The 52,075-nt window shown below is 46.6% G+C and overlaps 4 protein-coding genes and 1 long non-coding RNA gene across 11 annotated transcripts in view; 2 read left to right on the forward strand and 3 right to left on the reverse strand.

Annotated features, from left to right (window-relative positions):
• The window catches only part of LOC108165946 (uncharacterized), a 5,066-nt gene extending 2,802 nt beyond the window's left edge, over nt 1-2,264 (reverse strand). The window contains exon 1 of the long non-coding RNA XR_014090199.1: nt 2,178-2,264. This is a non-coding gene — a long non-coding RNA (uncharacterized LOC108165946). The remainder of the gene's footprint in view (nt 1-2,177) is intronic.
• A 4,173-nt stretch (nt 2,265-6,437) lies between these two features.
• Nucleotides 6,438-13,300, reverse strand: june (JunE proto-oncogene, AP-1 transcription factor subunit). Of its 2 annotated transcripts, XM_008402364.3 has the most exons (3): nt 13,018-13,300; nt 12,698-12,804; nt 6,438-10,073 (listed from the first exon to the last, which is right to left on the reverse strand). In XM_008402364.3, the coding sequence occupies exon 3, from the start codon at nt 9,965-9,967 to the stop codon at nt 9,011-9,013; it is 957 nt and encodes a 318-aa protein (XP_008400586.2). In that variant the 5' UTR covers nt 9,968-10,073; nt 12,698-12,804; nt 13,018-13,300; the 3' UTR covers nt 6,438-9,010. The 2 variants fall into 2 exon arrangements, with proteins under 2 accessions (XP_008400586.2, XP_081469719.1); XM_081613593.1 differs by lacking the exon at nt 13,018-13,300 and having other exon boundaries at nt 12,698-12,830.
• Nucleotides 13,301-17,467: 4,167 nt separating this feature from the next.
• LOC103460259 (leukemia inhibitory factor receptor-like) lies at nt 17,468-27,006 on the reverse strand. Of its 3 annotated transcripts, XM_081613609.1 has the most exons (18): nt 26,873-27,006; nt 25,931-26,082; nt 25,703-25,856; nt 24,585-24,848; nt 24,383-24,509; nt 23,210-23,346; nt 22,994-23,133; nt 22,761-22,920; nt 22,633-22,694; nt 22,254-22,373; nt 21,525-21,747; nt 20,228-20,407; nt 20,044-20,148; nt 19,171-19,338; nt 18,944-19,072; nt 18,143-18,230; nt 18,009-18,072; nt 17,468-17,941 (listed from the first exon to the last, which is right to left on the reverse strand). In XM_081613609.1, the coding sequence occupies exons 1-18, from the start codon at nt 26,931-26,933 to the stop codon at nt 17,588-17,590; spliced, it is 2,688 nt and encodes an 895-aa protein (XP_081469735.1). In that variant the 5' UTR covers nt 26,934-27,006; the 3' UTR covers nt 17,468-17,587. The 3 variants fall into 3 exon arrangements, with proteins under 3 accessions (XP_081469735.1, XP_008400587.2, XP_081469736.1); XM_008402365.2 differs by lacking the exon at nt 22,254-22,373; XM_081613610.1 differs by lacking the exons at nt 17,468-17,941; nt 18,009-18,072 and having other exon boundaries at nt 18,137-18,226.
• Nucleotides 27,007-34,047: 7,041 nt separating this feature from the next.
• Nucleotides 34,048-34,750, forward strand: LOC145554161 (uncharacterized). Its single transcript, XM_081613611.1, has 2 exons — nt 34,048-34,575; nt 34,665-34,750. Exons 1-2 carry the CDS (start codon nt 34,048-34,050, stop codon nt 34,668-34,670), a joined length of 534 nt encoding a protein of 177 aa, XP_081469737.1. The 3' UTR covers nt 34,671-34,750.
• A 204-nt stretch (nt 34,751-34,954) lies between these two features.
• On the forward strand, nt 34,955-39,667 carry LOC145554160 (uncharacterized). 4 transcript variants are annotated; one of them, XM_081613605.1, is made up of 12 exons: nt 34,955-35,485; nt 35,745-35,901; nt 35,986-36,160; nt 36,242-36,537; nt 36,651-36,829; nt 36,975-37,223; nt 37,303-37,488; nt 37,700-37,807; nt 37,981-38,085; nt 38,256-38,366; nt 38,535-38,603; nt 38,781-39,667. In XM_081613605.1, exons 1-12 carry the CDS (start codon nt 34,955-34,957, stop codon nt 39,390-39,392), a joined length of 2,778 nt encoding a protein of 925 aa, XP_081469731.1. In that variant the 3' UTR covers nt 39,393-39,667. The 4 variants fall into 4 exon arrangements, with proteins under 4 accessions (XP_081469731.1, XP_081469730.1, XP_081469733.1 ...); XM_081613604.1 differs by having other exon boundaries at nt 35,745-36,160; XM_081613607.1 differs by lacking the exons at nt 37,981-38,085; nt 38,256-38,366 and having other exon boundaries at nt 35,745-36,160.
• Nucleotides 39,668-52,075: the final 12,408 nt, after the last annotated feature.

The raw sequence follows: 52,075 nt of genomic DNA on the forward strand, positions 1-52,075 counted from the left end.
AATGTTTAAAGTTAAGCTAGCAACATTAATATTTAGTAGCTAAATATTACACTAGTATGCTAAATATACTATATATTTACTTTGAGAGTTAAACATTTAGTTTGACAAATGAAATACTTTGGAGGTAAATATTAGCAAATTAAATATTTAGTTTGCAAGCAAAACATTTAATTTGCTAACTAATTAGTTTGTTTACTAAATAAATACTAAAAAACTAAATGGGTCACTACGAATTTAGTTAAATGTTTCACTATATGTGTTCCACAAAGTAAACATTTTACGCACTAAACACTTAGCATCAAGCTAAAACACTTAGCATCAAGCTAAAACACTTAGCATCAAGCTAAAATATTTAGCATCAAGCTAAAATATTTAGCATCAAGCTAAAACACTTAGCATCAAGCTAAAACACTTAGCATCAAGCTAAAACACTTAGCATCAAGCTAAAATACTTAGCATCAAGCTAAAATGCTTAGCATCAAGCTAAAACACTTAGCATCAAGCTAAAATACCTAGCATCAAGTTAAAACGTTTAGCATCAAGCTAAAATACTTAGCATCAAGCTAAAATGCTTAGCATCAAGCTAAAACACTTAGCATCAAGCTAAAATACTTAGCATCAAGTTAAAACACTTAGCATCAAGCTAAAATGCTTAGCATCAAGCTAAAACACTTAGCATCAAGCTAAAATACTTAGCATCAAGCTAAAACACTTAGCATCAAGCTAAAATACTTAGCATCAAGCTAAAATACTTAGCATCAAGCTAAAATACTTAGCATGAAGCTAAAACACTTAGCATGAAGCTAAAACACTTAGCATGAAGCTAAATATTTAGCATCAAGCTAAAACACTTAGCATGAAGCTAAATATTTAGCATCAAGCTAAAACGCTTAGCATTAAGCTAAATAACTATTTAATTTGTTCCTGTTACGTTGATAATGACTGAATGTGACTTTAAGAAATTACAGTTTTTTCCTCTAATGACTAAATAACCCAAATTATTAATAAATTAACTTTACAGTTTAACAATCTGGGATTATCAGGCAGCAGGTTTAGTTTTTTAAAGGTTTATTTTAGTTTTTTAAAGGTTTATTTTAGGTTTTTAAAGGTTTATTTTAGTTTTTTAAAGGTTTATTTTAGTTTTTTTAAAGGTTTATTTTAGTTTTTTAAAAGTTTATTTTTCCTGTTTTCCTTTATTTGACGGGAAAGTTTGAAGGGAAATCATGTTTTTTTAAAAAATGATTTTTAATTCCGCTCGCTGCCATATGAGCCGGTGCTGCAGGAGTTTGTTTATATGAAGGCAGATTTAATTTGATGAGTCTGAGCTGAACGTTTCCTCCGGCTCAGTGGGGGAGGGGGGCGGAGCCTCCGCGGCCTCAGGTGAGGCTCATGAATATTTAATGAGCTGCTTTTCCTCCAGGTCTGAGCCGCCGCACAGCAGAAGCTGAAACTAATCTGATTTATCTGCTGGCTCCTCTGAAGGCGTTTAATCCATCCCGACACGATTCAGCCTGAATATTCATCTGCAGGACCGGGAGGTTCTGCTCGGCGCCATGTTGGTTCTGGTCGTTTCCCCGCGGCTCGGAAACATTCAGCTCATCTTCGCTGCTTCCGACGGGCTCGAAGGAGAGAAAAACTATTACTTTGTGTGAACCACAAAAACCCACATTTCACCACTTACAGGTGAAAAACTGAGACTTTATTAATTCATCCTTCGTCTAATAAAAGAGCAAAAAGGAGAGAAAACATATTAAGCTAAAATTAGAGACTCACATTCAGCACATTTCTCATTTTTATGAGATTTTCTCTGTTTGTAATTTACTTCCAAGGTTTTACGGCTAAATATGGAAACATTTCACTGCCAAAAATCTGCTAATGAGACGTTTTGACTCATTAAAAACGTTAAAATGTTTTTTTTTTATCTCGGTGAGATTTTCCTCATTGTTTTAACGAGTTAATGTGAGAGTTTCTCGTTTAAACAGCAAAAGCTTCACATTTCATTACGATATAAAACTTGAATCTCGTCTTAATGAGGAAGTTTCTGGTTGAACGTGAGGAGTTTTGGTCTTAATGTGTTTCCATCTCGTTAAGACGAGACGCTGATTGAACTCTCTCTCTCTCTCTCTCTCTCTCTCTCTCTCTCTCTCTCTCTCTCCTGGTTTCCCTCCGTGGGTCACCTGCAGCTTTCAGGCAGAGAGTTTCCCGTTTGGACGCGTTCCGGCCCAGCAGGTGAGGATTTGCTCCACCTGCCTGCGGCCCGGACCGGAAGCCGCTCCGGAACAACGACGGACCCAGAACCAGCTGTTGGGCCCAACTGAGCCGCTCCTCCGCCGCCTCGGCTGGCTGAAGTTTCCGGGTCGAGGTGCATGGGATCGTTCCGGTCCTGCGTTTTAAGGCTCTGCGGTTTCCAGAGACGCGTGAAGCAGCAGCGAAGCCAGGAGGAAGTAAAAACGCGTAAAAGCGCAACGAGCTTCGCTGACGCCGGCTGTCGACACGCATCCCGTCACAGCAGACATCTTTATTTTTAACAAACAGCCATCAGAGAGAGAAAACAGAGCAAAACAACATGACTGAGGAGGACCGAGCTGTGTGTGTGTGTGTGTGTGTGTGTGTGTGTGTGTGTGTGTGTGTGTGTGTGTGTGTGTGTGTGCGTGTGTGTGTGTGTGTGTGTGTGAGAGAGGTGTGGGTGGAGGGGGTATTAGTCACCAGAAATGGCACAGAGCCGCTCTCTCAGTAAGTGGGTCACTCCATCTGGAGCAGAATATGGAAAAAACAGCCACATAACATTTTCTACCAAAACGTCTCAGTAGGAAAGTAATGAAAGGTTGAGAGAGAGCAGGGCTGGTTTAGCTAAAGGAATCACCTGACAGGTTGAGAGAGAGCAGGGCTGGTTTAGCTAAAGGAATCACCTGACAGGTTGAGAGAGAGCAGGGCTAGTTAAAGAAATCACCTGACAGGTTAAGAGAGAGCAGGGCTGGTTTAGTTAAAGAATCACCTAACAGGTTAAGAGAGAGCAGGGCTGGTTTAGCTAAAGAATCACCTGACAGGTTGAGAGAGAGCAGGGCTGGTTTAGTTAAAGAATCACCTGGCAGGTTGAGAGAGAGCAGGGCTGGTTAAAGGAATCACCTGGCAGGTTAAGAGAGAGCAGGGCTGGTTTAGTTAAAGGAATCACCTGGCAGGTTGAGAGAGAGCAGGGCTGGTTTAGCTAAAGGAATCACCTGACAGGTTGAGAGAGAGCAGGGCTAGTTTAGCTAAAGGAATCACCTGACAGGTTGAGAGAGAGCAGGGCTAGTTTAGCTAAAGGAATCACCTGACAGGTTGAGAGAGAGCAGGGCTGGTTTAGCTAAAGAATCACCTGACAGGTTGAGAGAGAGCAGGGCTAGTTTAGCTAAAGGAATCACCTGACAGGTTGAGAGAGAGCAGGGCTGGTTTAGCTAAAGAATCACCTGACAGGTTGAGAGAGAGCAGGGCTGGTTTAGTTAAAGAATCACCTGACAGGTTGAGAGAGAGCAGGGCTGGTTTAGTTAAAGAATCACCTGACAGGTTGAGAGAGAGCAGGGCTGGTTTAGCTAAAGAATCACCTGACAGGTTGAGAGAGCAGGGCTGGTTTAGCTAAAGAATCACCTGACAGGTTGAGAGAGAGCAGGGCTGGTTTAGTTAAAGAATCACCTGACAGGTTGAGAGAGAGCAGGGCTAGTTAAAGGAATCACCTGGCAGGTTAAGAGAGAGCAGGGCTGGTTTAGTTAAAGAATCACCTGACAGGTTAAGAGAGAGCAGGGCTGGTTTAGCTAAAGAATCACCTGACAGGTTGAGAGAGAGCAGGGCTGGTTTAGTTAAAGAATCACCTGGCAGGTTGAGAGAGAGCAGGGCTGGTTAAAGGAATCACCTGGCAGGTTAAGAGAGAGCAGGGCTGGTTTAGTTAAAGGAATCACCTGGCAGGTTGAGAGAGAGCAGGGCTGGTTTAGTTAAAGGAATCACCTGACAGGTTGAGAGAGAGCAGGGCTGGTTTAGTTAAAGAATCACCTGACAGGTTGAGAGAGAGCAGGGCTGGTTTAGCTAAAGAATCACCTGACAGGTTGAGAGAGAGCAGGGCTAGTTAAAGGAATCACCTGGCAGGTTAAGAGAGAGCAGGGCTGATCAGAACTAATTTCCGTCTGAATCTTCATCTTAAAGGTTTCACTCCATGAAAACAGGAATCAATTGTTCATGAATGATCTGAAAAAGTTTTGATAATTTGATGAGAAAATCTTTTCTATACATGTTTAGTCGCCGCACATGAACCGATTTCACCCCCAAACACTCAGACGGGAAAAAACTCCTTCAGACCAAACTGGAGTTCAGAGCAAACAAACATGGCCGACGAAGAAGCTGTATCAGCCATATCTAATCGATACGTATCAATAGTGTTGATATTTGGATCGATACGTCGGCCGGAGGTTCGGTTTAACTCAAGCTTTATGTATCTGTCAGCAAGTTTACTGATAAGTTATTAATATTAGTTAATGATAATTTAAGCTTAATTATTGTAACTTTATGTTAATTAATAGTAGTTAATACAAACTAATATTAATTACAATTGCCTTGCAGCCAATCAATACACAGAGCCACCGTGCAGAAAGACCCCGGGCCGGGAATCGAACCCAGAACCTTTCTGCTGCAAGGCATCAGCCCTACCAACTGCCCCACTGTGCAGCCGCATCCAGTCCAATTACATTAATTAGCATTAATTAGCATTAATTAGCATTAATTAGCATTATTATTAACATTTAGCTGTCTCAGCCTGGCGGTTTAGCCGTGATTCTCTGCGTTTCATTTCTGCTGACTGAAGCTGGTCTCCTGGACGGCGGGTCGGTTCTGCTGCGTCAGCGGATCGGACCGGCGCCGACCCGTCGCTCCTTCAGGGCTCAGTTTCCCTCAGAGACGCGTCATCCAAGGATTTCCTTAAACACGGTTATTAAGTTCTGGGTTCCGACTCGGTTTGGCTCACAGACACCGTCTGCAGTCTGGGGCCACAGAGGATTATTCCAAGGGCCACAAACGGCCCCCGGACCCCATGTTGGACACCGCTGGTCGACATTAAGTCGGGATTTTAAAATGGTTGGACGATTTTTAAAATCTGAGACCCCAAAACATAACGATCTGAAATCTTAGCTAACGGAAAAAACTAAAATAACGACTTTCACTGCAAAACATTAAAATCTTCACAAAACGTCCCGACAGGAAACAGAACAAAGATGGCCGACCGGGAAGAAGCAGAAAGGAATCGATTATTTAAATAAGCTATCCATCGATTCGTCATTAAAGCAAATTATTTATACTGTTGGGTTGGAAATAATTTAAAACTAATGTAGTAATAATAATTATTATTATTATTATTATTATACTGGATATGCTAAATGTGTAAAACATAAAAGAGTCTCAGAAACGAGTTGCTAACGAACTGCTAACAAACTGCTAACCAGCTGCTAACAAACTGCTAACGAGCTTCTAACCAGCTGCTAATGAGCTGCTAACGAACTGCTAACCAGCTTCTAACCAGCTGCTAACCCGCTGCTAACGAACTGCTAATGAGCTGCTAACAAGCTGCTAACGAGCTGCTAACCAGATGCTAACAAACTGCTAACGAGCTGCTAACAAGCTGCTAACGAGCTGCTGACGAGCTGCTGACGAGCTGCTAACCAGCTGCTAACGAGCTGCTAATGAGCTGCTAACCAGCTGCTAACCCGCTGCTAACGAGCTGCTAATGAGCTGCTAACCAGCTGCTAACGAGCTGCTAACAAGCTTCTAACGAGCTGCTAACAAGCTTCTAACGAGCTGCTAACCAGTTGCTAACCAGTTGCTAACGCGCTGCTAACCAGCTGCTAACAAGCTGCTAACAAGCTTCTAACGAGCTGCTAACCAGTTGCTAACGCGCTGCTAACCAGCTGCTAACAAGCTGCTAACCAGCTGCTAACGAGCTGCGCTGTTTATAACAACCTTATTAAAGGTTGTTATAAACCTTTAATAAGTTTGGGGAATATTCCTGGTTTATTAATCAGTTTATATAAAACTTTTATTTTGGAGACTTTTGATCCCAACATCAGCTGAGATGGTCGGGACCGAATGAAAATATAAATTCATAAAAATCTGGAGAAATAAAGATTTAACAAATCAAAACATATTAATTATTAAAAAAAATATTTAAAAAATGATTAAAACGATACTTTTTATTATAATTTCTGTCTCTTTTATTTTGATAAATCCGAGCCTGAGTGGTGAAGTTCAGAGTTTCTCAACGTTTCCTTCATTTCCTCAGTTTACAGTAAAACTCAACTAAAAGTTTTGTAATCATGAAACATCAAATTTCCCCTGATTTCTCAACACGAAACCAACAACTTTACAGTTTTACATTAAAAAAAAACCCCGACGTGAAAATTTACCCACATTATTAAACTCAGTTTTTCCTCATCAAGCGATAAAGTTTATTCAGAAACAACAACACGGCCATGACGGGGTTAAAACGTTTCACCACAACAACAAAACACAATAAATAGAAACACGAATCTGATCGTGTCGGCATAGAAACAGGTTCTGTACTTCTGTGCAAAAAACATCAGGGAGGTAAAGAAAAAGCCTCGTTCAAGTTCAAGAATAAATATTTGATCCTTTTCAACCCGTCAACCGGAAGTTCTTCCTCCCGTCGTCCATGTTGGTTTATCACTGAACCGGAAGTTCTTCCTCCTGTCGTCCATGTTGGTTCATCACTGAACCGGAAGTTCTTCCTCCCGTCGTCCATGTTGGTTCATCACTGAACCGGAAGTTCTTCCTCCTGTCGTCCATGTTGGTTCATCACTGAACCGGAAGTTCTTCCTCCTGTCGTCCATGTTGGTTCATCACTGAACCGGAAGTTCTTCCTCCTGTCGTCCATGTTGGTTCATCACTGAACCGGAAGTTCTTCCTCCCGTCGTCCATGTTGGTTCATCACTGAACCGGATTGATGCTGTTTACTGTCAAATCTGTGAAACGTGACTGCAGGTTAAAACGCTCCGAGATTTAATGAAAACACAAAGCAAACGGCTTCATCAGAAAACTTCAGCTCAAAACAGTTTTATTTACATAAAGTTAAAAAAAAAAAATTCACTGAAATGATTTCAGTCGTGAGTCTTCTGCTTCCTGATTGGTCTAAATGCTGATGCTAACGAGCTGCGCTGCGTTTTTCCTCCATCAGGAAAAGTTTCAACCAAAAATCTGCCACATTAAACATAAAACAAACATATTTAATATGTAAACATTTATGGGAGCCAACAAAGACTAAAACTACATTTATTGTGGTTAATCCTGCCTGTAGTTAGCCTCGTGCTAGCTGCTGTAGCTACACGTAAGCTAGCTAGCAAGTTCTTCTTAATTTTAAATACATTTTAAAATAAAAGCAGTGTAAACAGTCGGTTCAAGGAAAATGTGAAACAAATATGCTAGCTAGCTTGTAGCTAACGTCACATCAGCTGCTGCCCGATAGCTACAGGCAGCTACAGCTACAGCTGCTTATGTGCAGCTGTAGCTGCACGTAAGCTAGCATGTATGGCGTTATTTACGTTGATTCTGTTTTTATCTCACTACTTAATGTTTGAAAAGTGACTTTTAGACGTTTCTGTCAAACCAGAAGCTTCATCGATTCTTTGATGCTAAGCTAACGGTTGGTTGTTTTGCCAAATTTGGAAAAACTTTGTGCTCTTTGTTAGCTAACTGCAACCAGAAACTCCATCCAACTTTTACATAAGTCGTCAGTCATTCAGTTATTTTCATGACTGATTAATATCTTTTATGTTTTTTCTAAAATCACTATTTAAGTTTGAAACAGATTTTTGGTCTTTTTCATTTTTACAATGTAAACCAATAACAATTCTTCAACTGCTAGCATGCGAACGCTAACGTTCTGAAAACCGTCCTGCCCCCGAACAAGTTCTTCTTAATTTTAAATACATTTTAAAATAAAAGCAGTGTAAACAGTCGGTTCAAGGAAAATGTGAAATATGCTAGCTAGCTTGTAGCTAACGTCACATCAGCTGCAGCCCGATAGCTACAGGCTAGTAGCTGTAGTTGTTGCCATGCTAGCTTCTGTATCAGCTGCTAGGTTAGCTGCTGCATTAAGCAGGTTTATATATTACAAATATTTCAGCTAGATAATCAGTTTTTCAGCCACAGAGTCGATATAACTAAAGGATGCTAAGATCCTAATGCTAATGCTAAGCCGTAAAAAAGTTTAGTGGAATAAATACAGTTAAAGCTCAGTATGAAAAACTAATTATTTTTTGTATGAAAGTACTTTTATTTCAGAGCATCATGACATATCCCCTCCAGGATTTTATGACTGTTCTTGTTAGTAGCTGCTGCCACCTGCAGGTGGGAGGTAGCATCATTTAAACACAATGGGAAATTTGCAGTAAAGTCATAATTTTCGTTCCAGGATCTGTTAAATTCGCGTTAATTTCCATAAAAACTGGAGGAACAGATTATAGTTCAGCTCAGAATAAAAAAACTTTTAGCTGCTCAGCAACAAAACACCAACAAATTTACATCCATGAATGTTTTCATGCTGCAGAAAAACATGTTTTCCACCAAAACGTTACATAAAACACCTGATCAAATTGTTGATTTTATGATGAGTCGGCCATTTTAACCGAAAAGCAGAAACGTTTGTTTTAAACTTTTTTTTTTGTGGAAAAACTGGAGATTTAAAATATCATCAACAAGAGAAAAATTACAGTTTCTGACGGATTTGGATGAAAAATGTTCAGTTCAAAGTTAAATTAAAACATTTTTACAAAGTTTTTTTTTTTTTGTTTCCATTTTTTGGAAAATTCTCCTCAAATCTGCAGAGTTTTTATTTTCAGTTTTAATCCTTAAAATGTTGAAATTAAAATCTCCGGGCAGGAAAACCAAACAGCCCAAACCGGAAACGTTTCGACTGGCTCCGCCTCCGCTGCGGTCCGATTGGCCGACGGCTCCTCGCCTGCGCAGGCGCCGTCCGCGCTCAGCGGCTGGAGTCCTCGCTGCCGGTTCCAGACTTGGCGGCGGCGGCGGCTCCGGTCGCCACGGCGATCTGGCAGCCGTTGGTGACGTGGCTCATGACCTTCTGCTTCAGCTGCGCCACCTGCTGGCGCAGCATGGCGGCGGTGGACGCCAGGTCCGAGTTCTGGTTCTTCAGGACCTTCACCTTCTCCTCCAGGCGGGAGATCCGCTCCAGCTTCCGCTTGCGGCACTTGGACGCGGCGATGCGGTTGCGCAGCTTCTTGCGCTCGGCTTTGATTCGCTCCTGCGTCTCCAGGTCGATGGGGGACAGGGACGGCGGGGACGACGCGGGGTCCCCGGGCGGGTGGGGGACCTCGGGGACGGTCTGAGGGGCGTCCGGGCCGCGGCCGTACGCCATCTGCCCCCCGGCGTAGGGCATCTGCCCCGGGGCGTAGCTGCTCAGGTTGGTGTAGACGGGCGTGTCCCCGCCGGACAGCAGGTTCCTCTGGTAGGACGCGGGCGGGGACACGTGTCCCCCGCCCACCAGCTGGTTCTGCTTGTGCAGGTCGGCCAGCGCCTTGACGAAGCCGTCGGCGAAGCCCTCCTGCTCGTTGGTGGCCTGGCTGCGGTACAGGAAGGGGTTGGCGGCGCTGGAGGCGGGGCTTGTGGACACCAGGCCCTGATTGGACTGGATGATCAGGTGCTCCAGGTCCGGGGTCGCCAGCTTCAGCAGGTTCATGTCCGCCGCCGCCGCCGCCGCGGACGAGGAGCCGGGCGCCATCAGGGCGCTGCTGCCGGGGAGGCCCAGGTTGCCGTGGTTACCGCTCCTTCCTGCCGCGGCGCTGGCCCCGCCCAGGAAGTGGTGGGACGCCGCCTTCTTGCTCATCAGCGTCTTCCCGCCCGCGTAGCGCTCGTACTCGGCCACCTGGCTGAAGATGGGCGCCGCCGGCGCGTCGTCGTGGTAGAACGGGGTTTCCATGGCAGCCGTCACGGACAGGGAGGGGCCGGAGGGGGGAGCCGCATAATCCGATTAACCTGAACGCCTCAGCAGATCCCCGGTGCGCTGACGTCAGCAGGACGAAGCGCTGCGGAGGAAACAGAACCAACAGAACCATCAGACCCAACAGAACCAACAGAACCAACACAGACAGAACCATCAGACCCAACAGAACCAACACAGACAGAACCAACAGAACCAACAGAACCATCAGAACCATCAGACCCAACAGAACCATCAGAACCAACACAGACAGAACCATCAGACCCAACAGAACCATCACAGACAGAACCAACAGAACCAACACAGACAGAACCAACACAGACAGAACCAACAGAACCAACACAGACAGAACCAACAGAACCAACACAGACAGAACCATCAGACCCAACAGAACCAACACAGACAGAACCAACAGAACCAACAGAACCATCAGACCCACCAGAACCAACACAGACAGAACCAACAGAACCAACACAGACAGAACCAACACAGACAGAACCAACAGAACCAACACAGACAGAACCAACACAGACAGAACCAACAGAACCAACACAGACAGAACCATCAGACCCAACAGAACCAACACAGACAGAACCATCAGAACCATCAGACCCAACAGAACCAACACAGACAGACCCAACAGAACCAACAGAACCATCAGACCCATCAGAACCAACAGAGACAGAACCATCAGACCCAACAGAACCAACAGAACCATCACAGACAAAACCAACAGAACCAACACAGACAGAACCATCAGAACCATCAGACCCAACAGAACCAACAGAACCATCACAGACAGACCCACCAGAACCAACACAGACAAAACCAACAGAACCAACACAGACAGAACCATCAGAACCATCAGACCCAACAGAACCATCAGAACCATCAGAACCTTCCATCTGGAAAAGATGGAAGTTTTTCTACAGAAATGTAATTTTGACGCGTTTAATCCGTTATTATTCTGTAATTTAGCCGCCTGTTGCTAACAGGAAGTAGCGGTTGCTAAGCAACATGGGCCTCTGGTAAGGCACAAAGGATGAGCTGATACCTGAGATATCATGTCTGCTGGTTGTCCAGCTGTTAGCATGTCAGTCTGCAGTCAGAGGCCTCTTCACATTTACTGTGACACTGACTGCTACTGGATTCCAAAAGTATCCGGAATCGGATCAGACGTTTTCAGACCAGAGTTTCGTCCATCCCATAACGAGCTGCAGCGTCGGCCGAGGTTTCCCTCCAGGCGACGGACTCGGCTCCACTTCCGACATTTTGTTTCCTGGAACGTCGGATTCTGCTGAGGCGGCGATGAAACGCGGCGAGGTCAGGAAGGAGATTTCTCCACGAGACGGAAACAGGTTTCTCACTGGCCACAGAACCAGGAGGAGGAATCCAGGAAAACCCAGGAAACTCAGGAAAACCCAGGAGGAGCCAGGAAAACCCAGGAAGACCCAGGAAAACGCCAGGAGGAGCCAGGAAAACCCAGGAGGAATCCAGGAAAACCCAGGAAGACCCAGGAAAACCCAGGAGGAATCCAGGAAAACCCAGGAAGACCCAGGAAAACCCAGGAAAATCCAGGAGGAGCCATGAATCCCTTCTGACTTGAAGAGTTTCACCTGCTGATGGACGGAGGGAAACGTTCTGAAGTGTGCGGCTGACATTTCTTTTGGTATTTGGACAACGAGCAAAACCTTAAAAAATAAAAACCAAATAACTGAGAAACTTTGTTGGGTTTTTCTGTGATTGAAAAAGATAAACAGAAAAAAAACACAATTAAAACTGCAAAGTGTGGCATGCATGTATACTCAGCCTTCACTCCGATGCCCCCCAAATAAAATCTAGTGCAAAAAGTAAATTAAACGTTCAACTTGAATGTAGCTGATCTGAAACAAAATGTCTTAATATCCAACCAGAGGTGATTCATGTAACGGCCTAGTCAAAGTCTAGACCTGAATCTATAGAACCGTTTTAAAACTGATGTTCTCCCTCCAACCCGACTGAGACGGAAACGTTTTAAAGATTCAGACTGCAGACGTTTAAAGCCGACTAAATATAAACGCGCTCCACACTTTTCAGAGTTTACTTATAAAACTTGGTTGAAAACTATTTAAATATTTTTCCTTCTTCTTCATGTGGTCATTTTCTGCCACATTAAATCCAAATAAAACAAACTGAAGCTAGAAAAAAAAGATAAAAAAAAGTTAAAATCACGTTCCAAAAACTGAAAACAAATAAAATATCTGAAGAGTTTTTATAGCAAAACGTGACAAATCTGAGTTTTTTCCCGTCATTTAAAGGCCACCGCTACTGATCGCTGCCCTCTGGTGGACAGATGAGGCAACAGCAGCTGAACCGGACCGGACTCTTTCTGCTTCATTCACTTTATATTTACAATAAAAAGTGTTTCACTTTGATACTCATTCATCTCTCTGAGTCAAATTCAGTAAATGCGATAAATAAACGAGTCACTGAAACGACATTTAAAGATGTTTCTACAGAAAATAAGAGAAATAAATGTGAATAAAACTGCGAAATGTTTCAGTTTCCGGTTAAAACGTGAACAATAAACTAAAAGCAGCGACACAAACCGGATCAAGATAAATCTGCGTTTCGATGGTTTTTTGGGGGGGGTTTTTCCAGCAAAAAGCGGCTCAAGTTGCCGTGAAGTTCAAAGGCACCGACACCGACCGCGTCATCATCCGGACTCACCTGCAGAACCTCCGCGGGCCGCCGAACCGGTACCGGAGCGGAAAAAAACCCCCGGAGAGCCGAGAGGGAAGAGAGGAGAGGAGGGAGCCGGAATAATGTTTGATAATCTGGGAGAGAGAGAGAGAGAGAGAGAGCGGGGTGAGTCAGACACACACACACACACACACACACACACACACACACACACACACACACACACACACACCCAGCGTGACTCACGTGATGTTTTCTCTTCATTTACACATTTGTAGTGAAGTTCAGGTTAAATGTCAGATTTTTTTCTCTCTGAGCCTGAAAATGAACTAAAATATCACCAGAACCTTTTTGATGATCCACTGGCGGCTCGTCAGAACCCAGAAGAAGTTCTGGTAGGAAGCGCTGCAGCGGAAAAGTTGAGTGGAAGGAGAAACTGTGTGACAACACAGATGGAGCTGCACCAGAACCAGAACCAGAACCTCAGCGTCTGGAGGGAGAGCAGAAAGAGTTTCATCTCTGGTTGGTTCTGCTGGTTCCGGTCCACTGGGTTTGGACCAGAACATTTTACAGTTTCGTGATTTGAAGCCTCGTACCGAACCAAACTGCTAAATGTACCAATAATTAATTCAGAATTGTAATTTTGGTGAGTTATAGTGGATGGAAGTCAAACCAGCCTGTTCCCCTCCTGGCCTGTGGGGGCGCTGCACCAAGAACCGCTGAAGGAAACGACACACTGAGAGCAACTTCCTGTTTCACCAGATCCAAAGATGGAGGATTTCTGCTGCTAGCGCTAGGCTAGCACGTTAGCTTTGGTTGTATTTACCCAGAATGCCCTGCGCTGTGGTCCACTTCCTGTATACATTGGAACCACAGTTCAGGTTAGTGTTCACACCAGAACTGGACTTTCTAGATAAACGGACTGGAGTTCCTTTCTGGTTCTGGGAACTTCGGTTTCCGCAGATCCTCTGAACCGGACCGGACCGGACCGGGTCTGGACCAGAATCTGATCTGAAATGATTAGCTTCAGAGCATGAGGTCTGAAAACAGACTGTGTGTGTTTGGATCCGTCACAGCCGGAGTAACTAGTGTAACTGTAGGTGGAGCAGCAGAACACACACACACACACACACACACACACACACACACACACACACACACACACACACACACACACACACACACACACACACACACACACACAGCCAGTCTACGGGGAGATGACTGATGGAACAAGTGAAAGCCAACACAACTGTTCTGGTATTTTGATGATGTTTCTATAAACACACTGAAACGACTCGTACAGTTACAGCTCTAAGTCTGGACTTTGACTAGGCCATTCTGCCACATGTGTTTCCATAACGCATGAGAAGAAACTTTTGACTTTCAGAATGTTTTTATTCCATAACCATAAATGTTGAACCTCAGACCGTCTGGGTTTTTTTTTACTGAAGTTTCTCCAGCCGGATGGAGGATTTTGTCGGCCATTTTAAGCCACCTATGATTTTCCTCCACCTGAGCTGCGGCTCTCTGCAGCTCCTCCAGACTCAACATGACCTCATTTTTTGCTTTTAGTTTCATTAATCTGAATCAGATCAGTCCTACAAATTAAATTATTCTGATTGGTGTGGAGATGCTGGTTTTCCTCTGGAAGCCTCAAACATCTGAAAGTCATCGGCAGGCGGTGACGTCACTGCGGTGACGTCACCGCGGTGATGACGTCACCGCGGTGACGCCGAGCGGCTCGGGACACGAGGAGGAGAGTTGAGGCTTCGCTTCGGGCAGCGACGTCAGAGAACAAACATCCAAACACAGAGAGGTTTCATCTGGAGGGGAACCAGGAGGAAGAGGAGGAGGATGAAGATGAGGAAGAGGATGAAGATGAGGAGGAGGATGAAGATGAGGAGGAGGATGAAGATGAGGAGGAGGATGAAGATGAGGATGAAGATGAGGAGGAGGATGAAGATGAGGAGGAGGATGAAGATGAGGAGGAGGATGAAGATGAGGATGAAGATGAGGAGGAGGATGAAGATGAGGAGGAGGATGAAGATGAGGAGGAGGATGAAGATGAGGATGAAGATGAGGAAGAGGATGAAGATGAGGATGAAGATGAGGAAGAGGATGAAGATGAGGATGAGGAGGATGAAGATGAGGAGGAGGATGAAGATGAGGAGGATGAAGATGAGGAGGATGAAGATGAGGAGGATGAAGATGAGGAAGAGGAGGATGAAGATGAGGATGAGGAGGATGAAGATGAGGAGGAGGATGAAGATGAGGAGGATGAAGATGAGGAAGAGGATGAAGATGAGGAAGAGGATGAAGAGGAGGATGAAGATGAGGAGGATGAAGATGAGGAAGAGGAGGAGCTTCTTCAGCCTGTTTGGATCAAATCAGGTTTTTTTAAGCCTTTAGTTGATGGTTAGTCGACAGGAAATTGGGTAACGAGAGAAGGGAAGACATGCGGCAAAGGTCGCCAAGCCGGGAATCGAACCTGCGACGTCGAGGACTAAGGCCTCCATATGTGGGCCGTGGTGAATCCCCCGAGCCGCCACGGCTCACCCAGTAAAAAACGCCAGAGTTGAATCAACACCCAGAAGTGTCTCTAGGTGTCCAGGTCAGCTGGTGTTAAATTCAACAACAGAGTCACATTAACATTAACACCAGTGTTGGTGTTAAAATATATGAAAAGTAACACCAGTGTAGAGTTGATCACAAAACGTAATGTGGTGTTAAAAAGTAAATAATAGACCCAGAAGGTGTCGATATCAATCAAATCCAGTGGAAAATATTCAGACTAATGTTAATGTAGCAACAAAATGGCTGTCAATATTTTAACACTTTCAAAGTGTTACTTTAACACCAGCTGACTTGGACACAAATAGACACTTTAGGGTGTTAATTCAACACCTGCATTTTTACAGTGCGCCCAGGTTGAACCAGTTTGTCGTTTTGAGTCGAGTTCTGATTTTTTTTCTCCCCAAATCTGCAAACATTTCATAAAAAAAAAAAATCTACAATATTCTGAACATGTTTCTATTTTTCTGCTTCTGAATCATTTGATTTAAAATAAAATGTCGTTGTCACGGTTACGCATCATTAGAACGAGAGGAAAACCTTCTTCCATCGGGTCAGAACCAGAACCTTTGTGATAAAAACCAGATTTAGATCCAAATAAATGGCTGCTGACTCAACTTTTTTTTTTTTATCAAAGTTCAAAATATTATAAATCAAGTATTAGCAGATTTTTTGTTGTAATTTAAAATAACTCAAAAATGATTGTTAAGCATTAAAAGATAATTTGGGTAAAAATTAATCAATATTTTTCTTCTCGCTCCATAAAGCAAAAACAAACATGATTTGGTTCCGATTTATGATAATTATTCACTTTATTCAAGTTTACAGATCCAGTCAGAAACACAAACTGAAAAACACAAAAATCAGTTAAATTCAACCTGTTGATTCACTTTATTATTCATTTGTCTGATATATTCGTAAAATTCTATAAAAACCTGGAGCTGCTTCAGTTATTTAAACGTAAAAAGAGTGAAGAAAATAAACATGATGCAGCTCTGGCGCCCCCTGGTGTTCACTCTGCGTCATCACCAGCTGCTCCAGGGTTTATTTACAGCAAAAATAAGTCACAAAGATTTAATATCTACAAACATTCAGACTTTAAAGAGGCGTTGAATTTAAGTAAAAAAAAACAAACAGCAGAAAAGACAAGTCCTAGTCCAAGTCTTCCAGTTTCCAGACATTTAAAACAGCAGGACAGCAGGACAGAAGGACAGCAGGACGCGTCTCAGCTTGTTCTGTTCGCACTAGAAACATCACAATCTTTCATTTGTGAACAACAAAAAGAAGATGGAAAGTTTCATCAAGTCCTGATTGGAACCAGAATACGATACGAAAAGCTCAGTTTTTATATTCAGGATGGTTTCAAATGTAATTTAGAAATGTTAAGATGGAAGGAAAACTCACCATTACAATGAGTACGCTACATAGTAGCATGGAGGCTACATGCTAGCATTAAGGCTACATACTAGCATGGAGGCTACATACCAGCATGGAGGCTACATGCTAGCATTAAGGCTACATACTAGCATGGAGGCTACATGCTAGCATTAAGGCTACATACTAGCATTAAGGCTACATACCAGCATGGAGGCTACATACTAGCATTGAGGCTACATAGTAGCATGGAGGCTACATACTAGCATGTAGGCTACATACTAGCATTGAGGCTACATACTAGTATTAAGGCTACATACTAACATGGAGGCTACATACCAGCATGGAGGCTACATACTAGCATTAAGGCTACATACTAGCATGTAGGCTACATACTAGCATTGAGGCTACATACTAGCATGTAGGCTACATACTAGCATTAAGGCTACATACTAGCATTAAAGCTACATACTAGCATGTAGGCTACATACAAACATTAAGGCTACATACTAGCATTAAGGCTACATACTAGCATTAAGGCTACATACTAGCATTAAGGCTACATAAAAACATTAAGGCTATATACCAGCATTAAAGCTACATATTAGCATTAAGGCTACATACCAGCATGTACGCTACGTACTAGCATGTAAGCTACATACGGTGTGACGTTAGCTGCCCTCATTTTAAGATCTGCGTTCCTCTGTTATAAATCTTACTGTTTGCTATTTTTTCCTGCTTCTCTCCAGTTGTTGTTGCTCCCAGTAACTTTTTGTTTTCATTCCTAGCTTAGTGAATCTGTTCCTCCCTCCTGTCGCCACGTGCTTGGACAGTAACGTTGTCATCCAGTGACAATCTGCAGGACTTTTATTTTGAAGTTCACGTTTGGATCAGATCGCTGGAGTCACGTCTTTAAAGATTTAATTCCCCCGATTCTGCCGTCATGTTTCCCTCCATCTTGTTGTCGGCTCATTGGCGTTGCTGCGGCGCCACGATGTACTCGGACACACAGATGATGGGTTTCTGGGCCGCCCGGTTCTGACCGAACACCTCGGCCAGAATCTGGGGGTGGTAGCCGCTCGGCCGCTCCGGGCCCGCCTGCCGCTCTGGGTCCGCCACCGTCAGGCTGTATGTCAGGTTGGGGAACACGGTGGGGGCCGGGTTGTTCTGGTAAGGGGGCGGGGCCTGTGACGTCAGAGCCATGTCTTCCTGCTCGGTGGTGTTGTTGTTCAGCGGCGCTGCAGGTTTGAGGAGCAGCTCTGGGACGGCCGTGTTCTCCTCGCCATGGCAACCCGACTGAGGGAAAGCGTCAGCGCTCTTCACCTGCAGGACATGGAGACGCTAATCAAAGAGATGATTAAGGGTATGAAAACTTTCGGTCTGAACTTACAGGTGAAGTGAACCAGTTGGCCATCTTTGGCTTCGGGACCTCGGGGTAAAACGTCTCCTTGATGCTGTCGGGTCAGAAAAACAGAGTCAGAGACGACACGTCTGGTTCTGTCCCGGTCCGGTCCGGTCGCTCACCAGGCCCAGTGTCTGCAGCACAGCACAGCGACGAGGAAGAGGACGACGAAGACGGCGCCCATAGAGATGAAGATGTTGCTCAAACTGTCTGCGGAAGGAAAACATTGAGGTAGAACCAGGAAAAACAAACGACCCAAATCCTGAAATGTTGCTGCAACGCCTCCGACCTGCCAGCAGGGGCAGCATGACGCTCCGTTTCCCCCACACTTTCTGCCGATTAACGGAGAATTATTCCCTCCCGGTTCTGATGCTATGCTCTCATCAAGCATCGCATCAGAACAACTGCCAGGTACTTGTTTTGATGCGTTGCCGTGACAACGAGGATTTGTTTTTTTTTCTTCTACAGCTCAAACGACACCTGAACTTTGACCCCCCCGAGTCTTTCCCGTTGTTGCTTATTTGACACAAACCGTTACAGGGAACATGAATCTGACGCGTCACGATGTTTATAAATAATTCCCCAGGTTTATTTAGAAACGATTTCAGTTCTGGTTCTTCAGCCTCGAAGTGAAATATTTTAATCTGTTTCGTTCCCAACAGAGAAAAAAAAAACAAAAAACGTTTCACTGCCAGGGCTAGTGGTGCATCATGACGGACAATAGAAGATCTTTGGCAAACAAAATGGATGAATTTCAAACGTGAATACATAGATTCTGCCGTCTGTTGGCGCCCGGACGCAGCGTCAGCATCGTGTCCCCTACTCCAGCATCTCTCTGCCGAGCAGGATCTCCTCTGCAGCCAAACGGAAACCATGGCAACCGTCATGGCCGCTCTCGTTTTGGTCTGAGGGAGGCTCCTCACCCTGGTCGTTCAGGAGGACCTGCAGGGTGGTGCCGCCATACGCGCCGCCCGCCGCCCGCGCCGCCACGGTGAAGGTGTAGGAGCCGCTCGGCAGGTTCCTGGCCGTCAGGCTGGAGTCCGCTGGGTTTTCTGAACCAGAACATGAAAAGAACTCTGATTTGTAAACCTGGTTTTAAATCAGCCTTCGGGTTTCAGAGCGAACCTGAAGCCTCACAGGTGAGCGTTACCTGTGGTCACGCTGAGGGGTTTGTCATCGTCTCTAGAGTAGTGCAGGACGTATCCATGGATACAAGCAGGCTGCTGTGTGAGAGGAACCGGATCCCAGCGGATCTCCACATCGGAGCCTCGCTGTGTGTAGGACAGAGGCTGGAAGAGCTCCGCTGGTTTTTCTGGAACTGAGAGTAAGGCATCAGGGGATGACGTCTATGCTAATGATGCTAATGCTGCTGACTGCTGCTAACTGCTACTAATGCTGCTAGCTGCTGCTAACTGCTGCTAACGCTGCTGCTAATGCTGCTGACTGCTACTAATGCTGCTAACTGCTACTAATGCTGCTAGCTGCTGCTGCTGCTAACTGCTACTAACGCTGCTGCTAATGCTGCTGACTGCTACTAATGCTGCTGCTAATGCTGCTAACTGCTACTAATGCTGCTAGCTGCTGCTAATGCTGCTGACTGCTAGCTGCTGCTAACTGCTACTAATGCTGCTAGCTGCTGCTAACTGCTACTAACGCTGCTAACTGCTACTAATGCTGCTGACTGCTACTAATGCTGCTGCTAATGCTGCTAACTGCTACTAACTGCTACTAACGCTGCTAACTGCTACTAACGCTGCTGCTAATGCTGCTGCTAATGCTGCTAGCTGCTACTAACTGCTACTAACGCTGCTAGCTGCTACTAACTGCTGCTAATGCTGCTGCTAATGCTGCTAGCTGCTACTAATGCTGCTAGCTGCTGCTAACTGCTACTAATGCTGCCAGCTGCTGCTAATGCTGCTAACTGCTACTAATGCTGCTAGCTACTGCTATCTCTGCTAGCTGCTACTAATGCTGCTGCTAATGCTGCTAATGCTGCTGCTAACGCTGCTAGCTGCTGCCTCACGTTTCTCCGTGAAGAAGCCTTCCTTCCTCTCCAGGAGCAGCAGCGGAGCGCCGGCCCTGCAGGCGTAGATGGACACCGAGTATCTCCGCCCAGCTGCGGCGTCCTCTGAGGACGAACCAGAGGACATGTCAACGGGACAAACAGACCAGCTGAGGACTTTACTGGATCATGGACTGGATCTCACTGGGTTTTATCCTGACTGAGTTCTGACTGGGAGGCAGCTTCAACCAGCCAACAGGGTCATCCTCCAACACTGGGAACCAGTCCACTATGTAGCCACAGCTAGCTTCTGGATGGTGGGACCAGGACAGGTTGAGGCCCCCATCACTCCCAGTGAAGCAGGACAGGTTCATACTGGTTTCACCTGAAAACAGAGACACTGAGAGTCAGATGAGGAGAAGAAGAAGATCTGATCTGACTAAAGGAACAAACGAACCGTCCAAAACACTTTAATCATCTGGAGGAGCCAGCAGTTACAGCTGAACGACTCCAACGAGTTTCACTGAAGTCTGAAAGGTTTAATCTGGAAACCAAATGGACTTCTGCCATCCTGACTAACCAGCAACTAACCAGCAACAAACCCAGCAACGAACCAGCAACAAACCAGCAACAAACCAGCAACGAACCAGCAACAAACCAGCAACTAACCAACAAGGAATCAGCAATGAACCAGCAACTAACCAGCAACAAACCAGCAACAAACCAGCAACTAACCAGCAACAAACCAACAAGGAATCAGCAATGAACCAGCAACTAACCAGCAACAAACCAGCAACAAACCAGCAACTAACCAGCAACAAACCAGCAACAAACCAGCAACTAACCAGCAACAAACCAACAAGGAACCAGCAACAAACCAGCAACTAACCAGCAACAAACCAGCAACGAACCAACAAGGAACCAGCAACTAACCAGCAACAAACCCAGCAACTAACCAGCAACGAACCAACAAGGAATCAGCAACAAACCAGCAACTAACCAACAAGGAACCAGCAACAAACCAGCAACTAACCAGCAACTAACCAGCAACGAACCAGCAAAGAACCAGCAACGATTGTTTTCACGCCGAGATCTTCAGCCTGGAGAGAAAACGGCCCAGTTAAAGACCAAACCTGAAACCGTCTCCTCTCCTTGATTTTCCGTATTTTACAGATGTTTGGAAAATGTGAAAAACTTTATCGATCCCAAAGGGAAACAAAGAGTCGTGACCAGCTGATGGATCTGTGCTTCCAGCTTCAGACGCCGAAGCTTTAATCTGACGGTTGGACCGAAAATCAGGGGGGAAAATAAAGTAAAAACCTTCTGGAACCCTGGAGGATCGTTGACCTCAGTAACTTTCAAAGCTTACACAGAATCTCTGAATCAGAGAAAAAACCCAACCATCTGAATCATGATTATAAAAACCTGAGTGGTTCTGATCAGCGTGTCTCAGTGAAACCGTCCAGAACCAGGACCTCAGTAAAACATGGACTCCATCGTACCTGGCGGACTGGTGGCAGGAACCGTGATGGCGGATGGGGGGGAGCGGCCATGTTGGTTCCTCGCTGTTACCGTGACGACGACGACGACGGCATCCCCGTCCAAAGTGTAGTTATGAACGCCGGCACCGACTTCCTCCTTGTGGAGCCGATCCGAGCCGCTGGTTCTGGTCCAGGTGACTTCGTATCCGGTGACGTCTCCGTGGCTCTGATTGGCCAGAAGCTTCTGCAGAAACGGCCGCAGTTAGACGACAACAGACTGGAGGAAACACGACGACCAGGAGTTCACTAAAACACAAGACGGGATGAGGGTCAGAGGTCGGGATTCAACCGCAGGACGTTTTCATAACGACACCGACCGCTCATGGATCCACCGTCGTCGTGTTCTCAGAAACAGGAAGTCGCCTGCAGCTGCGTTTCCTTTAGCCATAAAGTTGCACAAATTGATATTATGAAAGTAAATTCGCTGAATGGAAACAAGCTAGTTGAAAAAAAAAACAAATCCTGTTTTCTGATAAAAGGCTGTCGTGTCATGATGAGCTGGTTTCATGATCAACAACCAGACGTTACTACTGGCGGAAACGCAGAAGAAGACGACAGGAAGTGGTAAGAGGATGATGGTTTGTTTTTTTTCCACCAGAGCTCTCAGCGCCACAGTTCATAAAACGTTGTGTTTAACTCCAACATGTTGAATCCGAAACGCTTCAGGAAAATGGCCGACTACAATTTCACCAAAGCGCCGCAGACGTAGGCGGGGCTTGTCGTAGGCGGGGCTTGTCGCTCCGACGCCTGAACGATCGTTTTAATCTCCAATGACGCATTTTTTTCATCACATGTTGATGCTGCACATGGCTGCAACAAACAGGAAGTAGAGTTAAACTAGCAACAACCAAACATCTCAGGAAGTTTCTCAGGCCTTCGTGCCTCTGGTAAGGCGAACCAAGTCAGAAAAGCTAAAAAAAAAAATCAGTTTTTAGTGAAACTGGGTGATTTATTTTGAATGCTGCCGTTTCTCCTCTTCCCAAACGTTGATGGAAACACGGCTACGGTGAAGGTCCGAAACCTTCCTGTGGCTGGAAAACGTTCCGGCGAGTAGAAGCTGAAGACTCACCTTCCAAACCATCACAGTCTGGTTTCCCTTCTTCTGCATCCACACATCCACAGCATCGGGAACTGCAGAGCCAACAGGTCAGTGACTCACTGTTCAGACTCATTTCTGTGTTTTCTTCAGAAACTCACCGTCTCCCTCCGTGTGGAAGGAAACTCTGTCGCTCCAGTCGCCCCAGGTCCAGAAATGTTGGGCTGTTCCACACCGAACCTTCACCTCATAGCCCCAGTTTGGCCTCAGATCAGTTAAAACTGCCGCCTTCAGCCCGACTCCGTGTTGGATCTGCAGAAACTGCACCAACACCACAACTCAGATTAAATGCGATGCTTTCACTGTCGGGCGTCGTGCTTCGCCGTAAACGTACGGATCCGTCAGCGTCTGAGACGATCATCTGGCAGCTCAGGTTCAGGCTGGAGTACCGGCCCACCGTCCAGCTCCAGAACAGGCTGACGCTCCTGGCTTTCACGCCACCAACGCTGAGACCACGTGGAGCCAACATGTGAACTGGAACACAGAAACTGTTAGCCAGGCTGGTTTTCAGAAGCCAGGAGGTTTTAGCGTTAGCGGCGGCTAACTGCACCTCTTCTGCTCAGATCTGCAGAGTTTTGGATCTCCACCTTTCCTAAAACGTTCTGAGCTGCTAGAGTCCAGTTCCTCTCACCGCCTTCAATATTTACCCTTTTGGAGCATCTCAACTCTGAACCGATGACACACGGGCTGCAAGACGAAAATAAGGTTTAGGTCTGGACTTTGACTAGGCCCATCCACAGTCATCCTGATGCAGATTTTCAGCTGTTTGGGATCATTTTTACCATTTCATGTTTTTGTGGCATTATTGCATTTGTAGTCTTGCTAACATGCTATTTTACAAGTTTGATTTTCATGCTAACATATTAGCATAGTGCACAGCTCATTGGATGCTAAATTGCTAATTCCTCATTCTCAAATCTGCTAACCCAATTAGTTAGTGAGAACAAACTAACTTTCACGTCGTCTATAAAGCTACATATTCACTTGTCAATATTTTCATTAACTGATCAGAAATTCAGAAATCACTTACTAGCATGTTATTTAGCTAGTTAGGTATTCAGACAAACTTGCTAGCTAGTTGGTCAATCTTACATTCCCTTGTTAAAATTCACATAACTTAGCTTAAGCTAGATATTTATCTTAAGCTAAGTTATTGAGACAAACTTTTTAGCAAGTTTGTCATGAGAATATTTACATTGTTGCACATTAAAAATATTAAAACAAACACAAGCAAGTTAGGAATCCTTGCTAACCACTGCAGCAGTAGGACGCTAGTTAGTTATCTAGCTGATGTTAGCTGTCTAGCTAACATGCTGCTTAGTGTGACGTGTCGATATGTTTACTAGACATCCTGGCCAACTTACTATCTTCCTAATTAACTGGATAGAAATCCAGAATGACTTGCTAGCATACTGGTTAGCTATTAAAACAAACTTGCTAGCATGCTGGTTAGCTATTAAAACAAACTTGCTAGCATGCTGGTTAACTATTAAAACAAACTTGCTAGCATACTGGTTAGCCTGTTATATATTCCCAGTGCGTATCTCCCTGTCCAGGACGTCCTGGTTGACTCAGAGACTGAAAGGTCTCCAGGTCAATATTGTTTCTAGAGAGAAGAAACTTTCTCCTTCAGCACCACCAGGCAGCCATACTGGTTCAGGGTCATGACCTTTAACCTGCTAACAGAGGCTGTTATAATCTTCCTCTCTTCATTTCCTTTTACCTTCCATCCAGCTGATAACTTGTCTGACTCTTGACTTTCACCATCGTGTTTCTTCCTTCGTTCCAACGGCATTCCACCGACCTCAGATCCCGAGTTTCACACCGAAGGTCTCTGTCACCAGGCGGGTCTGAATCAGGGAACAGAACATCTGAGCCGTCTCCCCAAAGGGAGGTGAATCACGGGAACGCCACTTCTTACTTACAGCCAATGTGAACAGTCGATCCGAACCTTCTTCCCGATTTGGTTTCACAGAGGACAGTCGCACCGAACTCCATGACGGGTTTCAGCCGCACAGTCAGGGCGTATCTACGCTCACTGATCTTGGTGGTGTTGCCTGTGTGTCCATCCAGGTACATTCTGTCAAAGTGCTGGCCGTCTGGGACTCTGCAGCAGAAGGAGGCCGAGCTGCCGGCCGGCAGCACTGCGTCCTGGGGGAAGACGTGTCGGTTGTAAAGTGCTTCTTCATCTGCAGAAACAGGAGATCGGCGTTGAACCACAGCGGAGGACGACGACGACGACGTCTCGTCGGGGCGGACAGGAGGCCCAGACGGAGAACCGCGAGGCTCAACCTCCGGGCTCACAGCAGATGAGTTACCATGACAACCTTATGATGTCACCAGGTGACTCTGAACCGTCCAATAATCACTGAGCGAGTCAATGCATGGATGAGCCATGACGAACCTGGATCTAGAGCTATAGATCTAGAGTTATAGACATAGAACTACAGATCTAGAGCTACAGATCTAGAGTTATAGACATAGAGCTACAGATCTAGAGTTATAGACATAGAGCTACAGATCTAGAGTTATAGACATAGAGCTACAGATCTAGAGTTATAGACATAGAGCTACAGATCTAGAGTTATAGACATAGAGCTACAGATCTAGAGTTATAGACATAGAGCTACAGATCTAGAGTTATAGACATAGAGCTACAGATCTAGAGCTACAGATCTAGAGTTATAGATATAGAGCTATAGATCTAGAGCTACAGATCTAGAGTTACAGATCTAGAGTTATAGATATAGAGTTATAGATACAGAGCTACAGATCTAGAGTTACAGCTATAGAGCTACAGATCTAGAGTTATAGACATAGAGCTACAGATCTGGAGTTATAGATGTAGAGCTATAGATCTAGAGTTACAGATCTAGAGTTATAGACATAGAGCTACATATCTAGAGTTATAGACATAGAGCTACAGATCTAGAGTCAGCACACGGCTTCAGTTCTTCCAGCTGGAAACCAGAGATCAGGCTGAACCTTCGGAGCCACATAAAGACGGTTACAAAGTCGGCCTTCTAGGTTCTGAGGTACTGACCCGGCAGAGTCCGCTCCTGGCCCGGTCGGCTCGGCTGGTTGTCGATTTGGGCTCTCAGCCTGACGGTGTGAGCAGCGCAGTCCATCGGCAGAGGAGACGTCCAGCTCCAGGAGTGGGCCGACCCGACGAGGCCCGGCGCCACCCAGACTCCGTCCTGAAACGTTCCCAAAGCGGGTCAGAACCAGCAGGACCGGCGGGCTTTCATCAACCCGATGCCGTCAGACTCACCGAGTGAACTTCCTGGTCCTCCACCAGAACCGTCACGTTGTAGAGAATCGGGTGGTTCAGAGCCGAGCAGGACGGGGCGTCTTCCCACTCTACCAGAACCGTCTGGTCCGATCGGCCGACGGTCAGGTTCTGAGGCCCGCATTGAGACGCACCTGAGGAAAGGACAGGTAACGTTACCATGACAACCCCATGGTTGTGATCATCACTGAGCAACGTTTCCCCGGAGAACCTGCCGAGTCCAGAGGCTTGGTGCCGGTCCAGTCGGTCAGCCAGCGACCCGCCGGGTTTTTCAGTTGGAAAATGTTGAAAATATCACTTGATAATTAACGTGTTTATTGGAAGATTAATACATTTTAAAAAGACTTAAATAAACAAGCAATGCTCAGCCTGGTGGGGGGAACAACCTCAGCCTGGCGGCCCGCCAGGCTGACGGTAAACCTTTAATCTGGATTTAATCTGGACAACCAGCAGCGAATACTCATAAATATTCACAAAACCACAAAGAACAGCAACCAGGATATGGAGAAGTGAAATAAAATTACGATGAAGCCCAAATAATAAGAGAATTAAGTCATAAAATCACAAGAATTAAAATTAAAACAATGTGAGAACAAAGTCGCCGTCATCAGAATAAAGAAATAATCTGAGAAAAATAAAGTCATAATATTAGGTGATTTTATAATCCAGCACAAACAAACACTAAAATGTTGTTTTACAAATACATGAATGAATATTTAACCTTCTAATAATCAGCAGCAGAAACTGAAACGACTGAATCTGTTTCTAAACAAACGGATCACAAATTTAAATTCTGCTGATTTTCAGATTCTGGTCGGATTTAGTTGATTTAGTCTGACGGTTGATTCCCTAACAACCTGCTAAACTGGTCCACAATCCCGTCAATCTGAGCGTCTAAACACGTTCTGCCTTGTTAAAACTCACCTGTTTGGTTCTGTTGACTCAGCCGGATCAGAACCAGGAGCAGAAACCAGAACCGGGTCATTTTAGTGCCGATTTGCTTCCAGACGCAGTAGATCCGTCACCGGGACGATCCGCAGGGACTCAGCTGTCAGAGGGAAACGTCCAGCTGTGGTTCTGATCCGTTAACAAACAGAACCGGGCCGCTGAGGGCTGTGTTCCTCCCAGCAGCCAATCAGGCGCTGCGGTTGTGAAATCCATGAGGAGTTCAGAGCAGGAAACGCAGCTGCTGCTGCATTCCAGTAAGAGTTAGTCAGACTCTGCGGCCGGATCGGACCTGCAGAACCGAGTGACTGGAAATGATTCAGACTGAAACTGCAGCAGGTCCAGACGTCTGATTCCACAGAACACCAGCAGCGCTTTGGATCAGAACCAGAACTACTCAGATTCATGATGCAGCAAGTTTCCTACTAACAGGAAACAGAAGAAAAAGTTACAAGTTGAAGGATCCGGAGCTGGAAAAGCAGAACCACTCAGGACGTTTCCACATCCAGACCCAAACAGAACCTCTGATTCATGCAGCATGTCGGAGCAGCTGCAGGTAGTTTGGTATTTAATAACTGGGGTTTTCATAGTTTATACAAATAAAAACATGAATAAACCTGGAGATTAAAATGCTGCAACATTATTAAATCATATTTTAGCTAAAAACCCAAATTCAGCCTCCAGGAGAAACAGATTTACAAAGTGAGTCACGAACCCGACCGGTTCCTCAGAACCAGAGCAAAGCAAACGGGTCGAATTAGGGCCCGCTGGGAAAGCCATCCATCAGATCCATTTATACTCTGATGGTTTCCTGCTGCTCGTTTTCACTCGTTACAACAAAACGTCTACATTTAGCCACTGAGGAAACATTTTATAAAGTTTCTCCACTCTGAATAAATGACGTTCTGTCTTTATGGGAAAGTTTCAGTTCCTGTTTCTGGGTAAAATCATCACATTAACAGTTTCTCTGTACTTTTATCTTTAGTGGAGGAATATTTCTGGATCCTCGACCCGCTGAGAGAAACTTCACTGGATGAAGAACAGCTTTTAACCAAAACACCTAAAATTCATGTTGAAGTGAGACCTCCTGTTTCTACACCAGCTTTGTTGGTCCAACATTATTTGTTGTTTTGTTCAGTAATTTATTTATTTATTTTTACTGAAACCATATTTTCAGTAAAATATCTGTCATGTTAATAAAAGTGACATTCATGAATCGTATTATTTTGTTCACGTTTAATTTACAAATGCGTGTAAATTTATACATTTCTGATGACAATTTTAAATAAATTTAATTGGCTGATCTGATCAGTGACTCAGTACTTCAGTAATATTGTTACAAAACCCAAATTAATTACATGCACAAAACAATATTTACTGAATTATATTCTGACTTTTTAAACCTGGCAGAACCAGAACCCCCCTGGATCCATCTGGGTCGTGGTTCTGATGGTTCTTCACTGCTCCAGTAACTCAGACTTCACCTCAACCTAGAATATAAATTCAGTTTTAATTTAATCTGGGTTTGAAACTTGGAATAAATCTGAGTGATTTACTGTGGATGTGGGAAACAGCAGAAGTCGGGCCAAAGCCCCCAGACCTGTAAAAAGCTTCCTACGGCCCTGCTTTGAGAACTCATTAAAACCTATTTTAAACTTTAAAAAAGATAGATTGTGCATTCAGATGAGGTGAGTTTGTGTTTTTGCAGAGGGATGAGAGAGGTGTGTGTGAGCGTGTGTGTGTTTCTAATACCTTGTGGGGACGATTTTCCTGACACTACGTTGTGGGGACCAATTGCTCCTTGTGGGACCGAAGCCTGGTCCCCACAAGGGGAAACCCTGTTTTTGGGTCAGGGGTCAGAGTTAGGACTAAGGTGTGAATTGAGTTTTGGTTAGGGTTAGGAATGTGATGGTTAGGGTAAGACCCACGGCTCCCTTATGTCGCAAATTTGTATTGAAAATGCTGCGCCATGGTGGAAAATGCACATTAGGGTCAGGGATTGCAAACATGGCCATCCTGCGGCATTTGAATGGGGAATATGGGATCAGTTTTAGCCATTTGGGCGGAAGTGCAGTGTCATCCCAGACACACTCGGGGAAGCTCCAGTATTGGTTTTTGAAGGGCCAGGTGTTTCCAATTTTTCTGATTACTGGGGTTTAGCCGTTTGAGCTCATTCTGGCCATATGGGGTGAGGGTGGGCTCCGAAGTGGGGCGGGGGTCCCGGGGGAATCCGGGGGGGCCGCGGGGAAGCACTTTTGCCATATGGAGGCATCGGGTGATCGGAAGGAGGACTGGTTGAGGGGTCGACCCGTGACCTCGTGGGGGTTGTGAGTCCGGCCATAAGGCGAGATCGGTTTTTGCTGCCGTATGTCTGCAAGTGTGTTTCAGCCTGAAAAAAGCTGTGGGAGTGCAGGTCGGGTGCGGGTGGGATTCGGGCCGGTGGGGGAGGTTCCCGGGAATAAAAGGGGAGCGTGTTTGCCATACGTAACCCTTTTGTTAAGGGGGTACGGTCCAGCCAAAAGGGAGCCTAAGGAAATGCTTCCAGATGTCTCATGTCTTGAGGCCGAAATGTGAAGCGCCAGAGGTCACGGGTGGGCTCCCGCGGGTCTGAGGGTTTGCCGGCATGGGTCCAGCCGCCCGACTGCCCTCCGGGCGGTTGGTCAATGGGACCCCACACTCAGGGACCCGAGCGGTAAGCGGCGCTCTGACGAAAAAGCCCGGCGAGAACTTTGGGAAACCCGAAGGTGGGTAGGGTTGGGGTTTTGGGTTTTCCGAGGTCCCAGAGCCGCGAGGTTCGGAGCAGAGGTCGGGCAGGGGCCCCTTAACAAAGCCCGGGGTCCGGTATCGCCTCGGGCGGCCCGGTTCCGGAGAACCGGGTCGCCATAAGGGAGCCGAAGGCGGTGCTGCCGTATGTCTGCAAGTGTAATCCAGCCTGAAAAAAGCTGTGGTGGAACGGTCCAGCCATTTGGCGGAACGGGACTTGTGCCTTTTCCACAAAGTCCCCTGCCATAAGGAGACATCCAGGGATTCCGCCAAATGTCTGAGCCTCTTCCCGGGGTTCGGTGCACCTACCCCGGGCAAAAAAGCTCCATAACTCCCCCCCCTGGTCCTCCAGGTCCGGGGCCGGTCCAGCGGAGGTCCAGGGACCGGTCCCGGAGAACCAGGCAAGGGTATTTTTGACAACTTGTCGCGGGGCTGAGGGCGTCCGAATCCCGTGGAGGGTCCAGCCATTTGGTGGAACGGTCTAGCCATTCGGTGGAACGGGCCTTGTGCCGTTTCCACAAAGTCCCCTGCCATAAGGAGACGGCCCGGGATTCCGCCAAATGTCTGAGCCTCTTCCCGGGTTTCGGTGCACCTACCCCGGGCTTGGGTTCCAGCCATTTGGTGGAACGGTCCAGCAATTTGGCGGAACGGGACTTGTGCCTTTTCCACAAAGTCCCCTGCCATAAGGAGACTTCCAGGGGCTCCGTCAAAATGTCTGAGCCTCTTCCCGGGTTCGGTGCCCCTACCCCGGGCTTGGGATCCAGCCATTCAGTGGAACGGTCCAGCCATTCAGTGGAACGGTACTTGTGCCTTTTCCACAAAGTCCCCTGCCATAAGGAGACGTCCAGGGATTCCGCCAAATGTCTGAGCCTCTTCCCGGGCCTGGGTGCCTACCCCTGGCTTGGGTTCCAGCCATTTGGCGGAACGGGACTCGTGCCATTTCTACAAAGTCCCCTGCCATAAGGAGACATCCAGGGATTCCGCCAAATGTCTGAGCTCCTACCCGGGGTACGGGTGCCCCTACCCCGGGCAAAGAAGCTCCATAACTCCCTCCCCCGGTTCTCCAGGACCGGGGCCGGTCCACTGGAGGTCCAGGGGCCGGTCCCGGTTCCGGAGGACCAGGCAGGGGTATTTTTTGACAACTTGTTGCGGGGCTGTTACGGACGAGCCCCCATAAATATGTTACGTCCACCAAGGACACAACATATTTAGGACACGAGACAACAAGGTGAGGGTTTAACAAAATGTTTATAAATTTTCTTCACGTTGATTTTCTTAATTCAGCTTCCCCTGATTTTCTGCGAAGAAAATAATGTTAAGACCCTCAAATCCCGTGTTCCCAAAAGTAAAGAAAAAAAAAAAACCCCAAAAGTATTAACATAAAGTTGGACCTGGTGAGCCGATCAAACGGAACAAAACGGTACAGCAGGGGGCCAACCCTATACAGGGCCGTCGAAGCCCCTACTGGTACCGGACTAGAGCAAAAAGAGAATCTAATCAAAAGAAAGATCGAAAACAGGACAACCGGTCCCACCAGGCCAAAATCACAAGAAAGACAAACAAAAGCTAACAAAAATACCGCATGGCTGGCTGGAGAGTCAGCTGCGGCCCACAGCGACTGGATGTGCGCGCACCGCACGGATGGAGCAAGTGGGACGAGCGGAAAAGGCGGAGCTCGGAAAGGATGATGGCGCTCCCAACATGCCGAAAGCCAGCCTATTTATAGGCGGACCAACAGCGCCACAAATTAACATAATTACGTGAGCAAAAATGAATTTATCCAAACTCCAAAATAGATTAATAACAGGTCATTCAACTAAAATCTATAAGAAAACAAGGAAAAGAAATAGTCAAGAATAATAATGTGCCCGCAGCACATAACAGGGGCTGAGGGCGTCCGAGTCCCGGGGAGGGTCCAGCTCTGAGCCTGTTCCCGGGCCCCGGTGCCTGCCCCGGGCTTGGGTTCCAGCCATTCGGTGGAACGGTCCAGCCATTTGGCGGAACAGGACTCGTGCCATTTCCACAAAGTCCCCTGCCATAAGGAGACGTCCAGGGATTCCGCCAAATGTCTGAGCCTCTTCCCGGGCCTGGGTGCCTACCCCTGGCTTGGGTTCCAGCCATTCGGTGGAACGGTCCAGCCATTTGGCGGAACGGGACTCGTGCCATTTCTACAAAGTCCCCTGCCATAAGGAGACATCCAGGGATTCCGCCAAATGTCTGAGCTCCTACCCGGGGTACGGGTGCCCCTACCCTGGGCAAAGAAGCTCCATAACTCCCTCCCCCGGTTCTCCAGGACCGGTCCACTGGAGGTCCAGGGGCCGGTCCCGGAGGACCAGGCAGGGGTATTTTTTGACAACTTGTTGCGGGGCTGTTACGGACAAGCCCCCATAAATATGTTACGTCCACCAAGGACACAACATATTTAGGACACGAGACAACAAGGTGAGGGTTTAACAAATTGTTCATTTATAAATTTTCTTCACGTTGATTTTCTTAATTAAGCTTCCCCTGATTTTCTGCGAAGAAAATAATGTTAAGACCCTCAAATCCCGTGTTCCTAAAAGTAAAGAAAAAACAAAACCCCAAAAGTATTAACATAAAGTTGGACCTGGTGAGCCGATCAAACGGAACAAAACGGTACAGCAGGGGGCCAACCCTATACAGGGCCGTCGAAGCCCCTACTGGTACCGGACTAGAGCAAAAAGAGAATCTAATCAAAAGAAAGATCGAAAACAGGACAACCGGTCCCACCGGGCCAAAATCACAAGAAAGACAAACAAAAGCTAACAAAAATACCGCATGGCTGGCTGGAGAGTCAGCTGCGGCCCACAGCGACTGGACGTGCGCGCACCGCACGGATGGAGCAAGTGGGACGAGCGGAAAAGGCGGAGCTCGGAAAGGATGATGGCGCTCCCAACATGCCGAAAGCCAGCCTATTTATAGGCGGACCAACAGCGCCACAAATTAACATAATTACGTGAGCAAAAATGAATTTATCCAAACTCCAAAATAGATTAATAACAGGTCATTCAACTAAAATCTATAAGAAAACAAGGAAAAGAAATAGTCAAGAATAATAATGTGCCCGCAGCACATAACAGGGGCTGAGGGGAGGGTCCAGGGGGAGGGTCCAGCTCTGAGCCTGTTCCCGGGCCCCGGTGCCTGCCCCGGGCTTGGGTTCCAGCCATTCGGTGGAACGGTCCAGCCATTTGGCGGAACAGGACTCGTGCCATTTCCACAAAGTCCCCTGCCATAAGGAGACGTCCAGGGATTCCGCCAAATGTCTGAGCCTCTTCCCGGGCCTGGGTGCCTACCCCTGGCTTGGGTTCCAGCCATTCGGTGGAACGGTCCAGCCATTTGGCAGAACGGGACTTGCCAAAAACAAAAATAGAAAAGGCTTTTTGCAGCCAGCGGGTAGTGAACCCGGGTCTCTGGAGTGGAGAGCGGGCAGCTAAATCATTAAAGTAAAGGAGCCATGTGGGTTGCCTTGGTGCTGCGAGATAACCAATTCTCACCGAGCCGCATCACCGAAATTGATGCAATAACCAATTATCGCCGAAACCCGATTTTTTGTTTTTCCTCCACCCAGGTCTCCGGGAGTGACACCACCCGAACCGGGGCAATCCCTGGAGCACAATGATCCCGGTCCCGGTTCAGTTGGACCGCGGGAAAGGGTATTTTTGACCATTTTTCCGGAAAACGGTTAAAAATTAATTATAAATCGGAGGAAGGTCGTAGAGGAAATCGGAGGCCACCAAAACCTTCCTTGGAAAGGGGACCGATAATCACCATATACAGTCACCACATGTGGTGCTGCGAGATTTGGTTCCACACATTATGACCTCATAGCAAGTACTGTAGACATCCGAGGATCATCCAGGTACGGACATTCAGAATCATGGGGATCTTCTTCCAAATGGCGGCCATATTAGCAGCAGTGAGTTCTGCTGCCGCAGTCCTGCAGCAGAACTCGCTGCTTCCGAATGGCCACCACCTGAAAAGCAAGGTTTTTTTTATTAAAATGTCAAAAGTGGCTCCAGCTGCGGTGGCTCGATTAGTCTTGCGACTTGCATCCTGCACCAGCTGAAGCACAGCTGGAGCTTCTCAGTGCGGTAGACAACCACGAACTGGACCCCTGTAGCTTAGCGGAGTAGTTTGAGTGGTTGACCAATTCCACCCCGGGATTCGAACCCCGAGAATAACGTGGCTGCAATTCACTGAGAGTGGGGCACCTAAAACCGCTGCAACGCTGAAGCCATGTCGGTTCTCTGTGCTCCCAGGGCTTATGACCTCCTAGCAAGTAATGTAGACTTTGAGCAGCATGCTTCCAAATTACAAGCTTTATTTAGTAGTGTTATTTATCTTTAATATTTCATCCACAGACAGAGATCATGGCCCCCCCCAAATCGCTGGCTGATTGCCCCCTGTGCTTCTATAGCTACCGCTATCTGGGGAAGCACCTGATCACCAAGCATGCGGTAAAAAATCCAGATGAAAGAAAGATCCTCCTGAACTTCGGTTCAAGGAGGGTCAACATCCGTGGGCTCACCTGCCCCATCGAAGGATGCGGATACGCCCGTTCTCGGCTGGACACGCATCTATCCGAGACGGGCCATCCCGAGATGGAGGCGGGTGAGCTCGCCAAGGTTGTCGACGGGGTCAAAAAGGAGCTGACAATCACCCAGCTGAGGGACCTGAGGGCGACCAATCCAAATCCGCCCATGAGGTCCTCCCTCGACCTCGAAGTCCTGCCCGAGGAGGAGGATGCGAGGGAGGGAGCGCCCTGCAGCTCGCCGCAGCCGGCCGTTTGCGGCAACTGCCAGGTGCTGCAGGGTCAGCTGCAGCGGCTGGGGAGGAGACTCCGGGTCCAGGCCAAGGCCTTGAAGAAGCAAGAGAACCGGGTGAAGTACCTGGAGCAGGTATGTGACATTAATTCATTCATTCATTCATTCATTCATTCCAAGAGTCAATGACCTACGTTACCTACCTGTCTTTTCCTTCCGGGCAGTACTGACTTCCGGCTGCGAGTTCTCCTCCTCCTGCTGCCGTTTCGCAGCAGGACGTCCGGCAGGTGTCCTGCCTGCCATTTGCGAGCAGCAGGCCCTGCTGCGGAATGTCCGGGGCCTGCTGCGGACGTTCCGCAGCAGCAGGGCCTCCTTCAAGATGGCGGACATTCCGCAGCAGCGGGGACATTCCGCAGCAGCGGGGCTGACACCCTTTTCCAACACTTTTAAAGATGTGATACTTACCAGCTTTATTTAGTAGTGTTATTTATCTTTAATATTTCATCCAGAGATCATGGCCCCCCCTAAATCGATGGCAGAGTGCCCCCTGTGCTTGTACAGTTACAGGTATCTGGGGAAGCACCTCATTACTAAGCACGCTATAAAAAATCAAGAAGAACGAAAGATCCTCCTAAACTACGGTTCTCGGAGGGTGAACATCCGTGGGCTCACCTGCCCCATCCAGGGATGCGGATACGCCCGTTCTCGGCTGGACACCCATCTGTCCGAGACGGGCCATCCCGAGATGGAGGCGGGTGAGCTCGCCAAGGTGGTCGACGGGGTGAAAAAGGAGCTGACCGTCACCCAGCTCAGGGACCTCAGGGCGACGAATCCGAATCCGCCCATGAGGTCCGACCTCGACCTGCAAGTCGTGCCCGAGGAGGAGGAGGACATGAGGGAGGGAGCGCCCTGCCGCTCGCCGCAGCCGGCCATTTGCGGCAATTGCCAGGTGCTGCAGGGTCAGCTGCAGCGGCAGGGCAGGAGGCTCAGGGTCCAGGCTAAGGCCTTGAAGAAGCAGGAGAACCGGGTGAAGTACCTGGAGCAGGTATGTGTCATTCATTCATTCATTCATTCCAAGAGTCAATGACCTACGTTACCTACCTGTCTTTTCCTTCCGGGCAGTACTGACTTCCGGCTGCGAGTTCTCCTCCTGCTGCCGTTTGCGAGCAGCAGGCCCTGCTGCGGAATGTCCGCAGCAGCAGGGCCTCCTTCAAGATGGCGGACATTCCGCAGCAGCAAATGGCAGCACCTAAAAATGCATTTTCAATGAGTCAATTCATTTGTTTTTTTTCTCTCGTCTTCAGAAGCTTCAGTCCGCGGGACTGCCTGACCTCCCTCCACCCGCCACCCAGCCGGAGACCTCTTCCGAGGACGACGGGGACCTCCCGCCCAACCAGGAGGCAGGTGGCAGCCGAGCTGGTGGAGTCCTGGCTCGATTCCGCTTCCTCCCGCCGGCAGTCTGTGAGTCACGTCCGTCCGTCCGTCCGTCCGTCCGTGCTTGCCCGAAACTTTCCTTACTTACCTTCTCAAATTTCTTGTATGCAGTCCGGTACATGGAGTCCTTTTGGGATCACCTGAAGGGCTCCAGCCATGGGAGGAAGCAGAAGGAGAACCAGGGCTCCAAGCTTGCTAGGATCCACCGGTTCATCAGCTTCCTGGCGCATGGCGGGAGGTGGTCCTCCACGTGGATAGCCTTAAACAACGTGCGCAAGATCTACGAGTAAGGCCCTCTCCGACGTACGCTGGCGAATGTTTTTTGGTGTCCTCTCGTTTAACTCTCTGTTTTTTTCCTCCGGAGCAGATGGTCGGAACACCTGCGGAGGAGCGGCAAGGCGGTCACCACGATCAAACATTACTATGTGAACGTCTTGGAGTTCCTTAGGTACTTCAGGGAGACCCCTCCGCCCACCTCCCGGGTGTCCAAGCGCACCCTCGTCGCTGTGCACAGGGCCCTGTGCTCAGCGGTGTCCGGCCTGGGACGACAGGTCGCCATTCGGCAGATCCACGTTAAGAGGACGAAGCTGAGGCACCTGGTCCCCAAGCGTCACCTCCGCGCTTGCCGGGCCAGGTGCAAGGAGGAGATCCTCCGCGTCCTCGGTGAGATAGACTTTTGTCACCTCGAGTGTGTGTGTGTGTTTGTGTGTGTGTCTCGTTCCTGTGTCCAGGCCTTTTAATGGGTTTCCTTGAATTTTTTTTCCTCCTCTTTTCAGACTCCCTGGAGAAGTACCTCACCTGGGACGACGTGAGGAAGTTCCACGCGCTCCTCTCCCTCTACCTCTCCTGTGTGTACGGCCACAGGACAGGCGTCCTCCAGAACATGACGGTTCTGGAGGTCGCCGAGGCCAGGAGTGCGAGGGATGAGGAGCTGGAGGAGGGCTTCCTCATCAACGTAGGTCGAAGGATGAAGTGTTCATGCTGCCATCTGGGATCATCACTCGCTGCTGCGGACATCCCGCAGCAGCGAGTCCTGCCGTGGAATGGCAGGGAGGAACCCAACCCCCTCTCTCTCTCTCTCTCTCTCTCCCTCCCAAAAGGTCAAGGAACACAAGACGAACCGAGCCTTCGGCTCGGCCAAGGTGTACCTGACCCAGGAGGAGTTTGGGTGGGTGGAGCGGTGGCTCGCCGTCCGTGCCAGACTCCAGCCAAAGACGGACCTTGTCATCTTCACGGAGGCCAACAAGCAGTGCTGCAAGCTCCTGTTGCCCATGCAGAGGGAGTGGGCCAACTTGGGCTTGCCCGGCACGCCGACGGTGACCGACATTAGGACGTCTATCGCCACCTACGTAAGTGATCATCTAACGTTTTGCGTTTAATAACGGTAAGTAACGAGGAAATGTTGTTAACTTACCTTTTTTTCCAAAGGCGAGGGATCACCTCACCCCAGCTGAGCGAATGGTTATCTCCTCGGTGATGTGCCACGACGTGTCGACGGCGGAGAAGTATTACGCCGTCGACAGGTCCTGCAGCCAGCTCGCGGCGATCCGTAAGACCTTCGACAGCCTCACCGACCCCGGGAAGAGGTGGGGGAAATCCCCATCTTCCCAAAAGGTGGGTTTTCACATGTCCTCGACTTACCTGCCTCACTTACCTGCCTCCTCGAAGCCATTCGGCAGCAGCTGAGAAAGCTCCCGGATGGCTGGCCATTCGGCAGCAGCTGAGAAAGCTCCCGGATGGCTGGCCATTCGGGAGCTTTCTCGGCTGCTGCCGGATGGCTCCTTCCATGTCGCACAACCAAATCGATGTTCTTTTTACATTTCAGGGAGCGGTGGTGGTGGCGGCGGCTGCAGCGTCCAAGTCTGATCAGGTGGGGGGGGAGGAGGAGGAGGAAGAGGACTCCCGCCGCGGGTCCCGAGACCTGAAAGGGAAGGTGGGTGTTTTCATCTCTCCTAGACTTACCTGGGTTACTTACCTGCCTCGAAGCCATTTGGCAGCAGCCGAGAAAGCTCCCGGATGGCCAGCCATCCGGGAGCTTCCTCGGCTGCTGCCAAATGGCTCTTTCCATGTCACACACCCTACTCACTGTTGTTTTTCTCATTTCAGAGAGCGGTCGAAGAGGAGGAAGAGGAGGAGGAGGAGGAGGAAGAGGAGGAGGAGGATGAAAATGAAGAGTCTCCAAGAAAGAGATCTCCAAGAAAGAGATCTAGGGTGGGTTTTCATCTGTCCTAGACTTACCTGGGTTACTCACCTGTCTCGAAGCCATTTGGCAGCTGTCGAGAAAGCTCCCGGATGGCTGAAAGAGAGCCAGCTTTCTCGGCTGCTGCCGAATGGCTCCTTCCATGTCGCACAACCAAATCGATGTTCTTTTTACATTTCAGGGAGCGGTGGTGGTGCCGGCGGAGGACGCTGCTGCAGCAGCAGCGGCGGCGGCGTCGTTGTCGTCGTCGTCCGTTCAGGAGTCGGAGGAGTCGGAGACTCCAAGAAAAAAGGTGGGTGTTTTCATCTCTCCTAGACTTACTTACCTGCCTCGAAGCCATTTGGCAGCAGCCGAGGAAGCTCCCGGATGGCAGTCCGCCATCCGGGAGCTTCCTCGGCTGCTGCCGAATGGCTCTTTCCATCTCGCACACCCTACTCACTGTTGTTTTTTCTCATTTCAGAGAGCGGCGGCGGTGGTTGAGTCTGATACGGAGGAGTCGGAGGTGGAGAGTCCGCGAAAGAGGACTAGGGTGGGTTTTCATCTCTCCTAGACTTACCTGGGTTACTTACCTGCCTCGAAGCCATTTGGCAGCAGCTGAGAAAGCTGCGAAATGGCATGCCATTCTGCAGCTTTCACAGCTTCTCCCAAACGGTACTACTGCTTCCTCCAATTTTCTCACGTTTGAAACCTTCTTGTCACCTTACAGAGCATGGCGCTCCAGCATCCCTCCGACTCCTCGGAGGGAAACGTCGGTTCCCTCGGCAGCGACCGACCCGCGTCCTCCTGTGCGTCTGAGACGACGGAGGGCACGGCGTGCTCATATAGCACGCACTCCACAGAGCCGACCCCGTCGTCTGTGACGGAGACCACCCAGTCGTCCGTGCCCGAGACGGAGATGTCCTCGGACGTGCTGGAGGGACCAGCCAGCCCTCCGGCACTCCCCGAGGACCGGGAAGCCGCCGCCGCCGCACCACCACCCACCACTCTGAAGGAGGAGCAACCCGGCGCCTCAACAGCCGCTGCCGCCGAGCAACCCGGCGCCTCAACAGCCGCTGCCGCCGAGCAACCTGGCCCCTGCACAGCCTCCGCCGAGCAACCTGGCCCCTCAAGAGCCTCCGCCGAGCAACCTGGCCCCTCAACAGCCTCCGCCAAGCAACCTGGCCCCTCCACAGCCGCCGCGGAGCAACTGGGGTCTCCTCTGTTTCGGCGGTTAAGGTCCCGCGCTCCCCCCCCGATTATCAGAGGAGGACAAGGAAGAGGGCGGAGGAGGGCAAGCCCCATTCCTTCGACGTCACGCCCGCACCGGGAAAAGAACTGATTTATTTTTCCCCCCACCCGCCTCCTTTGTTTGTTTTTGTTTTATATATAGTTTGTAAATATGTTTTATAGTTTTTTAGAATTTTTGCTGTGTGTGTGGTGTGTTTTGGTTTGTTTGTAAATAGTTTTCATAATTTTTGCTGTGTGTGTGGTGTGTTTTGGTTTGTAAATAGTTAGAATTTTTGCTTTGTGTTTTATTTTATATTGTACATAGTTTCTCTCTAGATTTTCAGTGTTTGTTCATTAAAGCTACTGATTTTTCTCTTTTTTTGGAAATTATTGTTGTTGTTCATTTTTCCAGAAATGTTTCGAAATGTCAGACATCTTGCAGCATACAGCGATGTTTCGAAATGGCCGACATCTTGCTTGCAGCAAACAGATGTCAGCCGTTTGGTAGATATTAGCTTATTGCTGACATCTTGCAGCATACATCGATGTTTCGAAATGGATTTTTCCCCCCCCCCACCCGACAGACAGTGTTTCACTGTCTGTCCACCATGTTGACAGCAAATCCTCTTCTGCCGACGCGGACTGTGCGGCCGACCTGTGCAGGTAGGTCTCGTCTCGTTGTCCGCGTTCCCTTCCAAAGGGAGGGAAATCCAAATCCCCGGATGTTCTTCCCTTCCACTGCCATTTCCCCGCTGATGTCAGCCAGATGTCAGCCATTTCGAAACATTGATGTATGCTGGCAAGATGTCTGCCATTTCGAAACATCGCTGTCTGCTGCAAGATGTCTGACATCTTGCAGCATACATCGATGTTTCGAAATGGCAGACATCTTGCATCAAACAGATGTGAGAAACGTTGGGTGGTTGTTGTTGCTGTTGTTGGTTCAAAGCAATACGTTCTTTTTGTATTATTTAATAAATAATGTAAGTAAAATGTGGCTCGAATGGTCTTGTGGTTTCGGGCAGTATTGTACAATTTGCTCGGATAGTCTTGTGGTCTTGTGGTTTCGGGCAGTATTGTACAATTTGCACCGACATGTTCAGGTCCCCAACTTAAGTGTTTACACCAAAGGGATGTCTGTCTTAAACCAGTGCCTCCTGTAATTTAGTGGTTTTTTTCATTGAGGGCTCCCCACCAACGTCGCCCTGGGATGTGAACCCCCAACCATTAGGCATCCATTGGGGCACCACCTTAAACCGCAGCACCGCTAAAGCCATGTGGCTTGCCTTCGCTCATAGTGCTTATGACATCGAGGATCGTCGTCCAGCCAGGTCCGGACATACGGGATCATGCTCCCAAATGTCCGGACATCCGGAATCCGAGGCCACCAAAACCTTCCTTGGACTTCGGAAGGAAGGAAGGAAGGAAGGAAGGAAGGAAGGGGACTTGCCACAAAAAAAAAAAAAATAAATAAATAAAAGGCTTAAGTAGCTTGTGGGAATCGTACCCCGGTCGCTGGGGGGAGAGCGCCGAAGTGGGATAGATATACCGCAAGACTACTAGAGCCATGTGGGTTGCCTTGGCTCATAGTGCTTATGACCTCATCCGATCCGGACATCCGGAGCCATGGGGTAATGCTTCCAGATGTCCAAACAGGTCTCAGCCATTTCGGACGTTGGGTTGGTTGGTTGGTTGGTTGGTTGGTTCAAAGCAATACGTTCTTTTTTTTACGTATTGTATCATTTAATAAATAATGTAAAATGTGGCTCGAATGGTCTTGTGGTTTCTCTCACCCTATCCACGTCCGACCACGAAAGGGATGTCTTTAATCGGAAGTGCCTCCTGTAATTTAATGGTTTTCATTGAGGCTCCGGCTCCGCTCCCCATCATCATCATCATCATCATCAATGTCGCCCTGGGATTTGAACCCCCAACCATTAGGCATCCATTGCAAGTGGGGGCACCACCTAAAACCGCAGCACCGCTCAAGCCATGTGGCTTGCCTTCGCTCATAGTGCTTATGACATCGAGGATCGTCGTCCAGCCAGGTCCGGACATACGGGATCATGCTCCCAAATGTCAGGACATACAGAAACATGGGGTAATGCTTCCAGATGGCTGCCTTACCAGGGGCACCAGCCATAGGGGGACGTCCAGGGATGCCGCCAAATGTCTGAGCCTCTTCCCGGGTCCGGGTGCCTGCCCCGGGCTTGGGTTCCAGCCATTTGGTGGATAGGTATAGCCATTTGGCGGAACGGGACTTGTGCTTTTTTGACAAAGTCCCCTGCCATAAGGAGACGTCCAGGGATTCCGCCAAATGTCTGAGCTTCTACCCGGGGTCCGGTGCCCCTTCCCCGGGGAAAGAAGCTCCATAACTCCCCCCCCTGGTCCTCCAGGACCGGGGCCGGTCCAGGGGAGGTCCAGGGACCGGTCCCGGTTCTGTAGAACCAGGCAGGGGTATTTTTGACAACTTGCTGCGGGGCTGAGGGCGTCGGAGTCCCGGGGAGGGTCCAGCCATTTGCTGGAACGGTCCAGCCATTTGGCGGAACGGGACTCTGCAAAAAAAAATAAAAGGATTTGTGTAGCCGGCGGGAATCGAACCCAGGTCTCTCGGGTGGAGAGCGAACGGCTCAACCCCAAGACTACACAAACCACGAGGGTTGACTCGGCTCCTGGTACTTTTGGCTTCTTCTATGGTTTTGGCAAAAAAGGTTAAAGCGCCTTTCCAAGAATTTGTACATAAAAAAGGGTTTCTGTGTGCATAAAAGGGTTCTGTGTGCGAGCGGGCCGCGAACCCGGGCCTCCCGGGCGGGAGATGGCCTACAGGACCACTTTGCAAACAGAGATAAAGAGTGGCAGCACTTACGAGGGCTCACGAGGGCGGGGGGGACACCCGGACACCCGGAGGCAGGAGGCGGTGCTGCCTGATGTCAGCGTTGGGTGACTCCGGGAAGCATCCCGGCCATTCGGGCGAAGTTGCCAGAAGGGAGCAAAACCTGATGCGCCCAAATGTCAAGCGCCACCTGGTGTCCGTCGCGGGGATATACCGGGAGGTCGCCATACGGCAGCACTTTCAAAATTTTTAGATCAACTTTGCGATTTTCGGGCGTGCGCCGCGCGGCCGCGGTGCGCGCTAAAAATCGGGTCAGCTTGGAATGGAATACTCGAGGTCGAGCTCTTTCATCTGCCCCAGGTCCCGCGGGCCCACGAGGTTCGGTTCGGCCGTGGCGAATTTTCAAAGTGGGCCCAAAATGCTTCCGTATGTCCAGGTTGGCCCTAAATAGGGTCAGAGAGGCATGAAGAAAGTAACCGACTAGCTTCAAAATAAAAGTCAGAGTGCTACAGTTACAAGGTTATATTCTAAAACTCAGATTGTGGATCAAACAGCTTGAACATTACCTCTGTGACCTCTGACCTTCAGCAGATGTCTCCACCGTGTTTGAATCTCTCCTCTAACAGTCGTCGTGTAGAAAAGATGAAATTACATTAGATGGGGCGTAGAAAAGATGAAATTACAAGAGATGGGGCACTCTTCCGGCACCAACAATTGGTTGTAGAATATTAATAAATGTTGTTTCCCATTAATAACTGCAGTAGATGATACTGACAAGTATGGAAACCAGTTTCTCAAGTATTTAGATTTACTTTCAAACAAAAATTAGGATGATGTAAATTTAAAAACAAGATTTAAAATTCCTGTTTTTTATCTTTGAAATCTAAATGAAAGTCCTTATTTTAATCCCGAAACTTCAGTTCAATATTTACATTTGTCAGTAAAGCCAAACTAAATCACTTAATGTTTATATATTTCAGTTCATAAAATACATAAACATAGAGAAGTTAGCAGCCATTTATATTTCCTTTTTACTGCAAAATCAAAGCTAACGTTCAAACTTGAACTTCAGATTCCAACATACCGGCTGCATCCAAACATCCAGGTCACATGACCACAGCAGAATCCTCATCAGCTCATCGATTCTCAGCAGAGAAAACAAACCAGCACAGCCAGACGCTTTGGCCTTCATCAGCAGCTTTAGCATCACCAACCACAGCAGCTCTTACCTTGAGACGTCTTCTTGGTCCGCCGCTCCAGCAGCTGCTTCACTGACCTCTAGATGAGTCCAGCAGATCCTCCCAGTGTCCATCCTCCATCTGATTCCTGACGCCGTGTTTGTTTCTCAGACGGTCACTTCCTTCCTCCACTCACTGCTTCGTCTGGGTTTCTCCCATGTAGGTGGATTATTCCTCTGGCAGAATTTCAACCTGATCAGTGAACAGAAGCATAAGTCGTTAATGACGTTGACTTTCTGTGGTTTTTTTTTAGAATTATAGTCTAAAACAGTGTTTTTCAACCATTTTTGAGTCAAGGTACACTGTTTTAATTGAAAAAATCTCGAGGCACACCACCAACTAAAAATGGAAATAAAGATACTCTGTGGCCGCCTATTTATAGTCATTCTTATCAAAGTCTCTTGAATAGGAATCAAATAAACACAAAAATGTATTTTCACATTTTACATTTCTTATTTCAAATTGCACTTAACACATCCACTTCAAAAATACACCTGAACAGCCACAACACTGTGGTGTTAAATTTAAAGAAGTTGTAGAAAACTTCAAAGTGTTTTACAAACTAATCCACAAGCATCTTATAGCCAGAATACAGAAAATAATTTTTATTCTGAAAGAAGCAATAATATTTGGGAAACATTTCACTTCATATTCACTGTTACAATATGAAGAGTTGCATGTACAAAATGTCAATATCTGTATATTTGACCCACCTGCCTCCTGGCAGAAATTGAAGAAAGACAAACTCTTAACATCTCTGTCTCTCTCTGGTTTTAGTTTTTATAGTAGCCAGGCTTCAGAAGCTCATTTCACACAGATATGTTGTGGGAAATGGACCCATGTTCTTTCCAACTACTGCTGAGCTTCACTGTCTTTTCCATCACTGTCATCAGTCTTGCTAGATTCAGTGCTCTCACCGCTACCTGTAACATTCGTGCATCACTAATTCTCGTTTTAATGTAAATGCTCTGTACCTACTGCCATCTAGTGGTAAGAACATTACATGATTACGCCGCTGCTACTACTACAGCAGATACTCGAAGATGGCATTATTTGCAGACAATTCATTTTCAAAAAATCTTTTAAAACCAATTACCGTATTTTTTGGACAATAGAGCGCACCATACTAGCGCCTTCAATTAAAAAAATAAAATAAAATAAAAACTGGAAGCTGCTCTCGGTTTTCCATAAGGACCCAGCAGAATGCCTCGTCCTAATAAATCTGCTGGACGCAGCACTCCGTCTCCAAAGTCAAACCATGGTTTCGTTCACACCGAGTTTAAGTGCAGCGGCTCTATTTCCCTCCTGTAGAGCCAGATCGACAGCCCTCAACTTAAAAGCTGCATGATATGAAATTGAAAACATTTCTCCGTCGTGCCTGCTACTAGCATGTGCTTGTTCTCAATGAAAATTAGCCGTTCTTCTTTGATTTACAATTTTGACTTCTAATGATTCACTTCCTGCTAGAGAGCCCCCTGGTGGTTGAAGAAAAATCCACAGAAAAGCCACAGCGGGCTACAATCCGCATGGTTCAAAGTTAAGGAAAAAAGTAGCAGCTTTTAGTCCGGAAAATATGGTACCATAGTGAAATTGAATAATTTCCACGGCACACCGGACGATCACTCACGGCACACTAGTGTGCCGCGGAACAGTGGTTGAAAAACACTGGTCTACAACACCAAAAGTACATAATCTTTTATGCAGTTTTAGCGACGCTGGCAGAGGAAGTGAAGCCATAAAGCCATAAATTGTGACAGTAGGAGGCGGTATTGCAGTTTTACACAACACTTTGCCATAACTATGATCCCAGAATATGATAGCGCTCATCATATATTGTCGTCACACTGTAGCTTTAATAAATATTTTACTAAATTAGTTTCTGCTAGTTTTCTTCTTCCTCCAAAGAATAAAAAGTAACTATCTGACCACTAATGTTGTTTTGTCACTTTTTATTATATCAAGGAGAAAATTAGCAGAAAGTTTGGATTAAATATTTAGTATTTTGCTATAAGTTACAGTATATGATAAGCAGCATCATATTCTGTGACCGTCTATTAATCCATAATAGTCATAACATTAGAGGTCACATGTTACTTTTCATTCTTCTGATTTTTCTTAAATGTAATTTATTGCATTGGTTCTCTGCCCTTTTGAAAGCTCACATTTTTAGCATTTAGCATCGTGTTAAAATGCAACAGCGCCTCCTACAGTGACGGTGATCAGAACACCGGAAAGCTTTATAGCCTTAGCACCAGCTAACATGCTAATGCTAACACGTAACAGACAAAGCTATACGGTAACATTTAAAACTTCAACAAAGTTCGCACCTCCAGGAATCGGTTCTGAATAGCATAAAGTCCAAACCCTCTGTACGAGGGACAGAGTAAAAACATGGGGGTGTTTATTACCAGACGAGCCCGGTCTCAATCCGCTGCTGATTCCTGGCGCCATTTTTGTTTCTCGGCTGTTTCAGCGAGTTCAGCAACTGAACAAAACGCCGCTTCTTAGAACATCCGCTAAAGCTCAAAAAGCGGCTCTAATAACTTCATCAGGGAACTAATAAACTTATTTACAGGTAAATAAATACAGCGACCTTAAACAGCCGCGCTCCTCCGACAAAACATTCAGGTTCACCGGCATCATTACGGTCCGTTACTCCAACAGGCGGGTTGGGGAGCCGAATCACTTCTTCTTCTTGTGTTAGACCAGCTGGACTAGTGCATTACCGCCCCCTGCTGGACAGGAAATTAATGCGGAATACAGTAAAAACTCAAATAGTTTCAGAATTATCAATAATTATTAAACTAAATAGGTAAATTAATATTAGTTAACTAAATTATATCTGTTAGTTTCACCTGTTATTTTTCTTGCATCACTTTCACACATATTTTCAATTGTTTATTTCAGGAACTTTATCACAGAGAAACAACCTAAAACCAGTTAGGAAGCTTTCCTGGGTTTTTCACTACAGGTAATAAAAACGTGACATTAGGATATCACACACCACCATTAAAAAGCATATTTAATACAGAAATATGGGCTTAATGAAGATAAAGATTATTGTTCGGACCTGAAGTTCACCAAACGTCTGAACATTCAGTCACTGAAGGAAAAAAAAATATATTTCTGTATTTTATTTAATGACCCAAATGTTAGAAAACATCTGAACTTCAGCCAGTAGAGACAAACCTGACCTTCCATTCAAGTGATGGTTATATTATAACGTTTTGTCGTTTCTGCTTAAATGTCAAGTTAAATAATTTAGAACAAAAACGACTAAAGTGACCAGGTTTAGATCTAATCTGGGGATATTTTAGCTCAGAGTTAAATTAAATTTATCAGACTGAAATGAAGAAACTGGGCCAGTTAGTTTACATATTTAAGCAATAATAACCTGAACGACCCGAGTGGAAACAGCAACATTCCCTAAAGCTGCAATAAACTTCATTCAGTTTCACAAAATTTAAACCACAAATTATTTTGACCATATTTTAACCCAAAATGAGAGAAAAATCTAAATTATGAATCTCCTCTCATCTCATTGCTGTTCAAACACAAATATGTATATTTAGTCCAATCAAAGCTACTTTTTTAATCATCAACAGGGATTAAAAAGTTCAATTACAGATAAAACGATACAAATAAAGAAATCATGTTTTCATTTTCAGGGTAAAAACCAGTTTATACAGTCATATTGTATAATCATGTTAAATTAAAATAACTGCTGCGTTAAACAGACGGAGCCACAGATGATCAGCAAAACGTCAGATTCTTCATTCAGCTGAGCTCCACGAATCTGTCAGCAGGAAGACAACATGGCCGCCGCCGTGAACCAGGAAACGTTTCATGAAGAAGAGCAGAAACCTTCATGATGGTCAGCTGGTCTACAGTCTGAGCGAAGAGCAAAACTCTCACAAACCGGAGCGACTTCTTTACTCCACAATCATCCAGATCTCTGGAGGTTCTGGACACAAACCGGGCCGAACAATAATGCTAACCAAATTTCAGCTACATAATAAATGATTTAAATAATGATTCAGTGAAGCTGCTGTAACATTGAGGGTTAATCTCTGTTGCTGTATTTTATTCCAAGCATCAGATCTGACAGGCTGGATAAAGAAACTAAACTGTCATTTTCAGAGTAATAAAGTGGGTAAATAAAACTCATCACCAGTTTTCTGAGTGGATTCATTTTAAATGCCACTGACACCGAATCGCCACCAGGTGTCAGCAACAACCCATCTAGCAACATGCAAAGAAATCAGAAAACATAAATGAACATGTGGTAACATGGAAACACCAACATTATTCCTTCAAGGTTTCAGGCGGAAAAGAGAATAAAGTTATCATAAAATTGGTCAAAAAGCCCAGGACCATTTGTGGAGAGTTTCAGAAAGACCAGGAATAATAAACCGTTTCATATCAAAGCATTCAGCCACACGGTCTGTAAACTCACCAGACTCCACTGACATGGTTTATATGAACAGCTCTCTTTATACGAGAGCTTTTTACTGGTCTATGTGGAAGGTTTTCAGTTTAGAGTAACGAGTTTTAATTCATGTGTGTGTATGGAAGTTAATCCTGATCTGTGTCTCCAGTGGTTCCATTGTCATGTGGAGAATAAACTGTTAAATATATTGAGCTAGATTATTGTTTTCACTTTGGGAAAATGGCTCAAAGCTGACAGTGGAAAACATGTAACAATTTTAGGAGAAGCAGGATGGTTTCACTCTCACTCTCCTTGTTTACTGCGAGACTCTTTGGCTTCAGAGAATTGGAGCCTTTCACAGAAACGTTGGATCAGAACCAAGATCTGTTGCTCTCTCCCAAATAAAGACACTCCTGAAATTCCCCGGTGGGCCAGACAAGACTTGTCTGTTTGTGCAGCTCATCTCAGTAATGTGCTGCAATTCAAGGCGTCTTTACATGAGGAGAGCATGAAAAAGAAGGAAAATGAGTTAATAGATGCAGACGAAATTAATGAGGTTCTCATTATTAATCAAGATCAACAAAGACCTGAGAGATCTGAAGGCTGGACCAGCAGCAGGGTTCTGGACCAGCAGCAGGGTTCTGGACCAGCAGCAGGTTCTGGACCAGCAGCAGGGTTCTGGACCAGCAGCATGGTTCTGGACCAGCAGCAGGGTTCTGGACCAGCAGCAGGGTTCTGAACCATCAGGTTCTGGACCAGCAGCAGGGTTCTGGACCAGCAGGTTCTGGACCAGCAGCAGGGTTCTGGACCAGCAGCAGGGTTCTGGACCAGCAGGTTCTGGACCAGCAGCAGGGTTCTGGACCAGCAGCAGGGTTCTGGACCAGCAGCAGGGTTCTGGACCAGCAGCAGGGTTCTGGACCAGCAGCAGGGTTCTGGACCAGCAGGTTCTGGACCAGCAGCAGGGTTCTGGACCAGCAGGTTCTGGACCAGCAGGTTCTGGACCAGCAGCAGGGTTCTGGACCAGCAGCAGGGTTCCGGACCAGCAGGTTTCTCTGGTTTGAGACTTTAGTCCTCTGGTCCTGAAATGTTCTGCAGCTGCTAGAAGATCCACTGTGGAACCGTAGCTGATCTAATTTCCTGTCATGACCAGAGCCAATGGGAGCAGATAGATATAGAACCAGGAGAGTCCTAGGACTGAACCTTGGGGTTCCCCACATGTGACCTCTGACCTCTCTGGACCTCTCTGAGAAGTTTCCTACTGAAACAGAGTTTCTTTATGTCAGATCCAAACCAGTTAAGTTCTGGACCAACCCAACTCGCCGTTCCATTAATATGTCATGGTCAACACTGAGGTCCAACAGAACCAGCACTATGGTTCTCCTTCCGTCTGTATGTTTGTGGATGTCATTAAACACTTTGACTAGGCCAGTCTCAGTAACGTGGTAACCATGGAAACCAGACTGGAAGACATCAAAGCGGTTGGTTATCGTTAGGAAGCTATTTAACGGCTTAAACAGCTTTTTTGATGAACAGGAGGTCAGAGGTCAGACTGTAGTTCTTCAGTAGTGATTTGTCCAGATTGTTCTTTTTATCAGTGGTTTGATATTTTCTGTTTTTAAAGCCTGAGGGGAAAAAAACCTGGAGGCTCATATGTAAAGTGTGTACACAGAAAAAAATGTGTGGCGCCACATTTTACACTCAAGTCAGCATGTATTAAAATAAAATGGCGTGAAAGTTTGAGAAAATATATGGAAACTTTTACTTGCCATGAAAATGTGCAGCAGCTATCAAGACTTTTTCCTTTTTTATTGTTAAAACATAAACAATGAAACTGAACCGCATTTATCCCCATACAATAAGGTATAACAATTATACACGCACAAAAACATGAAAATAAATATAGCTAAAATGATTGAACAATCATCACATGCAAACAGTAATATTTTTGTCAAATGTGTGCACACATTTATAATAATAGAGGTTTGTTTATATTAACTTCTGGATAAATTGTGGCCACTTATTTCTTAGATTTGTTTTATATTGTTTATTTCCTTTTAACTCTTCTTCCAGTTTCTTTTTAAAGTCTGTTTGGCTGTGAACCCAACAGTTTGACCTCAGTCACATAAAATAAGTCTAGATTTTGCTATAATTTTATTTTTTTCAGTGATTTGATGCACAGACTGATGTCACTGAAAAGGAAACAGGTGTCAGATCAGTAGACCGTACTTGTACAATGAGGGCAGGCGTAGCACTGCTGGAGAAAGTCGCAAAGGACTCAGTGTAGTCAGAGATTATATTGATCTGCTGAGACGGGTTCATGAGCCTTCAGAATCTGAAGAACTCGCCCCAGCATGAAAGAGGGAAACCGGGAGGAGTCGTGCATTAACAGTAGCAGCTGGAGCCAAAACCGCTTCATTCTGCCATTCACACACACATTCACACACTGATGGTGGAAAGATACCGGGTGTTAGCCACAGCTGCTCTGGGGCAGAGTGACAGAGGTGAACATGCTCCATTTTAGACATATTGGGATGTATAAAGGAAAGGTGTGCTGTCACATGCGTGTGCATGTTTTATACATCGGTGAGACGCATTTTCTAAATTTGCTCCAACACCAATTTGTAGTGTGAAGCTGCTCCTTCCTTTGTATAGAAGGGCCCTCACGACTCTGACATTTACTATTTTAATCAGATCAAATTCATTTATAAGCAGAACTTTCTTAAGGAAGTTGTGGTTTGGAAATCAAGACAGCAGGAGCAAGAGCATAATTGCTCTATAATTTCTTCTAAATCTTCAATTCAAATTCAAAAACTTTATTGATCCCAAAGGGAAATCAAATGCTGTAATTCATATTAACACAAATTCTTCAAGGAGTTGCTGAAAATGCTGGTCACTGTTGGCAGGAAGGATCTCCAGTAGCAGTCTGGACTGCACTGAACCTGAAGAAGCCTCTGACTGAAGGTGCTCTGCCTTCCCAAGATAGTCGCCTGAAGACGATGGTCAGAGTTGTTCATAATTTTCTTGATTTTATGAAGAATCCTTCTTTGCATAATCATCTCCCAAGGTTCTACATTCAGAACCAGAACAGAACCAGCCTTCCTTATCAGGCTGTTGAGACTTTATGTTCCTGGTTCTGATGCTGCTGCCCCAACAGACGACAGCAGAACAGATGGTTCTCTCAACAACAAACTGATAAAGATCTGCAGCACCTGGCTGCAAACCTTGAAGGATCCAGAAACCAAGTCTTCCTCCTTATAGATGCTCCACTGATAAACCCAACAACTGCAGAGTAGCCGAGTATTTCTGTAGAGGACAGATCAGATTTGTGCTGAATCTGAAGTGTACAGAGTGTAAAGGAATGGAGAGAGTACAGTTTTTGAAATGTATTCATTTTTTCTGCATTTACTTGGTTTGGGCATAGCATTGGTACTGGTTCTGGTCTAGATGTTCAGATTAACCCCGTTACTTTTTTTTATAATTTTCTCATCAAAATAGTTGGCAAATCCATTGCAGTTCCTGTTAGAGTTCAGCTGGTGAAGTGACAGGGCGGTTTGTCAGCCTGTGGCAAACGAGGCACAAGCATTGTTGATGTTTTATTAATGATTTCCACACACACATTTCCTTGTATGCTTTAGTGTTGAGTGAAAACTTTGTAAATTTCATTATAAACGTGAAATTGAGTTTTACGTCATTTACATTTGACCCTTCGACAGACGTCTTTCACTTGGAGCAGTTCTCCATGGAGATTTCTTCCTACCAGGCATGAATGTCAACTTTACAGGAGCACTGAGATTATCTACCAGCTCATCTACTGGGTCACAGCATGCAGATGAGAGGGGAGAGCAGATCTGCTTAAAAATCTATTGTTGATCATGAAATAATATTGATCAGCTGGCTCATTTAAATAAACATTGTAATTTATGCATTGACCATTTATGATTAAATGTGAGCATGAAAATGGTACAAAAAGGTACAGCTGTGATTTATAAAGACAAATGACCTGCTGCTGTACATACACATGGTTCTATAAGTCAGATTTATTTTTTATGTGCACCATTTTCATCTTTTCGGCATACACATACTTTTAGTATCAATTCTGCTTAATTCTTTATAATTTAGACCCCAGATTATTTTAACTTCCTCCATGACTTGGGAGATAGACCTAAGTTAGTGACTCTGCGATGGGAAGCTGCAGTGAGATGGTAGCCGGCACGCAGCATTTGTTCATACATGCCCTTAATATTAGGACATTATGTTTACTTTCAGTTCTGCGCTGTTGCAACATGTCCTGACTA

Source organism: Poecilia reticulata, chromosome 12 (assembly GCF_904066995.2).
Source record: "Poecilia reticulata chromosome 12, P_reticulata-male-v2, whole genome shotgun sequence".
Classification (NCBI taxonomy): Eukaryota; Metazoa; Chordata; class Actinopteri; order Cyprinodontiformes; family Poeciliidae; genus Poecilia; species Poecilia reticulata.

Excerpts from the sequence above, each read along its gene's own strand:
- june (XM_008402364.3), bottom strand. The coding sequence starts at position 9,967 with ATGGAAACCCCGTTCTACCACGACGACGCGCCGGCGGCGCCCATCTTC.
- LOC103460259 (XM_081613609.1), bottom strand. The coding sequence starts at position 26,933 with ATGACCCGGTTCTGGTTTCTGCTCCTGGTTCTGATCCGGCTGAGTCAA. Across the intron at positions 23,134-23,209 it reads TGCAGATCTGAGCAGAAGAG|TTCACATGTTGGCTCCACGT; the intron begins GTGCAGTTAGCC and ends TCTGTGTTCCAG. Across the intron at positions 19,073-19,170 it reads ACCCCTCAGCGTGACCACAG|AAAACCCAGCGGACTCCAGC; the intron begins GTAACGCTCACC and ends GTTCTGGTTCAG.
- LOC145554161 (XM_081613611.1), top strand. The coding sequence starts at position 34,048 with ATGGCCCCCCCCAAATCGCTGGCTGATTGCCCCCTGTGCTTCTATAGC.
- LOC145554160 (XM_081613604.1), top strand. The coding sequence starts at position 34,955 with ATGGCCCCCCCTAAATCGATGGCAGAGTGCCCCCTGTGCTTGTACAGT. Across the intron at positions 36,161-36,241 it reads AACGTGCGCAAGATCTACGA|ATGGTCGGAACACCTGCGGA; the intron begins GTAAGGCCCTCT and ends CCTCCGGAGCAG. Across the intron at positions 38,367-38,534 it reads CGGAGACTCCAAGAAAAAAG|AGAGCGGCGGCGGTGGTTGA; the intron begins GTGGGTGTTTTC and ends TTCTCATTTCAG.